Here is a 72089-nt window from a genome sequence, read left to right as displayed (position 1 = left end):
AAATGCAGAGAGGTTGAAGAGAAGAGATGAGAATGTAGTGTGTTGTATTCATTCAGTTTAGCCTCTATTTATAGGAGAGGAAAAATGAAACTGTCCACACACTTAATGTCTGAATTAAACTGCTCCATTAATGAAAAAATAAAAACTGATCAGATTTTGAATTCATAAATGAAAAAATCAAAACTGAACAGCTTTTGAATTTAAATTATTTGTAACAGCTTTTCACATTAACACCCACATTATTATCAGAACTTAAGTTAAGTTCTGATTCGACTCATCAGTACTTAAGTTCTGATTCGACTCATCAGTACTTAAGTTCTGATTCTGATATCAGAACTTGTTAAGTTCTGATTTTATTCATCAGTTCTTAAGTTCTGATTCTTATATCAGAACTTGTTACAGATCAGATTATTTGCAGGTTCAATATATTTAGACTACTTAGCCTATTTCAGAACCCAGCCCAATAATCCAATCACCGATAAATAAATTCGAATTAAAATAATTCTCAAATAAATAAAATCCTCGCCCTGGTCGCCTCGCGTACGCGAGACGCCGAGACATTCGCCCAAATCGCCCTTCGACCCGACCCGGTCCGGTGCGTGGCGGGGCGGGGCGGGGCGCGCGTGTGTGCGCGTGAAGCACACAACAACACAATGGACCATCACACACCTTAGTAGTTGTATACTACTCATGTGGGTAATACCATATAAAGCACACAACCCCCTTTATTTATTTCAATGTGGGACAAACATTCTCAAATTTTCCAAGCTTTTCCAAGCTACTTTCATCTCTCATTTCATATGGATTTCATTAAGAAAATTCTTAAAACCATACATGAAAATTTAAGTTCAAATATCATTGAACAATTTCCAATCATTAGATTTTAGGATTAACATCAAGAACATAATTAAATTAAGCTCTAAAATCCTAATTTTCTAACACTTCTAACAGAGTAATTGCCATCACTGGTATAGTGCCAGAGCCATGAATCTGCGTGATCAAAATAGCTAATAGGAATTGTTAGGATAAGTTGTGAATCCAGGTTCAAAAAGCATTATTGAATTAGCTTTCTATTCCAGTTGCCTGGTTGTTGGATCAAATCAGAGACTTTCATATCATCATTTAACCCCAGAGTAATCGATAGAAAGGATGGTTATCGAGGTAACCAAGGGTCTTTTGATGCACTGGTACTCTGTCCATTTCATATGCGCCTTCTTATTCCTTTAATTAACAAGCTTTTACCCCAACAAATGCTTCTCCAAGTAAAGGATGGGCAACTGCCTTCTTTAGATTCTAAAAAACATGAATTTGTAAAGTATCTAGCTTGCAATACCCTTGAAATAAGAGATGATGGGTTTATTAGTATTCTCCAAACTTGATTAGCCAACGATTGATTAAGTTGCGTGAATTGTCCAAATCCCAATCCTCCTTCACTTTTCGGTATACTCATCTTCTTCCATATTTTTCAATGAATTTTCCGTTTGAGTTGGGAAGATTCCCACCAATAGCGTGCCAGCAATTTCTCTATTTCTTGACATTGTACTTCTGGTATCTTGAAAGAAGATATAAAGTATGTAGGCATGGATTGGATTACGACTTTCAAGAGAATTTCCTTGCCTCCTTGTGAGAATAGATTGAAGCTCCATAAGTGGAATTGTACCCATATCTTATCCTTTACCGAACTAAACAAGGCCTTTTTATTTGAGCCTCCCAGTTTCAACATCACTAGTCATTTGCATACATATAATACTATTATAACTCTTTCAAATATGTTATACCGAGCAATCAGAGTATAGAGAGAATATATTTTGGATTGATTCTAGTGATCTCGTAGTTGTCTTGCAAAAGAGCAAGCTGTCATCAGCGAAAAATAAATGACTTATGGGAGGCGCAGTTCTTGCAATTTTTAGTCCCACAATATCTCCTTTATATTCCGTTTATCTTAATAAGGATGAGAACCCTTCCGCACATATGAGAAATAAGTATGGTGAGAGGGGATTTTCTTGTCGTAGTCCTCTTGTTGGATAACTTCTCCAAAAGTACAACCATTAATTTGAAAAGAATACCTCACCAAAGTTACACATCTCATAATTTTATCTACCCAATTTTGTGAAAACCCTATCTTTAACATCCTTTCAACAAAAATCCATTTCACTCTATCGTAAACTTTACTATCCAATTTCATTGCTGCATAACATCATTTTCCCTCTTTTATCAACCTCAGATGATGCAAACATTCATAGACAATCAACACATTGTCTATGTTATAAGTCTTCTGGACACATATCCAATGATGCAAATAAATTATATTATTATTTAATACATGTTAGTGGGATTTGAATCCAATACATTATTCAAAATAATTATAAAATTAAATGTTACGATTCCAAATTATGCATTTACTAACCGCACTATCTTTTTTGAGCAGTCTCCAAAATTATAGTTAACTTTGTCCTAAAGATCAGTGATAAAAAACACGGGTTTATCAACCAGATGCAAACCATTCACAATTCACACGAAATGCTTGAAAAATAAATTATCCTATTTTTAATTTTTTAATCTAAAATATAATATTATTTAAATAAAAATATTAATACTAATATTTAAGTATTTAAAACACCCTACTATTTAAGCCGCTATTTTATTCCATCAAAGTCAAATCCAGACCATTTTTGGGGGTTTAGGGTTTAACAAAACCCTCTACATTTCACGCACACCTATACACACACTATACTTACAACCATGCTCCGATCTACACGAAACTCCACAACGCGCCTCCTCTACACTTTCTCTTCATGTCGATCTCCGATCACATCGCTGCTGCATCTCCGCCACTTCGCCGCAGCTCCGGCGGCGAAGGTGAAAGAAGAGAAGGATCCGTGGTGGAAAGAGTCGATGGATAGGCTTCGAAACATCGGGATTTCTGCGCATATTGATTCGGGGAAGACGACGCTTACGGAGAGGATATTGTTTTATACGGGAAGGATTCATGAGATTCATGAAGTGAGAGGGAAGGATGGAGTGGGAGCGAAGATGGATTCGATGGACTTGGAACGGGAGAAAGGGATCACGATTCAGTCCGCGGCTACGTATTGTACTTGGAAGGATTATCAGGTCGAATTTCGTGTGTTGGTTGTTTTCGAGTTTTGTAATTTAGTTTGAGTGTTTGATTAATTGCATTTTTGGGTAATTGTTGCGATTGGATGACAATGTGCTTAAATTGATAATGTAGGTCACGTAAAAGTTAATGTAGTGTTAAATTACCAGGTTCATTTGCGTGTGGCAGAGTAGGAAATGAAGTGATATAACATTTTGGTGGAATATATTAGGCATTGGAAATGAATGGGAATGCTACGGAATGATAGTGTTTGGTAATGAATATTTATGTTTATTTGGATAAATAGGTTGGAGTGAGATTTTTTAGGTAAACAAGAGAAATTTAGAACTTTAAAGGGGACATTGGGATTAGAATAGTTACATACAGTTATTGCAGAGGTAACCAAATTGAATTCGATATTGAATTTTGCATCAGGTTTCTGTTTGGATAATAGCAGAGCTTATAAACTAAGTGGGAAAGTAGAACTATGCTTTTGTTAGGCAAGTTAAAACTGCATAACCATAACTGATAATCTGTACAGTAATAACTTTAGTGACCGGTAGATTTTAGATCAAGTAAAGATGGGTCGTAAAAGGTGGGAAATTGGAATTACGGAGACAGTAATAAGTATTGACCAAGAAAGATATCGAGCCAAAGATGGCCTGATATTGAGTATATTTTCTTGTTTATTATTAACAATAAGTGTAGGAAATTATATAGAAATGCTTGCTGTTGTTTCGTGCTGGAATGGATCAAAGCGTGCTGGAATGGATCAAAGCAAGTCTCAAAGGTTGCATCATAAATAGATATATGTTTAAATTAGTTGAGTTTGCTTGATGCTGAAATCTACTAGATTGTGCACATTAAAAATTAGTAATGCCACTTTTCTAATAAAAAATATTTAGACTTAGAGAAACTCATATACGTTGATAAATCTTTGGCGTTGTTTATCCGGAGAAGTAATCGATTACTACTATTGCTTTGTCTGGTCATGGAGAAGGTTTATACGTTGAAAATTGTGAATAGGGTCACATAGATCCAGTTAGTTTAGGCAGTGTTTTGGTATTGTTCATTGGAGTGAGCCATCTTGTGCAGATAGATACAAATTTTATTTCCACTTCAAATGCTTGAATAATGCTCATGATACAGGTTAGAATGATATAACAAATTGCTAAGTACATTCTTAGTCAGATGTAGTTAAGTTGTTCTTTCTGTTGGGGCAGGTGAATATAATTGACACTCCTGGTCACGTTGATTTTACAATTGAGGTTGAGAGAGCATTGCGCGTTCTTGATGGAGCCATTCTTGTTCTTTGTAGTGTTGGAGGTGTGCAGAGTCAGTCAATTACTGTTGATAGACAAATGAGAAGATATGATGTGCCAAGGCTTGCTTTTATTAATAAACTTGATAGGATGGGGGCAGATCCGTGGAAGGTTCTCGGCCAGGTCTGTCGGATGACCGTGTCAGATTTTTTTTCTTCATGAAGTGTTTTTCTGTGTGATAATGACTTATATTTATGTATATCTAAATATTAATTTAGAGTTGCAACTTTAGATTACTTGTAATCATCACTACATATTCACATTCCGGAGAAGTATAGAATAAACTTTCAGGATGCTTAGGCTACTATAACCAAGTGTCTTGTCTGGTTTTCTACATTGAACCTAATGTTTTTAAATACATAGTATTTTGTAGAATAGGTTTCATGCCAAAAGAATGCATCACAAAATGAGATTGCATTGTAGCATTTCCATTAATGCATGTACCAATTACCTCTATCAGGTTTTATGTTTATTTTTCATTATTATAATTGTTTTATAATTTTTTTAATATCTGTTGGAATATATTAACTTTAGTGTCACTTTACCTGGTTCAATATGAGTGTTCAAAACAAAGACAAGGATAGGATCATATGTCTTCAATAGTTTAACAAGAACCAACAAGTGTTGTGGCACTCAATCCCTAAGTTCAAATAACTGAGGGGATGGTTACGAGAGTTTTTACTTCATGGTGCCAGTATTCATTTGATTGCCAGTTTTAATTTTATTAATAGTAATTTACTATAAATGGATGCTTTATGTTTAAAAAAAAATCCATATTTTTTATCCTTAAAGTCTTTTCTATGATTGTCATTATTTCCCGTGCATTTGTTCCACTTCACTTGTAAATTTATCACTTCAGGGGCTTTACCGGATTCAGTTATAAAGAAACAAAATCAAACATGTGAATTTTCTTTTCTTGTCATTTAATAGTAGGATGTTGAATTTGCAACCCAATATGATATAGTCATACTGGCCGAAAGAAATTTGGAAATTACAGTAACGAATATCTGAAATGATAAAGTTCTCTACATTTGACAACAAACTTGAGAAGTTTTAAATTTCGGATATTTATATATGTGATAAGTAAATCATAATGACATGTTGATTACTTCTGCCCCTCTCATTTCTTCTTCTAGGCAAGATCCAAGCTTCGCCATCACAGTGCGGCAGTGCAGGTTCCAATTGGATTGGAAGAAGAACTTAAGGGTCTAGTGGATCTTGTGCAGATGAAGGCTTATTATTTTACCGGCTCGAGCGGGTCTGTTTCATAATTTTTGAGAAGGCAATCTTTATGTTTTTCTTCCGTATATGTGTACATACTTACTTTTGTAATGTTCACCACAGTGAAACTATTACAACTGAAGAAATACCAGGTGATCTGGAAGAAATGGTGTCAGAAAAAAGGCGTGAACTAATCGAAGCGGTTTCTGAGGTTGATGATAAGCTTGCTGAATCCTTCTTAAGTGATGAGCCTATATCGCCCACAGAACTTGAGGTGCTTGATGCAAATTAGGTTTTTTTTACGTTATACGCAATGTCTAATGTTTAGTCATTTTTTTTACAGATATGATTTGTACAATCTGAATGTTTTTGTATTACTTGATGCATTCTTACCTAGACCAAGCAAATACCTACGTGCAGCCTGCACCTCTTAAATGATTGTTTTCTTTGTTCACCTTTGTCAGGAGGCAATTCGAAGGGCAACTGTTGCACGAAAATTTATTCCTGTATTTATGGGTAGTGCTTTCAAGAATAAGGTATTTTGAACGTGTATAATTTTGTTTATGATGATTATAGTGTTAATATTAAAACCATTGTTGATTAACTTACTCAGGTTAGAAACAAAGTGTTTGCAAGATCCCCATGAACACTTATTTCAGTTAAGGAGATTTTGAAATTAAGTTTCGCTGATGGAAAGTATTAAACACTGTTCTAGTAACGCCATTTGTAGAAGTTTATAGGTCAGATAGTACTAAAGTAGTATATTAACTAGATGGCATGGACACCAATTTTATCATTTAATTTGTATAAAATACCTGCCTTGTTTAGTGGAATTGCAATGCATTTGACTGACACTACCGAGATCCCTTTTACCTTCTTTTCATCTATGAAATTCAAATTAAATATATATTCCGAGTGATTTCATTGTTTTCCTGAAACAATAATTACCATGAAAATTTAATGGGTGTGAGTGTGAGAAGATATAAATTGCTGAATATCTCAATTTATAATGAAATGGTTTTTTGGTGATATTTATATAGAATTGACCTGTTTTTGCGACTTAAAACTGTTCCTGGCTTCCTGCTGTTACAGGGCGTCCAACCACTTCTTGATGGCGTTCTTAGTTATTTGCCATGTCCAACTGAAGTTTGTAATTATGCTCTTGATCAAACCAATAATGAAGTGAAGGTATTTAAATGAGTAATTTCTTCGAATCATCTGATAATGATAGTATTTAAGTGATCTCCATGAGGCTAGATTTCACCTTATAAAACTTCTATTAGGTTGCGCTATCTGGAACCCCAGTTGGACCTCTTGTGGCTCTGGCTTTTAAATTAGAGGAAGGGCGTTTTGGGCAGTTGACATATTTAAGGTACTAATTGGCGTTTTCTCCAGTTTTGCAATTTTTTTATATAGTTTTCCTGCATTAAGTTAGTGCTGATTACTGTACCCTGTTTTGAGGATCTATGCTAACTTAAGTTATCTTGTTAATGAAGAATCTATGAAGGTGTCCTTAAAAAGGGTGATTTTGTTGTCAACGTAAATACAGGGAAGAAGATCAAAGTGAGTTTAACTTTTATAGTCCATTCTATATTGTTTAAGCTATACCTGCTTGATGTGGCTGCCGTTGCTTTGCATATACAAGAAGCATAGATTGTGAAGGCAGCTTTTTTCTTGCAAAACATTATCTGAGTCCTCAAATTGTTACATTTTGATCTTTTGCAGCTTTTCTTATTAGTTTATGTCGTATATACAATTACACTTTCTTTTTTGCATTAAGTTTATGCAAATTGTAAAAGCTACTAGTCTCAGTAAGTGTAGATGTTTAGGATACACACTCTTTTATTTATAGACACATGCCATCTTTTTTTATTTCAAGAAAGATAGCTACTTTGAATTTTGATATGTTTCATCTTTTGGATGTGGGTAATCTTTTCTTTTAAATATGCTGGTCTAGTAATGTCTGATATGTTAAGCTTTAAGAAAATACTCTATTAAGATCACTTATCCTAATTTTTCTTCAATGTCTCTCTAGGTTCCTCGTTTGGTTCGGATGCACTCAAATGAGATGGAGGTTAGTTATCAAGATAAAATACCACAATTTCCATTGACAATTAGATTCTTTATTTTTAAGTGCTGTAACTTCTTTGATCACTCGCAAATCAAGGGAAATATTGGCAGACCTTGTAGAGTGCACCTCTATCTGCTTCATCTTTATAAAATTTTAAATGTTGATCTTTAAATTTGCGGACTTAGTACTCGAAACCTCACCAGCTTATCTTCCTTTACTTGTGCACATATTCATCCCATATCTTTCCAACAGGATATTCAAGAGGCACATGCTGGTCAGATTGTAGCTGTATTTGGCATAGATTGCGCTTCAGGTATTTCTCAATAACAGCTCGTTAAGTCAATTATTATAAAAGTGGAATGACTGTAAAGTGAATGCATGTAGGCTAACATAAAGAGGATGTACATCACATTCCAATAAGTTGTAAACCTTCTCAAAAAATTAACATCTAAAACTCAAATTTCCTGTATTTGTTGCTCATGAGCTCATTATCTATGTTACTCCTACTCTTTATTTCACCTTTAGTATTCCTGTCGGAAATTCGATACTCAGACTGTCAGACATCGGTATGAACACTCAAATACTTATTTTAGGCCAAAATTTTGGAATATTTTTATAATGTTGCTGAGTGTCCAGACTTTGAGACGTGGACATGTATCAAAGCAGGATATTTCCAGCTGAGTCCGGATAACAAAGCTCATTGTAATTTGTGCAACTCCCTCTTATGTGGTTAATTATGTTCTTTTTTTGGTACTTTCAGGAGATACTTTTACTGATGGAAAAGTCAAATACACTATGACATCTATGAATGTCCCTGAACCAGTGATGTCATTAGCTGTTTCTCCTGTTTCCAAAGATTCTGGAGGGCAGGTGAGTAGTTTCAGCAGTAATGTATACCTAATGATTGAATTATTTATGGGAAATGATAATTTTATAATTGTGGACAGTTCTCCAAAGCTTTAAATCGCTTCCAGAGAGAGGATCCTACATTCCGTGTTGGTTTAGATGCTGAGAGTGGTCAGGTACTGTTTTGTAACTTAAGTTTCTCAAATATGATTATTTTCAGGTTTTAATTCATTTGACAGGATAACGTGTTAATTAACAGACAATAATTTCTGGCATGGGAGAGCTACATTTGGATATATATGTTGAGCGCATTAGAAGGGAGTACAGGGTACTGGCCTTCGTTTCTTATTATCAATTATATCTTGATATTTCTGCTGGTTTGTGTATTGTCTATTACGGTACAATTTTTATGGAAAAAACTATCTTTACATAAAAAGTCCTCATCACATTGATTTTTTTAATTTGCTTGTATAAGGTCGATGCTACAGTTGGGAGACCTCGTGTAAACTTCCGAGAGACAATTACTCAACGCACCGAATTCGATTACTTACATAAGAAGCAAACCGGAGGGCAGGGGCAGTATGGAAGAGTATGCGGGTGTGTGTAGATTTTACAGCATTTGTTGGCGGATTATGTTGCTTGTAGTGTACTAAACAATTAATTGCTGGTATTAACAAAAATAGTACGTCTATAGACTTAACAATGTTATTTATTATTTAGCAAAAAAAAAAAAAAAAACAATGTTATTTATTGTTGATAGCAATTCTGCAAGGTAAATGTTGGCATTTGTTAATTATCTGAAGTTTTTTTTTGCGTGAGCATCACATTGTACACGCATACGTCATGCCACAACAATGTTTTAATAAAATTTAGCATGGGTCTCTAATTTGTATGCTGTTGGAAATTTTCCATCTGATGTTGATATAATTCATGAAGATCTGTTGCTTGTGGGTAAATTTCCTTTATCAATATGCAAGTACATTAGTAAACACATTACATGTTTTATAATCTTCTAGGCCTGGAGCTCAGAGCTCAGTACATATGTCCGCTTATCTTTTTGTATCTTAAAAAATAATGGTTCGTGTATCTACTGTAACTAATGCTCTTAAAATTTTATTGAAACCTTTTTACTTTTCACTTGCAGGTATATAGAACCACTCCCCCCGGGGTCGTCATCTAAGTTTGAATTTGAAAATCAAATTGTCGGGCAAGCTATACCAGCAGGTTTTATCCCAGCAATTGAAAAGGGATTTAGGGAAGCTGCCAATTCGTGAGTATCAAATTATCTCAAGTTCTGTTTGTTGAAATTAAGCATAATGACTGCACTAACCATTCTAATACGCCCTATAGTATTTTGTCCGCATCCAGTTCATGATTTATTTTATAGTTTTTTCCTTTTCGTTACATATTAGAAAGGAAAGATCTAATAGTTTTTTTCTCTTTTACAAAAGTTGGCAGGATTTTTAATAATTATATATATGCCAATATGAATATCAGAGACTAGTCAGTAAAACCTTCATTGAATACTGTCTTTGTATGTGAATGCAGAATGCATGCATATTTACACCTTTCATCCTCAATAGTCAGCCACATATCATTTTGTTAGATTATTTACATTTTTGAGAATTTTTCAAGAATATGCATCCTTCATTTTCTTATTTCCATATGGGATACGTCTTATATGAATAAATAACGGGTTACCTGATTTCCTCTGGGACTCACTAAATTGCCGACGTTTAAACTTCCTTAAGGCTACTTTGCATTATTCGATTATTGTTTCTAATTGGATATTTTGTGTTGGCAGCGGTTCATTAATAGGCCACCCAGTTGAAAATATCCTTGTTGCCTTAACCGATGGCGCAGCCCACACTGTGGATTCTAGTGAACTTGCATTCAAGTTAGCTGCAATATATGCCTTTAGACAGGTCTTCCTCCATTCATTTAAGTGGTTTTTTTTGTATTTCATATCATTCGCTTTACAATTTTTAAATATTAATTCGTATGTTCCATGAATGTTCATGTTTCCAACTTTATGAACAGTGCTATACCGCTGCCAGACCTGTTATATTGGAACCTGTAATGTTGGTAGAATTGAAAGTACCCACAGAATATCAGGGGACTGTTACTGGTGATTTGAACAAGTGAGTACATGTGTTTCTTCTTGTCTATGAACTATATTCAAAACATTTGTGAATGTCTGCAAGGGAACCATATAATCATGTTTTTCAACAGGAGAAAAGGTTTGATTGTTGGGAATGACCAGGATGGCGACGACTCCATAATTACTGCCAATGTATGTCAATCTTTGTTTTTCCTCCTGTTTCATTGCAACGTTATGGATTAAATAGTACTTGAATATTACTGTGAACAGCATATTGTATCTTTAGTCTCCTATATGAAATATGGTGTTCACATCCTTGAAACTCTCTCAGTTCGACATTATAGATATGTGTTTATTGTATGATTATTCCGAAGTTAGAGTTACATTTGTGTTTCTTAAAGTTTTAAGATGTCACTACTTATACATAAACTCAGATTGGGCACAATAGTTGCTTGTGTTCATAACATGAGCGGTCAATACTTTCTGCAGGTTTTGATCTATTGCTTTTTATCAATTAATCTTGCACACATTCAAGTATTTGAACTACTCAAGCACATTGAAGTACTTGAGAATTCAGATAGAATCAGTAATGTTGATTCAAACAAGTTTAGTTGTGTCTTACAAGGTTATTCATTTTTTACCCAGGTTCCCCTGAACAATATGTTTGGATATTCAACGTCCCTTCGTTCAATGACACAGGTGAAGTAAAGATCCATTTCTGATCATTTTTCCTAGTGAACTTTAATGATGACATGTCTCCCCTGATTCTTAAGTCCTTACTTGAAATAATGAAATTCTGCAGGGCAAGGGCGAGTTTTCGATGGAATACAAGGAACATTCAATAGTTTCTAATGAAGTGCAGACTCAGTTGGTGAATGCATATAAGACCTCAAAAGGATCTGAATAGCTGTAGCATATGTAGCCTTATTGCCCTATAACCTTTTTTAAAAATATATAAAAATCTCATTCTATTTTTCTTTAGTTATTATGGAAACCAAAATTTTGGTTAGTAATTTTTGATAGGCTTTATATAGAACCTAATAGTGCTAGTGAACACTCAATGGGAGTGTTTAAATAATGTACTGAGAAACGCAGAATTGCGTTATTTACAGTAAAATTTTTGTAATTTAAAATTCCACGGGTTCTGATATTTAACTTCAACCCTTTATCTTTAACTGTAAATTATCAAATATCCCATACTATTTAAATATTTACTATTTATTATTTAACTTCAATTCATGGACTGTAAAAATAATAATATAAGCATTTGCTGTAGTCCGTAGCGTAAGCTATTAGCATATATAAGAAAATGTTGAGAAAAATATATCAGATGTTTTCTCAAATTTTGGGAACGAAAATGTAAAATGTTTCTCCCAGTTTTTTTTCTTTATTTAAATTTGCATAATATTTTTTGTTAATAAATTTTTCTAAGCTAACAAATTTGAAATATTAGAAAATGTTATACCCCTCAACAAATGAGGCCTTAGACCTTAGTATTCAAATATCCATATTGTTACTATATAATATTTACGGGCTTAAATCTCGTGTCATGCACGGGTTGCCGTTAATATTTAAAAAAATTATTTATTTCAGTATATTCTAATTTTTAAAATATTTTTTAAAATGTATAATAATTATAGATTTATAATAAAAATAACAGGATAACTTTAGTTGAATAAGTAGATTCAGTCTAATGGTTTAATAATTTAGTAGTTTATCGAATATAAAACACTCTTTATTTATTTATTTATTTATTAATAATAGGATACGTTGTGGTCAGTTTAGTAGTATTAGTAGACTATATCTAGCAGTTTAACAATTAAATAGTTTAAAGCTTTTTGAACTGTTATGGATGGTGAACAAAGTAATCTATCCGTAGAGATAATATGTTTTAACAAAAATAAAAAAACATGCACATGAACACACTACCTTTCAAAACTCACTTAATTTTATATTAAAATCGAGTATGTTTTACTATAAATTTCCGGGTTCTTTGTTGATAAAGAACTTAACTTCTCTCTTTAAAGTTATAAGATTGTCTAGATCTATTTTGTTACAACTAAAACAAATCATCAAGTGTTTACTTTATAGAACAATAAACACTAGTTTTACACAGCATGCAATAGCATGTACTAAACCCTACTTTAATTTAACTAAAACTTTATATTTCTGATTTAGTGTATCTTTGCAAATCGTGCATGTTTGTAACTTTACTTTATTAGTTAATTTTGGCATTTGATCTTGTACTCTTCAAACTGCGTTTTGTAGACTTTTCAAATCAGTGATTGATTTATTTGTTGATTGATTATCTTGGATATTTAACTGATCTGCATTTTGTACTTGAGTTTTACATCGAGATCTGCAGTTTGTTATATAGAGAACTCGACATCTCGATAAGTATAATGGCTTATCGAGATCTCTTATTACTCTAGTTGTTTTGACTTATCGAAGTCTTTGAGTTCTCTACAAGAGAATTAGGCTTGTCGAGGTCTCCGATCTTCATGTCTTCATTTTGACTTATCGATATCTCTAAGTTCTTTACTGAGTAAATGACTTATCGATATCTCCAATCTTCATGTTTTCAATTTGGCTTATCGATATCTCCGAGTTCTCTAGTGAAGAAATGACTTGTCGATATCATCTCTAGTGATATTTTGACTTATCGATATCTCAGAGTTCTCTAGTGAAGAAATGATCACTTGTCGATATCTCCAATCTTCATGTCTTCAATTTGACTTGTCGATATTTATGAGACCTCTCTATATGCTTTTTTTGACTTCTCGATAAGTCATTCTGGAGTTCTTGAATGACTTCTCTATAAGACTTAATATGGGACTTGTATAATTCTTGACTTATAATGTTTTTCTCAAAACAAATTTATTCAACTCCAAACTTTTACACATTGTTTCTGAGGCATGATTTTCATGATCTTCTTCCAGAATTTATTCTTAGACTTGAGACTGTTTACAGAAAAATACTTCAGTCTAATCTATTTACACTTTTACAGACTTAAATGATACAATACAAAATGCAAACTTAATTTGTCAAACAACTTACTTAGGGTTGTCAATTTGACTTAGTCTTGTTATAGTACATGCATATTTTGCACAACAATGTATTTATTTATATTAGTTCTACGCAATTATACTGACTAAGGAATCATCTCTGTTTTCATTTTATTAAAATAGTTTTAAATATTACGAAAATTGAAAAAACCCATAATTATATAAACCCAAACATTCCATACACAGATCTTCAATCAAACTATTAATCTTTCGCCTATTAAGATCGATCTTAGTTAATCCACAATCCTAAGGCTACATTATATCTAACAACAAATTAGGTTTACTTTAATTTTATCTTAACACTGATCAATAATGTAAAAGTTACTTTTAGTTTGAATTTAATTTTAGTTTTAGCATAGGTCAATAATATACATTGTTTTGTTTTAGCCCTAGACCCGTTAGATCAACCATCTAATTATATTTATTTTGTTTTTAATTTTATTTTAGCTTTGGTTAAATATTATTTTGTTTTAAGGCGAATAGATAACACATTTAGTTTTATTTTGATGACACTATAGCGACCAACACATTATGTTGTAGCCTGGTTTGATAATATTATTTTGAGTTAGATCGGTAGTATTTATTATATTGTTTTATCCCGAGGTAGCAAATTTTGGTTTTAGTTTTAGCCTGTTATGTCAACCAAATGCAACTAATTATATTTAGTTTTTTTGTTAAATTTAGCCCGAAATGAATATTATTATGTTTTAGACTAAATTGATTATCAATATAATTTTATTTTAGTCAAATGACATTATATCTGCCAAATAAATTTACTTTCAATTTATTTTGTTTTAACTCGTTTATTTTTTTTGTTTTAGCCTGACATTATATCGACCAAACGAATTTATTTTCAAATTTTTACCAGTCTTTATTATTTTATTTTAATCTGAGGCTACAAATTCAACAAATTGTACGTAATTTGTTTTTATATTTTTATTTAGGATTGGATCAATAGTATAATTTTTTTAATAATAAATATTATTTTGTTTAAATTAAAACCATTAGACATATTACAATTCTCTTTATATTTTTATAATTATATTGTGAATGATAATCTATTTGTGAGAGTGTTTTATTTTAAATATTACTATAATTACGATGACTAGACCGACTACTAACCAAACTTTTATAGATAGACTAGCTTAAATCCCGTGCGATGCACGGGTTCTCGTTAATATTTAATATTTTTATTTATTCCATCATTATAATTTTAAAATATTTATTTAAATATATTATATTAATAAATTTATAAAAAAATAATAGGATAACATGTGGAAGTAACTTAGTAGAATAAGTTCAGTGGATATATAACGCTATTTGTTTCTTTTTTAATAATAGGATACGCTGTGATGGTATTTTAGGAGGATAAGTAGACTATGTGTACAGTATAATTTAATAATTTAGTAGTTTAGCGGATATATAACACTATTTATTTATTTTTTCTAATAACTAAAATTAAAGGATAATCGTTAAATCAAATGATACTTCATTGATATAGTGTAGAAGTGATTCACTTCCCTAAAAAGAATTATAAAAAGGGGGGAAATAATATATGGCAACAGCCAGTTTAAAATAAAAATTGAAATTGGTTCTTTTTTCTTTTTCTTTAAAATCCAATCCAAAAAATAGAGACAGGGGCTGAAACATACAGGTCGTGTGTATCGACGAGAGTAGAGCCATAATTCTGGTAGGGCGGCTCGCTTTACTCTGCTCAAACTCGTTTAAATGAGCTTAACTCAATTTTTTCACTTAAACGAATCTAGTTTGGGCTGAGATTTTGACTCGTTTGATTAAACGAGTCAGCTCGACTCGATTCGAAAAATTAAACCCTGAATACGGATAGAGGTTTAGGCTCCGTTTGGGAGTGCTGTTAAAAATTGTTGTATTGTGAAAAAAATGTTAGTGAAAAAAGTGCTGTCAGGAAAATTAAATGACCACTTGGTAATTTTTTTTTTAAAAATTTATGCATGTTTTGAGATATAATATATAAAAATAATGTTTTTGAGAAGGTGTGATGGTGAAACTGATAGTTATTTCCTGCAAAAGCTGAAAACAACTTTTTCCAAAAGTATGGGGCGACATTCTTTTGCTAACAAGAGCTTTTAAATCAAAAGTGCATCTCAAAATAACAGGTTTTAGAATTTACCAAACGCATTTCTTATAGCTTTTCGCTGAAAAGCCGATATAACTATCTGCAACAGAAATAACAAACCGGCCATTAATCCCGATCAAGTATAAAATTAAACCAATTGACTCGCTCAACTCATCAAATATTAGATCATTTAGCTAAATAGCTCAGCTCGACTCCTAAATCAAACAAGTTGAGTTCAAATAAAATTTTGGCTCGATCAAATTAAATGAGAGAGCTCGCGAGTAGGCCTGTCAATTGAGCGAAAATCCGATCCGACCCGATCCGAGGCCATTTTAGTGAATATGGATCGACTTATTAAAAATCCGATCCGAGATCAGATCCGATAAGAAAAATCCGATTATAAATGGAGCAGATATGGATTTAGGTCGATCCGATCCGTTAATAACCCAGTCTGGTTTATATATATAATGTAATAAAAAATATATTTTTTAATAATTCTAATTTTAAACATATTATCTTCGAGTGAAGTCCCATTATCTATATTTTGTTTAGTTCAGTCTCTGTAGTCTAGTCCATTTCTATAACTCTAATTTTTTGTCTTTTAAAGTCGCATAACCCAAGTCTCAATTAATATAACACTTTTATTTCTTAGTCAAGTACCGTTATTCTCGAGTCAAGTCTCATTATCCTCGAGTCAAGTCTCATTATCTATATTTTGTTCGGTTCGATCTCCATAGTCTAGTCCATTTCTACAACCCTAGTTCTTTTATCTTTTAGAGCCGCATAACCAAACTCTCAATTCATATAAAACTTTCATTTTGCAGCATTAATTTTTTTCATTGTTAGAATTAAGATTCAGTTTATGGGGGTAGTATGGGATCCGTGGTTGGGGAGAAAATAACCCGTTTGATTGAGTAACCCAATAGTATGTTTGTTTCAAAAAGCGAATTTTAGTTCGTAATTTATCTTTGGACTTCGTTAATTCTACTTTTATTTTAATATTTTTCGAAATTGTCAATTTTAAAAAGATTTTGTAATAATTGAAGTTAAAAAATAAATATACATAAATGAAGCGGATATCCAATCCGAAATCCGTGATCCGAACGGATCCAGATATAGATCGGCCTATAAAACATCCGGAGCCGATCCGATCCGAATCCAAAAAAATAAATGAATATGAATATGAATTTAGGTCGATCCAATCCAAACCCGATCTATTGACGACCTACTCGCGAGTCGATTAAGCTAGTTTCAAATTACAAACCTGTACGAGAGAGAGACTCCAAAGAAAGAGGGGTTTTTTTTGTTTATGTTGGCGGGAAATTAAGCACACTCATCTCTCTCTAACTCTTTGTGAATCCCAGAACAGGTGCTAATCTCTCTCTCTCTCTCCGTCTCTCTCCCTCTCCCTCTCCCTCTCCCTCCCCGCTCTAGCATCTCCCCCTCTCTCTCTGATAATTAATCTTTCTTCCCTTCTCTCATATATCACACACACAAACAACTATGTATGTATGATTGTTTGATTTGTACCTTTGTTTTTGGTGGGTGTTGTTTATTTCTGATGTATATACATGCCTTAATAGTCAAAAATTGAAATTTTTAGATTGCCCCTTTGATTTTGCTGCAGAATTGAAGAAAAGTATAATAAAAATGCAAGATTTCGTATAATGATTGTTGGGCTATTGGGGTTTTGGGTGTGTGATAAGTTTTTAAATTGGGGTAACTGATTCTTGATTTTATATTGATGTAGCTGGGTAGGTGTAGAAATGAACCTCATAACGACACTCGAAATATAAATTTAAAGGAGAAAAATTTAGAGCTGATAGGCTTTATGTATAATTATTTCGTTAGAATGTGATATGTTCTTTGGTACCGTTATGTGGTATGTTGTAGAATTGGTAGATAAGCAAAGAGAATCGAAAGATTCCATTTTCACTAGGGCATTTTAGGAACAATTTAATTAGTGGGATTGTGTAGTGAGATAACTACTTGCGGTCAGTTGATGCATTAGTTTTAGAAACATAGAATGAGTGCTGCATTCCGTATGGCCATGTTATGTTTCGGTTCCTTTTACTAGAAGTATTTTTTTTTTTTTATATCTAGGACGGTGTCCTAATGTATTTTTGCCATTTTTTTTTCTTTTTCAGGATGGCAAGTGGCGGTGAAAGTGCTTCTCAGTTTGATATTTCCGAGGAGGTGTGTAATTCCTTAGTGCACTCTCTTATTTATTTTGAAGTGTTGTGTTTGTGATGCTTTTCAAGTATACAAGGTTGCAGTGTCTGTTGCAATCTTAAAGAAAAATCTTTATACAGGAGAAAGACAAGCTTGTTGGAGAAGTGATTCGCTATGTGCTTTTTAAGACCCACCAGAGTTCAGGTTGTCCAATAAAAAGAGAGGAACTCACCCAGCTTATTACGAAGAATTATAGACAAAGGGCTCTTCCTGCTTTTGTGATAAATGAGGCCAAATCTAAACTTTCGACCATATTTGGATATGAGATGACAGAGCTTCAACGGGCTCGTCCTTCGTCAGCAAACCAGGGAAGAGCTTCACAACAGAGTAAGAGGGTCTTTACTAGCCAAGTGTATATTGTTGTTATAAAGTCACTTGCGTTCAGCCAAAACAAACTTTAACATTCGTTTTCTTTTCAAAACAAAGTGATTGAAATTGTGTTTCACAGCTCCCTACACAGCCTCTCTGTTCACATTTTAGGTTAGGGTAGGTTAACATGGTTCTAAGTGGGCGTGACACGAAGATCGAATTTTCCTGCTTTACCATTACTGTTTCTTGAGCTTGCATATATGATCCTATAAGGTGCTACATTTATTTCATTTATTTCATGCCATGAGTTAATTTATGATCACTCTAGAAGTAATTAGGATTTGTGGGTAGTTAGTTTAGTAAAGATATGCACAGCGTCTCACTTGTAACTATGTTAGAAGGAATATTTAAGACTTTTTTCCTATAAAGATATTAGGATTTATTGTTTGTACCTAATTACTTTTTTCCTAATTATCTTACGTAGTTCTTCACATTTACGAACACAATATTCACCTGATTATTATTCTTCCATATACTTTTTCAGGTGTTGCAGATTCAAAATCTTATGTCATTACAAGTCAGCTACCTGCTGATGTGTACAAAGAATATGTGGAGGATGTAAATACCTCGCACCTTACGGGGTTTACTTTTGCAATTATTAGCATTGTGCATCTTGCTGGAGGCAAAATTACAGAAGGTATCATTCTATCTTAGGTAACTCCAGTTAATCTTTGAAGATAGTACAGGTTTAAAAATTTGGAAAAAGATAAATGATCATTATAAAGCGGTGACTTGGTTAAATGCTTCTCATTTTTCGTCAACAATTATCACTTATTACATACACCAGTCAGTAAACATGACAAAACTTATAATTATTTCCTCCTGTTTTGAGCTTACACTCTAAACAAGTTGTTTAGTCTAAGATTGTGCACCTAGGTTTATTGGTCTAAGATTGTGTCGAGCAAGTCTTTTAGTTTCTTACTGATCTTAATGAATGACAGAAAACCTTTGGCCCCATATGAGGCGACTAGGATTGCGTGAAACTGAGGAAAATCATCCAGTCTTTGGGAACATTAAGCAGGCACTGGAAACACTTGTCCAGCAAAGGTACAATTGTCAAACTAGGGTAGGCTACTATTTAGTTGTGCGTTTGCATGAAATGTGCATTGTCTGTTGATAGTTACTTTCCTTTGCGTACCCTTGGTTGTTTGTAGATACTTGCAGAAAGAGAAAGTTCATGGCCCTGAAGGAAATAGTATAGTTTATGAACTTGCTGAGAGATCCTTAGATGAAGCGATTAGTGGTCAAGTTAAAGAATATATATCACAGGTATGTGTATTATTATTACTCCATCTGCATCCAGAGCTTAATTGGCTGTTTGTTTTTCAATAATTCTACATTAGCATCCAGAGCTTAATTAACTGCTTTTTTTACTATTCTGATCCCTGGCTTAAAGTTCTTTTGTCCTTAATCCTTTATCATTAAGTGGATGACATTATGCCATTTTGAAATAAATGTTGTATTGTCTATATTCTATAGTATGTGGTTTCTTCATTTACAAAGTTTTTATGTCTATATAATTAACATGCTCTCTTGACTGACGACAATGTGCAAATCTCTCCGTTCACTCGTTGATTCTTCTCATCCTTATACTCATTGTTCCATTTTCTTGTTTGTTACTATTAAATGTTGATTGTCATCATCAGCAGCAATATTAATAGTTTTGACCCCCAAAAGATTTTGTTAGGATAACATGAAACACTGGTACCTATTACATTATGTCGGTCACATTAATCCTCATTCATTGACTTCTTACTTTCACCAAGTCCCCAGTTAGTCCCTTGTTTTCCAAGTCTTTGCAAAGAACTTCTGATCAATACTTTATTACATTTATGGGATAATGAAACATCATATTAACGCCCCTGAAAATTTTGTTAGTTATTAAGCCAACTACTATGTTAATATTTTGCACTCCTAGAACTAAATGATCCTAGTTTCTGCTGACAGATTGTGCAAAGAGAGGTTCCTGCAACAGAGAACGACTAGCATTCTTTTTTGAAATCTTCCATTGTTTGACTTGGTATATTTTGGTGTTGCAAGTCAGACACCAATCTTTGGAATGCAGATGGGGAAGCTGTAGGTGGAACAGAACATGGCATATTCGCCAAACTTTTGTAGTAACTATTGGCGCCACTTTTCGGATTGTCTTTGTTTTGATTGAACTCAACTTTTGTACTAAATCCCCATGTATGCATGAGTTATCATATGTTAATATAAAAATTCATCGCTCCTGCAACTAGGTTTTATCCAGGGTTTTAGTATTAGTTGATCTCGACACTATAAAACTTTTCTATTAGTGCAGACTAAAATCATAATTATCGAATGTTTTTCTACCACCCAAATGTACAATGTTTTTCTATAACCCAACTGTACATAAGTGAAGATTAAGTGACAATATAATTCTAGAATAAATTTTATGCTAATTGAAATGACATAATATTGATTTATAATGATTTTATTTTCTTATAAAAGGTTAACGGTAAAAAGGAAACGATTATTTTTTGTTACAAAATGATAGATCCAAATAATAAAATTATTTGAAATTTTGCATACTTGCTTATTTTTATATGATATTTACATTCATAATATTGGATTTTTAATTTAATATTTAAATATTTTGAATTTAATCCGCACTAATAGAATATTTTTCAATTTTGATGTTACATTCTATTTTTCCTTATATTATATTTATTTTATATTAATTAAATTTAATATTTTAAAAAGATTTAAATCAAATATATTTATTACAAAACCCTACCAAACACATAAAATCAATATATAAATTATTAAATATATAATATTTCAATCCCATATCACTTAAATTCGATTCCTCTTTTCAGCCTCATCTCGAACAGAATAACGCCGTCCTTTTTGATATCCCCAAGTACAAAAAAATGAAATAGAAAGGTTGGTGCAGGAAATGCTCACTGCTAAAATCATAAGACCCGCGACTAGCCCGTATTCTAGCCCAATTTTATTAGTCAAAAATAAAGACGGATCATGGCGGTTCTGCGTAGAGTATCGGACTTTGAACAAGGAAACTGTTCCCAACCGATTCTTAATTTGGGTAATAGATGAGTTGTTAGAAGAATTGCACGGTTCAAGGTTCTATAGCAAGTTAGACCTCAAAGCGGGATAACACCAAATCCGGGTTAAGAGTGAAGATATGCATAAAATGGCCTTCCGGACACAAGAAGGACATTATAAATTTATCGTCATTCCGCTCGGGTTATCGAATGCTCCATCCACTTTTCAGTCCCTCATGCATGCTATCTTTAAGCCTTTTCTCCGATAATTCGTCCTAATTTTCTTCGATGACATCTAAGTGTACAGTGGTACTAAGTAAGAGTACATGACCCATTTGTCAGCAGTCTTGGAGAAACTGCAAACTCAAAGTCTGGTGGTCAACTACAAAAAAATGTGAGTTTGGTAGTGAACGAATTGAGTACCTGGGTCACGTTGTGTCCGCTGATGGCGTATCTGCAGATTTGGGAAATATAAAAGCAATGATGGAGTAGAAGGAACCAAAAAATCTTAGAGAGCTTAGAGTTTTTCTAGGGCTCACGGGCTATTATCATAAGTTTGTGGCAAACTATGCCCAAATTGCCCAGGCCCTCACAGATCAGCTGAAAAAGGATCAGTTCAGGTGGAATTTAGAGGCAACTCAATCCTTCGAGACACTGAAACAAGCAATGGTGACGACACGTGTGACGCCCTCAATCTTGGGATTACGTAATGAGGACCCACACACCATTATACTAACATTAAATAAAGCATAACCTCGATTAACTAATAACATGATCTAAACATGATGATCTAAACATGATTAAGTTTGAGACAAGACATAACTACCAACCATTAAATATTATTACAACCCAAAATATAATATATAATTTACACAATCGATTCCGATTTGGAACCGACAGATAACCCATTGTATCTTTATAAACTTTCCAACTTAAACGCTTGATCACACAACCTGTACTACCTGCTCTGGCATCTGGAAGCTTACAACATGGTAGAGGCCACCAGGTACGCTCTTACGAACAGTGCGCCTAAGTATGACCATCTTCTTACTTATCTGCCATGGTTAGAACAAAGCAAAATATATGAGCACAAAATGCTCAACAAGTAACTATATGACAGTTCTATGATGCAACAATTTTAAATAACTATAATAGCTTTTAAGGCATTCTACTTTAATTCTCTAAGTGGCACATTTCTATCTTTGGGTGAACATAGATATCGGGAAAGGATTTTGGGTTTTCCATGTTAAAGGGTTATATCAGAGTGAAAGCCGACATTCATCACAAATCAATAGGATCTCAATGGATCTTTCAAGTGAAAAGTAAGAATCTATTCAACTCTGGAAATAAATTTTATGATCCAAGAACAATATCAAGGATAAAAATCAGGGTTATCAAAGCTATAAGCTAAACATAAACACAAATTAACTCTTTTCAATTCATTTTTATATATCTTATTATCAAGGAAGCAAATGCTAACGAAACATATTCAATTATCTTTATAAAGTGATATGAAACCTTGATTGGACTACTTTAACTCTTATAATAATAATACAGGTGATCAGCCCGTACCGACCTCCATCTGGTCATTAAGGTACCTATGGCATAATTTCAGCCTTAAATTGGACTAACCCCGCTAGCCTCTTATATGACTGGACTAGTCCCACTAGCCTCTTACGTCTCAATCCAGTCCATCGAAAATTTATTTGGGAAACCTTGTGTTAGAAAATGAAAGATTGACTATATTCATTTTATCATTACCAAGGACATGAAATCATTCCGACTCTTTCAAGTCAAAAATCATTCTTAAGTTCAATTTCAAGAATTCAAAGAAAATGAATGAATCAAAAGTAATCAAAGATCAATAATATGGTCGAGATCAAATGATAATCAAAGTACGTAAGTTAGGGAATCAAAACAGTTCTAGAAATCACTACGGAATAAGGTATACAAAGGAAGGATTCAGGTTAATCGAAACAATACGCAAGGGAGTTCATAAAGGTTCTTATAAGGTTCATGAGAATTTAAGATATCCAAAGGAATCAATAGGTAATCAGGTTGTTTCAAGGGATCAATGACAGGTATGGCACAAGAATCAATATCAAGGTTCAAGAATCAACATCAGGTTATCACAAGTGTTATAAAGATCACTACTTTATCATGGCATCAACAATATCCTCTCTATAAACAATTTATACAAGTAGGCAGAGTTACTTGCCTGGATTCGCTTTCCTGTTTTACGAGGTTTGAACTACTGCCAACTAGAACACCTTTCCCTTTTCTAGGCTGAATGCCTTCACGCTCCGAATCTACAATCCAAAAATCAAGACCCTAATTAGATCCCCACTCGACGTTCCCAGAACGTTAAATAATTAACCCAATTCGTTCTAACGCTTAACTTTAATCTTACATGTATAATTACAAGTATACTCATATAACACATAAACAACACACTTCACTTAAAACTCAATACTATAGTCGTAACGACCAACTATACAATCTTAGAATCGAAACGACTCAACCCTTTCTTTTAAACTTCATAATTCGAACCAAAACCAAACAAGTAGCAAAACAATTCTTAATATCTTAACATGCATTCACTTAGTGAAATCCTAGAATCAAATCAACCACTTTAATTAGAATCAATCGCTTTTAAAACCATAATCCATGTAAAAACATAAGCAGCACCTAAGCACATAATTCAACTTAATTTTCAATAAATCAGATTTATACCATTCGAATTTTCCAAGAAACATCACATGCAAATATCAATTTGATCTTTAATCCATCAATCTATCTAACTATATCACGATTTCTAGTAACAACTACTCACGATCATCTTAATCAACAAAATCACTTATTATCTTAAAACAATTCAAGGATATTCGAAAATACAACATGCATGTACCAATTTAAACTCATAACCCACAAATCAATCTACTTATCCAATAATTCCTAAAAACAATCATCCACAAATCCAAAATCAACTTTATTGTCTTTTAAAAACAAAACCCATTCGGTTTTCTTTTAACAAACTCACAAACAACCTTAGAAAATTAAATCTTTTTAGTTTAGAGTTCAGTTAATACATCACAACTCACCACCGGTTCACAGGAGTTCATCACCGGTGGCGGTGGTTTCGTGGTGGTGCCCCCATTCGGGGGTTTCCAACCTTAAAACCTCTGATTAACACCAAAACCACACCAACTGCCACATGCAATAACTATTCATCACAAAAGGAGAAGATCAAAGTCGAAATTACAAGGAGGAACATAAACTAAGACTTTTGGCTCAAACATCGGATACAAACACACACATACACACGCATGCAAACATCCACACACACATGCACATGATTTAAAACTTATATATGGAATAAGAATGGAGTTTTATGGAAGAATTCATATAAATCAATGGAAGAAGGAGGTTGTACCGAGAGAAGAGAGAGAGAGAGAGAGAGAGAGAGAGAGAGAGAGAGAGAGAGAGAGAGCTTCGAGAGTGAGAGAGAAAGAAAAGAGAGATGAGAGAATTTGAGAGGAGAGAGAGAGTAAACGGGGGTGAGGGACAAAGGGGAGGGAGTATATATATTAGAATAGCTGGGGTTAATATGGTCATTACACCATATTTTGATTTTGATTTTCCTTTTCTCTTTTCTTTTATTCTCAATCTAAAAACGAATTTAAATAACGTATAACTCTCTCAGAAAAGATGAAAATTAAAGGAACATCAATTTTAGAACATAGATCTCGAAATTAGCTTTTCGGCCATATTTTTAAAAATAATTTTTGAGCGAACGGTTCATTTAATATGAATTTTACAAGATTATGCTAAAAATAGCATTTTAACTCCATAAAATTATTATAAAATACTACGATCATAAAATAATCTCATTTATTATTTTTGTAAAGTCTCTAGGATTATTTTGAAGATAACAAAATAAATTTCGTGACTTGACCATACTCAGATAATTTTATTAAAATATATAAAGGCTCAATAAATCTTATTTAAATCAAATAATTTCCTTTTATTTGTTTTAAAAATAAAAAAGCACATATTAAAGCCCGTTATCAAGCAATAGCATGTATTCTCATATTACGACTCACATTATAACACAAACCAGTCATAAAATTTCCCCTTTCAATCATATTAACTATTCGCGTAACAGGTGACGTCCTGTCTAACGGCCCGGCGCTGAGCGTTTTCGAACACGCTTTATAATCAAACCTTTATACCAACTGACACCTCTACTGGATTATAATATTTACTTATACATTCCTCATTTCATAAAATAACACATATTTCACATTTAAATACATTAATCCTCTTTTTAAGACGGGTTTCGTTCATCCTGACGGCCCGACAACACAACTTATCCCTTGAGGTGATTCATCAAACTGGAACGGTTTAATTTACGTTCCCCGTTACTAATATACAATAAAGACAATTAATCAACACAATCATTTAACTCTTTATTTATTCATAAAATTTATAATTACAACACAGAATTATACTTTATTCGCTTAATCACGTCACGAATTTCGCAGTTGCTACAACACCGATGTTAGCTATGCCTAATTTCCAGCTACCTTTTATTGTTGAAACGGATGCCTCCGGGTATGGAGTAGGGGCAATCCTCATGCAGGAAAAACGGCCGATTGCCTTATTCAGTAAACTGTTGGGGCCGAAGGCAATACTCAAAGCCATATACGAGAATGAGATGATTGTTATATGTTTAGTAGTGCTTAAATGGAAGAGCTACTTGAGCACGGTTGGATAGCTCAAGTGGTAAAGGGTTTATCCTCTGTCGTCCCAGATCCTGGGTTCGATCCTGGCTCACCCCGAGAATTGTTGAGAACAGATACTCATTTGTAAGGCTATAAGCCAAAATTAGTCAAAAAAAAATGGAAGAGCTACTTATTGGGTCGAAACTTCTTCATTTACACCGACCAATAGAGTTTAAAGTTCTTAATAAAGCAGCGTGAGGACGGGGCTAATTACCATAAATGGGTTAGTAAACTCCTGGCATTTGATTTCGAGATCAAGTATAAACCGGGGTCCTCAAATAGAGTAGCTAATGCTTTGTCCCGAAAAAATGAGTGGAAATTGTGTCGAATACACTGGTGCCATCTAGCCTCATTGACTGGAGTGCAATGATGCAAGAAATAGACAATGACGGGCTTCTCTCGAGATTTAAAGGAGAGGTGGACAAGAAAAAAAATACTATCCGGTTTGATGTGGTTGACGGAGGCTATTATTTAAACAACGTTTGGTGTTATCAAAGACTTATCATTTTATTCTGGTGATTCTCAAAGAGTGTCACAACTCTGCTGTTGGTGGGCACTCAAGTGAAGTGAAGACATACATGCGGATGACTGCAAAGTGGTTTTGGTAAGGGATGCGCAAGGATGTTAAAAACTATGTTCGTGAGTGTATGGTTTGTCAACGGAATAAAACCTCAAATCAACACCAGCTGGACTCCTCCAACCATTACCCGTGCCCACGCAAGTTTTAAACCATATCACTATGCATTTCATCGAGGGCTTACCACGGTCCAAGAGGATCGATTCAACATTGGTTGTTGTAGACCGATTGTCCAAGTACAGTCACTTTATCAAACTTAAGCACCCATTTTCGGCACTTACGATCACAACGACATTTGTGTAAGAAATAGTTCGACTACATGGGTTTCCTTCAATAGTATCAATTGTGTCATATAGGGACCGGGTGTTTACGAGTCTCTTCTGAACAAAATGCTTCAAGTTGCAGGGCACAACTTTGAAACGGAGCTCAGCCTATCACCCACAAATGGACGGCCAATCCGAGGTGGTAAACAAGTGCCTCGAGACATATTTGCGGTGTTTTGCCTCGGGCCATCCCCACACCCGGGCTCAGTGGATTCACTGGGTGGAGTACTGGTATAACACTTCCTCCACAACTCAGGTCAGATGGGGAGTTGCAGATGGAACCTGATAAGTTGCTAGCTGTTCGTAATCACAATGAGGGAGAGAACCTTTAAGTCGAAGTGCTAATTAAATGGGTTGGTCAGCAGGATTCTGAGGCAACTTGGGAGAAGGCATATGTCATCACGGAGCAATTCCACAGTTCCACACCTTGAGGATAAGGTTGCAGTTTTGGCGGAGGGTATTGTAGCGAATGGGACAAAAAAACAGGGCTTTTGACTCGTTGATCTATACACGACGTCGTTTTAAAGATACGGGTGTTTCTGTAATTTGACAAAGGGAAAAATTGAGAAAGAGATAGAAAAGGGGAAACGAGATTCATTTTATGTTATGTTTTGAGAAAAATACGCCATCTATCACATTCATTTCTATAAATTTTCGTTTTCGATTATCCCCTCAATTATATAAATTTCAAATTTTACCCAAAATAGTAAAATCTTAAAATATAAAAGTTACCCGCACTTTATACATATTAAATATATTAATTGACCCCACTTTACCCATTTTCCTTTACCCATTTTCCTTTCTTTCTCGCTATGCTCTCTGTGCCAAATGATTTGTATACATATTAAATATTAAGGGGATTTGTGAGTTTGCTGGCGACTCGAACGCTCAGGGGTGTAATCAAAATCGTAAACATATCCAAGTCGATTTACTTTTACCCACTTCCATATTTCATAGTTATTCTGTGTTATTGAATAATTACTCGAAAGTGGGAACCAAAATCTATTCCAAACACCTCAAAGATCTTTAAGTGTTAGTGCTGTTTCAAGAAGAAGCGAAAATGACATTGATTCTGATCTTTAAGTCAATGTACTAATGGTTATAATGATAATGTGTTAAAATCTGGGTTGAATGGTGGGTCTGGGGTTAAATTGAGTGTTGGGACGAGGGGTTGGTTCAATTAGTCGAAATGTCGAAATTCGGAGAATTAATGGTGTCCAGAGGGCCTTTGGTGGTTAGGAATTCTATTTTCTTGCTTGTTTATATGCAATTTTGATGTAGCCTACATACTATAATTGTAGTTGCGTAAACGGTGATTTGTAGTAATGTGAATGCTGATTTGTGCCAATGTGGCTACACTAGTGATTTTTAGTGCTTTGAAATGCTGAAAAATGACCCATATATTACTTTAGATACGAATTATCATGATACGAATTATTGTAAGTTGATTGTGTATGGTAATAGTTTTAGGATGTGAAGTCGAATACCAAAATATATGATTTGTTTCTAGATATGTTTTAAATTTTTTGAGTACTAAATGTTACGACAATCTAAGATTGATTTTTGTATAATTGCAATTGGATATATACACTACTTGATTTTGCACTTCAGAGATTTCGGAATTGGAGAATAATTAGAAAGTTTGGATCTTATATTTTTAATCACCTATTACTAGAAACGACTTTAGCTAGTTATAGACAAGTAAAGACTTGTAAAGTTGGAATGTATTGTAGGCTGCACTCTTAAGTTCACAACTTAAAATAGTAGTCAGGCGGTAAACACATATATCTAGGCTGTTTTATATTTTTTAAAATCAAATAGTTGAATTGTGATTATCAGAAGGGTAATTTATTAATGCACTTCATTTTTAAGAATCGGCAGTTGCACGTGTGAAGAATAGGAGTTGAAATATTGTAAGTTTAGGGAGTGCTGCTGTTGAAAACTAAACTTGGTTTATTGTCTCTATACAACAAGTAAATTAGTTACTAAGAGGGCTTTGTATGTTCTTTTGTAAAGAGATGTTTATTTTGTCAGAGTATTCCGTATTTGCAGATTGACATGCTCATTAAATTATTTGTTTATTTACTTACAGAGTGAAGTGGAGCAAGAATATGCTACACCAACTAATTATGGAAGCATGAATAATTCAAGACCAGTATTGAGTAACGTAAGAAGATCTACTTCAGTAAGAAGAGGAGCCAATGAGGTTTGGACTTCATACTTTTACTCGATATACTGAGATATAATTATTTTGTGGAGATTTGTTCAAATCTGACATTATTGTTAATTAGATGTGCTCATCTTTGTAGTATGATGTGGAAAGGGTGTCCCCTAGACTATCAAACTATCAAAAGACAAGGAAGTCGACTAACATTGCATCTAGTGACATTAGACTTTGGAACTTTGATGTTCTAATGACACTTGAGCAATGGTTTGCTTCACTAATGTCATAGTCTGAACTAAAATTTTGTGAATTTGATAAAGTTGCAATTTACATGTTTACTTTTCATACTCCAGGGGACTCGCACAAGAGTGTCATTCCTACAAGTGAAATATATGAAACTGTTAGATCGGAAGTTCAACGTGCCATCTCTGGTATTCAAGATGACCTTCAAAAATCAAAACGTAATCTTGGCTGCACCTTCTATTAATTTTTTATCACAACTAGTTTAATCTGTGGAAAGTCCTTAATTAAGCCTCTTCTTATGTATCATTTATGCAGTTTTTATTATAACATACTCCTATCATCTATTTATTCAAAGATTTAGGCTGTTACATATTATGTGTTGTAAATTCTAAACTCTCTCCTGTTCCCTCCTAATTGTTTCTTTTATAATATGCACTTGCCACGTTGTAAGAGCAAGTCCAACAGCTTCCTTAAATGGGCTCTTAACTTCAAATATAAGGAACTTGGCTTAAATTTGCACACCAACAGTGTCTTAGTGGTTCCTTAAATCACTAATACATCACCTTCATGCCTTATCTTTAAGGAACAACTAGTTATCCCTTATATCATTTTTATTAATAAAATATTCATTTCTCACTCTTTCTTCCACTTTTTTTCTTTCTCTTTCTTCCACTTTTTGTTCATATCTTTTTCAAATTTATTATTATAATAATAATTCGGGATGGGTTTAGAGATCATTGTTGGAGTTGAAATATAAAATCATGTCCTAACTTACTAAGAGTTATTATTTTATTATATTTATAAGGAAACTACTAGCACACTGTTGGACTTGCTCTAAGTATTTAATATTTATCAATTCTTGTCTTACTAATTTGACTTTTGGAATCTTAGTCTGATATTTATGTTTTTCTGTACATTTCCTGCAGTCAATAAGAAGAAGCAATGCTACTGGAATTGCAACTGCAGATGTTACAAGTATTGCTCCTGACTCTGTTAAAAACCTAGTGCTGTAGAAATTGTTTTGGACATCATAAGGGAATATGCCACAAAGCTTGAGGAGGTAAATGTACTACCTCCAGGCTTTTGAGTAGAGTATGATGAAGAGAGGATGGTTTATATCTTTTAGTTTAGACACAGTCATAAAACATCTGTTTGCTCTCTTCAATCTTCCGTATGGAACGTATGAGATTGCATTAGATCCATAATAATGCATTAGCTAGGTGCCTATGTATTTAGATCCTTTAGGTTTATTGATGCAAATTTTGATCTAGTTTGAGTAGGAATGCATTCTTTCTTCTCCATGTCAGCCTAATGCTGATCATGGACTAATTACCATGTGCTTGGCTGATCTTACATGTTTGAGGATGGTTCTCTTGATTTAATCATACAAATAGACTAAAAATGTCTTAATTAATGCAGTCTCAAGAACGGGCTAGAAAACTTTGATCAGATCTTGCTATCGAGGAACACTGTGGTCAGGAACTGAGTAGAATACTGAAGAAGACACTTCCAGAACCAAAAGTATCTACTATTCAGAGATCTTACTTGGGAAGTAGAGTAAGCAACTTATTCTGTTTGCCAAAATCACTAAAATATTAAATTATGAAATCAGCTTTACAACTCACAGGGATTGTACTTTGCCATTGTATAAACACGGTGTTTGTAGCGACAATTTGTTTAAGTCCTACGTAGACAATTTACTTGAAAATGTATTAAGTCTCTCTATATCTCCCTCCAAAATCCAAATATTGTGTTTTTCTTGTCCAATTCAAGTGACATTGTCCTTTTTGTGGTCAACAGTCAACAGACTAGCAGTGAAAGGAAAAGGATGACAAAACGTTTGACATAAGAAGCGATGTCATATTTTGATGAATGTGTATCCATATCAACGCTTGATAGTTTTGATTTCTCAGCAGCGGAAGATGCATCTGTGAACTCCTATCGAGATGCAATGCTGATAGGTTTCAGTTCATCTTTACCTGAAGCAAACTCCTTTACTGTAAAATCAATTGTCTCAATCATAAAAAGGTTGAGTTTTATTAGACTTGTGTTCCTATAATCCTTTACTGTAAAATCTACAATAGTAAATTATATTGTATAACCATATCCATATTCAGTGAAGGTTTTAGAATGCTCTGTAATCAGTAATCACTAGGTCCAACGAATATGATAAAGGTGGACACTGGACTATTGGAGCAGATAAGTTGATGGATGTGCTTCTGTGAGTGGAACTGATATACAGGGGCTATACTAAGAGCAACTCCAACCCAACACTATAACACTATAATAGTGTAAGTTTTTGGTGTAAAACCAACTCCAACCCAACACTATAATAGTGTAAAAGTTACATCAAATGAATAACGTGACACCAAATTTGGTGCCAAAAGTACATTTGGTGTAATTATACTCTAATTATACCCTTGTTCTTGTTAACAAAAACAAATTCATGCCCAGCATATCCTATATATATCCTATTACATCCAAACAAGGTATTTGCTTGTGAAAAATTAAGTATATCATATCTCTATTTAGACATTTAGTGTAAAGTATAGTGTAAATGGGTTGGAGTTGGTTGTGTGAATAGTGTAATTTTGACACTAAAATAGTGTAAAAGTTACACCATTTTAGTGTTATGAGTTGGAGATGGTCTAATGATATAATGTTTTCTGATGTGTTTTGATCAATTGCAAGGAAGTGACCTTTAAGCTATGAATGAGGTTTCTGGAATTCGTGACGAGAGTAAGGCAGAGTAGCTTTAGTTTTTTCACCTTAAATCTATCCAAACTGCATTAGTAGCCCTCAACTATTGTGTTCCCTCTATGCTCATCTGTAACATGGTTCCAGCAGCACTGCCTCTTGTTTGTTGTGATCATGCTGCCATGCGGCATCATATGCATATATTAGAGGCATCATGGTGCAAATCATATGCGTTATATTTCAAACATCTTGCCATTATCTTCTCAGTGGTAGATTAGTTATTTTCCTTGCAAGAGTTTTGGATCTAAAGTAATGGTTTAGTAAAATTCTACTCACCGTTTTACTACGAATTATGCTTCTCTATGTACCAAGTGAGAAGTTTTTATTGATTAATTTTAACCCTTTGACCATTTAAATTTGTTATCCTGCATTTCTCTTTACGCCCTGTCCTCTAGTTTTCCTTTCCGTTTAGTACAAAACATGTGCATGCTGTAGCCCAAAAGCACGCAAAACTATATTCTCTTTTGTTGTCTTTGTGCTTAATAGGAATAATGTCGTCTTTGTGCTTAACAGGAACTGGTTGAGCATGGTCAGTCAATGCATAATGCCAAGGATTATGTTTTAACAGCTAATGTCAGCCCTTTGGTATCTGTAGACAGCAGAGATAAGAATGCAGATTCTGGTAGGAAATCCTAGTTTTCGTTAGCTCGAGAACCAACACTACCACTGGTCTTCAACAAGAGATCAAGAGTTACATAAAAATTCTGTGGAAGACCTTGACAAAGATGACAAGTTTCAATAGGGATCAAGAAGGCTTGTTGTTTGACAGAGATCATATAATAACAGAATAAAATCGGGGAGTTTTCATCTCTGTACTGCTGGTATTGGTTTCTTATTTTCACCATTTGCTTCTGTTTTGTGAACTCTGTCTGATTTTGATGTTCAAAATGCAATTTTCAAAATTAGTCAGCGGTGATGATGAAATAATCAAGGCAAATAAAGAATTATTGTAAAAGGGGCTTATCATTATCTCATTAATACATTTAACATCTTGTTTACTCTTTAAATTAAATAATAAATAATAATTTATAACATCCCGATTTCTAAAGAAGTTATAATTATAATTTTGCAGGTAATACTTTATCTATATTAGAGTAAAAATAGTTTTAATCTTTAGACTAGTTCCAATCTACCTTAAAATAAAGTTTTTTTTACATTATTAAGCTGTCGCAACATACTGAAATTAAGCAGCTAAATGCGTGTTTAACGAAGATAGAATAATGTAAAACATGAAATATGAATAATCATATTTATAATTTGATCAATATAAGGAAGTAGTAGAGGTTAATTATATAATTTTGATAAATTAATATAATAAAATTTTAAAATCTTTTTCTAGAGAAGCTCCATTTCTGTTATTTCACCTCTCTTTGTTGTAACTATCCTCCTCAACCCGTAACTTTGACTTTTAGTTGTTTGGAATGGCCGAACCAAGTTACTTTCTTTCATTTCCTGAAGTTGGTAAGTTGTTCTTCATACCTTTTTTTAATGGTATTAGGTTTCATATTTTTATGTTCATACTCTGCTTTTTGTGTGATCTATTCATGAGTATTTATGTATGCATGTAGCTAATTTAAGTGTTTTCACTTTTAAGGTGAATGATGAGACTACATAATTATATTTCTCTATCTTTTCAAAATGGATATGTTTGCAAGTTTAGTTCGGATAGGGTTTTTGAAATTATATATTGCTTTTTACTTAAATACCGTGGGATTATTGCTTAACCTTTGTTGATTAGATAAAAATGGTAAAAAATATAAAATAATATTGTATTGAGTAGTGACTCCCTTATTTAAAACATATGATAATTATATTCATATTTTACACTACACTTGTTTGTAATGGTTCTTTCGAAATGATTATTGTTCAGGTAATATTATTTCTACCCAACATTTAGATTATTAGATATGCATAACCATGACCACTCCAAACTTCTATGGAAATAGCTCTTAATCATAGACTTTTAAGTTGCATCAAGGTTTTAGCGGGGACTTTACCGATTTCAAAGGTAAATATTTTTTCTTGATCGTAGTTAGAACTCTGACACGAGAGGAATGGACACGTGTTACACCGGTACATTATACATACAATATCTTTTTGTGAGATGGTAAACTAATATTTACTAAATAAGAGCTACTTCATAATAATTGTACTGTAAATATAGCATGGAGTGATTAATATCGACAAGGGTTTGCAAAATTTCAACATAATTTTTAGAAGCTCTTTCTTTAGTACTGTATGTTTTTGTTTAAACTTTGAGCAGTTTGGTATGGCGTTGATACCAAAATGATAGTGGTTGGTTATAAAAAGTGACACAATGTAATCAAATTATGTTTATCAACCCTACTAGTTGTGTGTAGCCCTAGACCAAACTGGCACCTTATTGGAGTTATTTTGTATAAGTTTGCAGCTGTGAAGTTTTGAAATAATTTGTTGCACACTGTTCTAATAATCCCATGCTATTAATCATCCCTTAAGCTATAGAAATACATTGAAAACCCAGGGTTTAGTTTAGTACTCATAAATGGAGTACTAATTAGAGTATTAACAAAGATGGTTGGTGCAGTGGTCGAGCTATTGGTTTCTCTAATAGAGGTCAAGGGTTCGACTCCCGGCATGTGCGTGAGTTTAACTATAAAAAATGTCATGGTAAAACCATTTAAGAAATGTATAAATATCTAATTTTAAGAGTTAAGCTCTATAACTTCTTTGAACACCTTACATTTTCTTAATGCTTGTAAGAACTCTAATTTTTCTTGATGAGAGGTATATATGTCTTTCAAATTTCCATTTCTATGGTATTTAAAATGTGCAAGTTTGAAATTACTAAATCTACATATGCTTATTGCATATAGACTTTTTTTTTTGCTTGGACGATAGATAAATTACCTTTAAAGTTCCATATATGATAGGCTTTACGTGCATTCCTTGATTAGTTTTAGCTATGTCGTATCATTTGACCATTTTTTCAGAACCATTTGCCTTCAATGTTTGTTTTATTTCCTTCAAAACTTTTTCTTAGAAAAATACCTATGTTATGTAGTTGCCATGGTAGTAAAGATGAATATCTTATCTTATTTTACTATTTCGAAATAACAAATATACATATGGAGTTGCCCTTTTATTTTTCTTTTTGCTGTAGGTGATGGCGTGTTGTTTCTTTGTTCATTATGACATGCTTATCTAATCAACTCGTTGGTTGATACTTTTGCTTACCGCCTTGATTTATTAAATTTTATTAATTTATTTAGGTAGTAGTTGGTGGCTCATCTCTCTCTTTCTCTGCGCCCGAGCGTGCATTTAACTCTTGATTTACTCGTTTTTGTACTTATATTATGCGAGGCATTGATTGTTTCCATATAGATAAGATACTTAGATAGCGATCTTGGGATATTTTTAGCACTATCAAGTATAGATATAACAATTAATTGAGGTATTTCATCTCAACAACGTAATGACACATTAATGGTTCTTGTTGTAAAGCACTAACATATGCTCATCTTGTTTGTTTTTGGTGATTGCTTAATGTGGCAGTTGTATGCTCATGCTGAACTTCTATTTTTTTTTGGCAATTTAATGACTTTGACGTATGGTGATCTGTAACTGATACACACAATTTTCATGCAATTTCAATGCTACAATAACTGAACAAATAAGAGTCATTGGATAATAATACAAATAAGAGTTAGCATACCGACTTCAATGTATCACTATGTTGGGTAAACAGCTCTTACTGATATCATCTGAAGTAACCAGCCTACTCAAATCTCTATAAGGATCTTATATTGTATTCTTATATCAATATATAATTTAAGATCCTTGAAGAGATTATAGGGGAACTGGTTACTTAACATGGTATCAGAGCACGGTGTTGGGAGGGGTCTTGGGATCGAGTCCTCCCACCCAATTGACACCTTAAGGTTTTGGGAGAGTTGGTTGCATAACATAAATACCGGCCCCTCATACAAGTAAGATGGGACACCATAAGATTTTGGGGGAGTTGGTTACTTAACATAGATATTGGTACATTGAAGTCGTTATACTAACTCTTATTTGTATTATTATCCAATGACTTCTATCTATTCATTAATTATAGCGTGTAAATTGCATGAAAATTGTGTTTACGGTTGGAAATCTCCATCCGTCAAAGTCATTAATTGCCAAAAAGAATAACGTTCAGCATTTAGCTTAAAGGTTGATAATATAAAGGACAACTCATGGGAGGCAGTACATTCACATCAAAATATTGATCTGATCCTTTGCTCCGCTGCTTTTGGGTAATTTTACGGTGATGAATTTATCTGGTAACCTTGATTTCCTCCCATCTCCTGTGAGGAACGGGGGGGTGGTACCAGAATCTGAACATGAAGCAACCAGAGATGATGATTGTAGCAATGAGGAATTATTAGATGTAGAGGAACTAGAGAGGAGGATGTGGAGAGATAAAATGCTCCTGCGACGGCTTAAAGAGCAGAAAGGCAAGGCGAGGTTTGATATTGCTAATCAGAATCAGTCCCCGGAGCAAGCACGAAGAAAGCAAATGTCTCGGGCACAAGATAGTATCCTAAAATATATGTTTAAGATGATGGAGGTATGTAAAGCCCAGGGTTTTGTGTATGGTATAATTCCTGAGAATGGAAAACCGGTCATTGGAGCCTCTGACAATCTTCGTGCATGGTGGAAGGATAAAGTTAGATTTGATAGGAATGGACCTGCTGCAATTGCGAAATACCAAGCCGAAAATTCCATTCCAGGAAAGTGTGAAGACTGCAACTCTGCCTCCCCTGCCCACTCTTTGATAGAGCTCCAGGATACTACTTTGGGCTCGCTTTTGTCTGCTCTGATGCAGCACTGTGACCCGCCACAGAGGCGTTTTCCATTGGAGAAGGGAATTGCCCCGCCATGGTGGCCTACTGGAAACGAGGAATGGTGGCCTCAGTTATGCATCACGAAAGACCATGGAATTCCTCCATATAAGAAGCCTCATGATCTGAAGAAAGCTTGGAAGGTTGCTGTCTTAACTGCTGTGATCAAACACATGTCTCCCAACATTGACAAGATCCACAAGCTTGTGCGGCAGTCCAAGTGCTTACAGGACAAGCTGACAGCCAAGGAGAGTGCTGCTTGGCTGTCAGTTATTAACCATGAGGCTTCTTTGTTACCAAAGATGTACCCTGATTTGTGCCCCACAAATTTCATGGTTGGTTTTAGTGGCTCATATCCCACCTGTGAGACTAATGATTATGATGTTGATGGAGTGGAAGATATCCAGAAGATTGATGTTGAGAAGTGCAAGCCCCGTGATGCGAACCTCTTCAACTTCGAAAGTGCTCTCCCAGGAAGCAGGCTGATAGTGCCACCTTTTGCTCCATTTAAGGGAGAGCTTGTCGACCGAGTCATCGAGTTTGCACCAAAAAGAAAGCCACCATCTGATGCGCCGCTCATGGCCATGGACCAGAAAGTGTATACATGCGGTTATCCGCAGTGCCTGTATAGTGACTCTCAGTTGGGGTTCCATTATAGAAATTCAAGGAACAATCACCATGTCAGTTGCCCACACCGAATTGATTCTTCTGCTCAATTCCAGCAAACTGATGAACTGGTGAAAAAGCCGGCTCCTCATAATGATTTTGCGGTCGACCTTCCGAACAACAGGGAGAAGATGATTTCTGAACTCATGCCTTCCTATGATGACCATATTCATCAGAGTCAGAACCTCAGCAATAATAATCTTAACATTCTAGGAGATCATAATCTACAGCAGCAAACGTTTCAACTGGATGATGACCTTTTTGGACAGGATGCAGTGATGGGAGGTAACATTTCTGAAGAAATAAACATTCCCCAGGATCAACCTATGTTCCCATCAACAGATTCCCTGTTTGGTCAGTGTAAAGAATATGATCCAATCATTGATGCCATTCTTAGTGAAAACCCCTTGGACTTCGAGCTTGGTTCGCCATTCAATGTAACGACAGCCGACTACACTGTGGATTCAATTCCAAAGCAGGACGGGTCTTTTTGGGAAGGCTGGGGTAGTTCATCCGACTGTGGACTCGGATAAACTTCAGAAGGCAGTTTCGTGTTGTGACGTTATGGTAGGGAAAGTCTCTTGCAATTTCGTTTGTTCTTATTTACTACCTTATGAACTTGGTCTCCTCCTGCAGGTTTAATTTGAATTAGGGTCTGTTTAGGTGTCGTAAATCTGGGTAGGAAACAACCCCAGATTCCTTTATGTGTCTTTATCAAATGTTGTATGTTTCAAGGTTTAATCGGCAATTGGGTGCCTGACATTGCTGTTAAAAGCATAGAGTCTGCCAATTGCATTCCCTTTCTCATAATGCATCTCTTATAGTTGCAATGCTTGTGCTATAACAAAGTACCTATATAATCAAGGAGATGTTTTGGTGATTTTCAAATCCTAGAGTTTTATTCTGGAATTTGAGCAGTCTGCGAGAATAGGCTTAATTATAACTTGGCCCTTAAAGTATTACACAATGAACACATAAACCCCTCAACAAAAAAGTTGTACATTTTAACCCTTCAACTATGAGATTTGTATACTTTAACCCTTTTCTTAAATTTTTTACCGAAATCACCCTCGAGGGTTATAGTGTCTGCATTGTATACTTCAAGGGCAACATTGTTCGTAAATCATTTTATTATCCCTTGTTATTTATCAAATAATAATATTTTTTTAAAAAAATTGAATTGTTTATTATATATTAATTAAATATTTATATTTTTGAAATTAATTAATATGATAAACAATATTATAATATTACGATAAACTTATTAAAGGATTAAAGTGTACAAAACTAATAGTTAAGGGGCAAAAATATACAAAGCTCGTAATTAAGGGGCAAAAATATTTTAGCAAAAGGGTTGAAGTGTATAAAATCTATAGTTAAGGGGTTAAAATATACAACCTTTTTATTAAAGGGTTTATGTGTACAATATGTTATACTTTAAGGACGAGATTATAATTAAGCCGCGAGGAGAATAATCAAAATTCTTGCTTCAGCTCTTCTATTATTGTGTGTGAATGTTAGCAATTCCGGTATGTAAATCGAATAATAAGTGGTATAACATTATTGTTATGCTGGACAAAAGTTATTGGTTTGCTAAATATATGAAATGTAGAGAAAGGGAAGAAGAAACATGGCATAGAAGTGTTGAGGGTATTAAGAGTGGATACTATATTTTAGCAAAATATTCTCAATAGTACCTATAATTTCTTTTTTTCCAATTAGTCGGTTCTTCTTTTTCACTTGGCACTGTAATCAGAATTATTCGGTTGAGGTACCGATTTACGATTTATCGAAAATCGGTCAAATCGGACAAACATTTTTGACTGATTTTTTGAGCGATTTATCGGCGATTTTTGAAAAATCGGCCGATTTCCATAACAGATCTTAGCAGTAGTGTTTTCCAAATGCAACAGAAACCTTCAACTAATCTGTTTAAGAAAAAGTTGATGGGAACTAAAAATACATATCACAACATCTCATAATATTATTATCTAGGTAGATAAAAACTTGTTTTTTTAATGTCCAGAATCTTACAGACTTACAAACCTACTGCAAATGTACATTACATAACACATACTGAATTAGTCCAAACCTACTGCTACAACATATGAACTAACCAAAGATCAAAACCCTCAACATGAAATTTTCTGTTATCTGCAAATTCTTCATTGGGGGACCTTTGATGCAACGATAGACTTTAGAAAACTGACTATTTATCCGGATCCTATCTAAACGCTTCTCGCTGCGTGGTAGGTAGCTCCAGTTCAGGCCCCAGGTTTTCGTTAAGGGGAGAAAAGTACTGATCCACCATGTCTTTTGAAACTTGTTCTAAGCTTGGAGGATCCCACTGCATAATTTCGAATATATATTAGCATTTAGCATCATTAACAGAAGACTTTCTCACAGTTGATGATGCCTACATTTAAATTGTAGGGCTTCCACTGTGGTCGAATAGAGTTCAAGCTCGTAAGAATTACTAGTGTTTTTAAATAACATATTACCTTCGGCGCAAAATCTTTATTAACCATTCGTGCCCGAACTCCCTGAAGAAAAATCAAGGATCCAGAATTGAAAAGTTCTATGAACATATTCAACATACAATCATGTGAATTATTAATCCACCTCCTAACTGCAAATTTTATATAACCGCACTAACACTATTAACTATTAAGGCATGTAAGCTCCATTGTTGAAATACTTTGCCTAAACCATGATCAAAAGCATAATTCATTTATAAATGGTAAGTTACAAAACTACTATATACGCTACACATATGTACATCTGTTTGCTCTTAAAGTAATGGTGAATAATTAATGCTGTCGGGATCTAAGGCCAGAAATCATGGTTTGTAACCTAGAATGATATTACATTATTCAGAACTCCAACCAAACTACACTTTCTCGGTTTAACTTGTTTAAAACTTGAATTGTAAAGATTAAAGAAAGACTTGTTTATGCTTACCAGAGAATCAATGATTTCCTCAACTGTTTCATGGCCAAAACACCTATCAATTGTTTCTGTCCTGAACAAACCACCAGTAATATGCGATATATTACGTCAGAAAGTATCCATGCTATCTCGGAAATCGTTAAAATTGTAAATTGCAACATATCACTGTGATGTTTCATACTACAAAGATGTCCCACGAACTGACAATAAATATTAATAATCTTTTTTTTTTATTGAAATCATAACTTAAAAATGAGTGCACTAAATTGCAACCATAAGGAACCAAAACGCAGTCACACGCACGCGCACACACAATATACTTCTATCACAAAAAGATAAACACAAATTGTATACCTTTGAATAATACTCATATTATCAGGACAGACAAAGTCACGATACTTTTCCAGAGAAGCCTCAATAACAGACGGATCATCGGTAACTAAGTTTCCTATTTGTTCTTCAATCAGAGGAAGCTTCTGTTTAAACACAGACAGAGTTCTTCCAAGATCACTAAAAAGAAGTGGAAAAGAATTAAAAATTGATCTAATTGAAACTTACTGCATGGAGGGAATAGTGCGTAGCAAGCCCACAGGCACTCATTTCTGCTCCATTCAGCTTGTCCCCTGTTAAAGCTAAGTACTCCCCTGAGAGCGAAAAATAGACCTTAATCAATCATCCCTAATTAAACACCGGTAGCAAGATCTTAACTAGTAACTAAATTAATATTTGTGTTCAGATTATGCACTTCGCACAATATGTAGCCATTCCATAAAATAACAGTCTGATTAAAAGATTAAAAATTTGAGTCCAATTAGAATTGGGATAGCCTCAAGCACCAGAAAAACAACTTATAACTAACATACAACAAATCTAATGACAACGGGAAATGAGATCATAATAGGTCAATTGCCTAATGGATAATGAACTGCAAGTATATAAGAGACCACCAAGAATCGTTTTAGTATGCTAGATTCTAATGGTCTGTACATTAATATCACAATTAAGATTCCTTAAAGTCCCACATGGTTATTGGAATACCTATTACTGAATGCATCCTATACAAATCTCAAAAAGCTTCCAGGGTAGGTTCTACTTGCAACAAGAGTGTACCCCACAAAACTAATGCTTCCGAATATGTTAGAGAAATGTTAAATATACGATTCCAAAAGGGTAGGCATATGGAAGTCGATCACAACAATAAATTGGATTCCATGATTCAAGAGAATTTGTTGCGAGAAATTAAAAGTAGACAATGTTTCAGTAAAAGAGTAGCTTGAACAGAAATGCGAATCCAAGCAATGTGTCCCATAGAAAAAACTATTGTCGAAAACTGAAATTTTTGGATTCCAAATTATCATGTTTGTGTAAATCTTAATTACAGCATACGGAAAGAACCTACCTAAACAACCAGAAAGATGTGACAGATGAAATGATGCACCAGCATCAGGATGAAAACCAATTAACGTTTCCGGTGTAGCAAACACCTGCAAAATTAAAATATACATAATGTCTTCAGAATCACACAGGTCTCATAATTTTACATAGAATTCATGATTTCAGTTTTTTATGAAAGTGCTTCAGATGATTATTACTAAAACATGTTTAAGATGATTATTATTTCTTCAAAAGGTAACATGAAAGTAAAAGGATTGGAATTGATGACTTTAACGTTATTTTTAATGCTTCTGTGGTAACCTATTTTAAATTCTAAAAGCTGTAAAGTAAAATAGATAACAAGGGTCAATAAATAACTAATTCTGTGTGTTCATACAGTTTTATCAGTTGCCACCCGAAATGTCCCAGGAATCGAAACACCAGCTCCCCCACCCATGGTAATCCCATTCAAAAGAGCAACCTGCATTAATCAGAAAAATGTCCCAAGTGCAATCTTCCTTATTATCTCATCATTATACAAAAGGATTACCAGATCAAATAAGAAACTGAGAGGGACTAGCACAATAAATCCAGCAGTAAAAAGTATAACTTTGTACTTGTTAAAACAAAATGACAACTCACATGGGGCTTCAAATATGTACCGAGGAGGTATATGAAACTGTATAATGTCCAAAAGAAATCTTTGCAGGCCTCACGGTCACCTGTAAAAGCTGGACCCAAGTTCAAAGGGTTTAATTATTCATAAGAACATATAAAAAGCAACTGTATAGAAACAGAATACTGATGAAACTGTAAAGCAGCGAAACATTTTTTGTATTCGGATAGAAACCTGACCTAGGAACATCACATACATCCAAACCAAGAAAACATTCTTGGTCCTAAAACAAAGAGATGGAATAGTGGAGAAGCAGCAGGAAGGCAATAAAGGTGGTATAGCAGCACCATTGCATTTAAGTGTATACGTAATATGTATATATCCTAATCATTAAGCAATGTTATTTCTGCAAGTACCTGACCTTGTCACAAGTTAATGTAAAGTCTAGAATGTTAATAACAAGAAGACATTTCAAATAAGTTGATAATCATTTCCTATAAGTTGATGCTCGTTTCCGAGCTTAGTTGCATCTAGATGTATCTGGGCTGGGAACTTCATAGAATATCAGATATAAAGGAACATGTTTTATATTGCTCCCCTGCTAACATTTGAAACTAGGGAAAAAAATTAAAGTATGTTAGGAGGTGCATACATGTAATAATGGTACCAAAATTTCATTACACTTAAAAGGTTTTTGTTCAAAGGTCCTCGACACAGTTTAGCAAGTTTTCTGTGCATTATTGGGAAAAAGTGTGTCCATATGCTTTCTTAGATATTCACAGGAGATACTCGTCAATGTATTACAATCTGTAAATGTCAGAGGCATCTCTACTTATTACAATAGTAAAAATAAAAGAAACTCAAGAAAACAACTCCCAAAAATACTAAAACACATTTCAAGCTGGAGCTTTGGCCAATGTGTCTGAGCTAAAAAAATGTTTTCCCACTCCATCCCAAAAAGAAAGAAAAACATACCTTTATTTATTAGCTGCCATAGACCAACAATATCACCGCCAGCACAAAAAGCCCTGCCGCTGCCCTTTAAAAAGATTGATAATAATACAAGAGTTGTTAAACTATAATGACATGGAGAATAAACAACACAACTACTGTAAGATTACCTTTAAGGCCACCAAACCAACATCTGGGTCATTTTCCCAACTTTCATACAGCTTTTGTGAATCATATGCATTCGCATATCTAAAGATGTAAATATAGCACCATCACAAAATTTCTAATCATATGCATTCGCATATCTAAAGATGTAAATGTAGCACCGGGTAGATTTACCAAACGAGTTTAGCTAGCATAAGTCTACAAATTCATCTAATAAATCAAACACCACAGCTGTTATAATAAAATATTTAATAAAAGGTGATCCGCACTGCCATAATATTAATATGTGTACTGATATTACAATATAACATCCCCTCTATTTGTGGACCAAAAATGCTAAAAAAACAAAGAGTGTCAGTCTTAGTATTTTAATCACTAATGAAGTGCTAAATCTTGTAAAAAATAACAAGAACTATCACACACACATTTACTCACCACCACTATCATAGTAACCATATTGCACATATAGGCATAACCAGAAGCACTAATGATAGCAACATAAAAATTGAGATAATTGCCCAATGATAGTAACATAAAATTAAATAGGCCCAGTTGAGGGAGCGAGAGAGAGAGAGGGAGAGAGAGGGGGGGAGAGGGAGATACAGAGAGACAGAGAGAGAGGTAGAGAGAGAGGTAGAGAGAGGGAGAGGGAGGGAGGGGGAGAGAGGGAGAGGGAGAGGGAGGGAGGGAGGGGGGGAGAGAGAGAGGGAGGGGGGGAGAGAGCGAGAGAGAGAGACCATTGAAGTATTAAGGGGATTAAATAGGCCCAGTTGAGGGAGGGGGAGAGACAGAGGCAGAGAGATGGGAGAGAGAGGTGGGAGAAAGAGAGAGGTAGAGAGAATGAGAGAGAGAGGTAGGTAGGGGGAGAGAGAGAGAGAGAGAGAGAGAGAGAGAGAGAGAGAGAGAGAGAGAGAGACCATTGAAGTATTAAGGGCATTAAGAGTGGAGGGTCTATTCAAAACAGCAGTTCTTGAATTCCCACTTCCTTGAACAATCACCTGTAAATTCAATCATCATTTTCAACTACAAATATACAATAAGCAATCAAAATAACAAAAACCCATCAAAACTATTATCGAAACAAGACATAAAAGATGGAAAATCACATAGTTAAGAGCAGGATTATCAAGTACAGCAGCAGCAGCTTTGGTCTGCGAGTTGAGGCTTCTAGCAAAGCTTTGAATCATGCCTAAACTTCCCCTGCTCATGCGGCAACGCCGCCGCAGAAATGCTGAAACTGAAGCTGCCATGTTTGATAGGGTATAAGAGACCGGTTAGGATTCAACCTGTATGTATCTAAAAGATATCAGGCTCGGTCGATGAACCAAGACCCTCCTCTCCCGGATCCAACCCGACAACTCGCCAAGGAAGGGTACGTGGACACGTGACGATGACAGCTATCAACAATCAACAATCAACATGTCATATAAACATGTCATTTAAACATGACGCGTGTCAGAAGGCCGTTAGAACACGTGTAAGCAATCCACCCAAGTCAGGCGTACTCCGCCTCCTAAGAACCAACGATAACGACCCCTAAATCCTACCCTTGGACTATATACACCCCAAAGATGAAGGATTTAGGGTTTAGAAAAACATTCACACTTTTGCACAATCACTCTCTCACACTCATATACACACATCAACCTTTTTATTACATACATAAATCTTCGTCTTCTCCAAAACCCTATTCTCGTTCTTACACCGGAGGCGCCGTGGGAACCAAACTCCCCCTTCCGATGTTGTTTTACAGATACCCAACCAACAGCTACACCTTATTCATACCCAGAAGGTCCAGAAACGGCATCGGACGAAGCCGCCCGCTCATCGGAGTTATCATTTGGCGCTAGAAGGAGGGGGCTCCATTCTTGGTTCTCGGTGCCCCTGGATTCACCTTCATCAGCAAACTCTTAAGAGAGTCCACATCTTAAACCTGTAAGAACATAAACAACCATACCCTTTCTTGAATATGAATGTTCATTTTAGCCACGTTTGTGTGAGCCCCCCTCGTTGGTCAATTTTGTTATCTAGGGTTTGATAATCTTGATAGTCTTGAAGTCCTGGAGTTTGATAGTTTTGATAGTTTTAAAACCCAGAACTGCTTTAGCTTGCATATTTTCTTTGTATTCTAGAGCCTGCTGTTCTTGTTCAATAGTATTGTTAGCAAAGCCCAGAAAGTTTGTTTGCTGTTATTCTGGAAATTTTTTGTAATCTTCAAAAAAGCAATCTCAGATCCACATTTTTAGTCCTCAAATCTTGGTCAATTGTTTGTACAATTGTGGTATTGGCAAGAGCAGGAAAAAGTACGGTTGGTAGGCCCTCCGCCAGTACCCAGGTCCAGGATCAGGACCACTCTCAGGCCCATGAACCCGGGGGAGATCGAGAGACCCTCTAGGAGCAACCATTGACACAACACACCTCGGTCTTGGAAATGCTAGTAACACCCCGGGATGCCAGAAATGTCATAGAGCTCAATCAGTATAAGTACATCAATGTTCCAGTCGTAGAGGAGCATATGGCCAACTTAACAAGCCATGAACTGGCTGAAGCAATCAGACTCTACAGAGATGAACAAGCCCGGGCTCAGATAGAATATGAGCAAGATGAGGAGCAAGAAGAATCTGGGGATTCTCAGCAATCTAGGAGATCTGTCTTTGACCGAATCGGAATTAAGGCAAAAAAGAATAAAAAAGAGCCTAGTAAGAAGGAGACAGAAGCAACCTGTTAGGAATATGTGTATTAGTTTGATGATAAGTTAAACAAAACACTTAAGTAGAAATCTAGTGTTTGTAGCCTCAACGGATAAGACCATTCTGGCTATCCGTTGAAGGAGTAGCTTTACTTAGAAATAAGTTTAGTATTGTAGCACATTTCATTCTCTGTATTTAAGTTGTAATTCTTAGATGCTGTGGGAAATTATCAGTCATGTTGACTACTAGTGGATATGCAAATAGGAGGGCTAATTGTAAATATTTCATGCCTTGTAATTTTGTATAAGTGAAGTAGTATCAACTGATATTAAAGGTCCTCAACGGATGAGAAACTAAAGCTTTCAACGGATGTCTCATAAAGTTTCAACTGCTAATGCATCAATGGATAAAGCCTCAACGGATAAAGCTTCAACGGATAAAGCCATCAACGGATGGAAGCTTCAACGGATGCTTAGTTCAATAGCAGTTGATAGTGACAATTCATAAGCTGACAGAGGCACATGGGTTGACAGAGACAAACTGGAATGTGGCAGCCTCTAGGAGGAATCAAGAAAATGCAGCATTTCCATTCTGGTGCAAACAAGGAAGTATTCAAAGATTCACAGCTAAACCTAAATTGCATTGGATAGAGAAATGAGTAAGAAACATGTGAAGAATCTTTTAATTGTATTTTACAGTTTTGTCTTCACTTGTAAACTTGGTGATATATAAACCAAGTAGCAGCTAGTAATTAGAAGGTGAATTTTTCCAGAGCTGTTTAGAAAAATCCAGAGAGAAAATCATCTAGTTTGTATTAGGACGCAGCTGTGATTTAATTCTTTGAATCACAGATTTTCTGAAATAACACATCTCTGGTGAAACAACAAATCCACCAGAAAAGTTTTTAAGTTCTTTGTGTTCTTTACATTTGTGCTTGAATATATATCTGTCTGTATTAGCTTAAAGCAATTCACACACATTTGTTCACTAAAACACTTAGCCTTAGAAACTGCTCAAAACTTGAAAAAGTTTTGAGATTTACATTCACCCCCCCCCTTCTGTAAATCTCATTGTTAGTCCACTGGGAATAACAATTGGTATCAGAGCAAGCTCTTAACTTACAAAGAGTTTAAAGATCTATTCTGTTAACATCATGAGTGTACAGAAGACTCCTCCTGCTACCATCATAAGTAGGAAGGATATTGGTATAAAGATTCCAGTCCTGGAAAGAGATAACTATCATCACTGGAAAGTGAAGATGCATTTACATCTACTCTCTCAAGATGAAAGCTACATCAACTGCATTGAAAATGGCCCTCACATCCCTCACAAGGTGGCCACAGCTGCTACTGCAACAGTTGCTGTTGGACAATTCATTCCCAAGCCAAAAGCAGAATGGACTATTGAAGATATTGAAGAGATTCGCAAGGACAAGAAAGCCATGAACATTCTGTTTAATGGCTTAGATCAAGATATGTTTGACAATGTCATTAATAGCCAAACTGCAAAGGAAGTTTGGGATACTGTGCAACTCATCTGTGAAGGTACTGAGCAGGTTAGAGAGAACAAAATGCAGCTTCTCATTCAACAGTATGAATATTTTCATTCTGAAGAAGGAGAATCATTGAATGATACCTTCAACAGATTTCAGAAACTGTTGAATGGATTAAAGCTGTATGGTAGAGTGTACCAAGTCAAGGACTCCAATTTAAAATTTCTGAGGTCTCTACCAAAGGAATGGAAGCCTATGACTGTTTCTCTAAGAAATTCTCAAGATTATAAGGACTTCACACTTGAAAGTTTATATGGAATTTTGAAGACCTATGAACTTGAGATGGAGCAAGATGAGCTGTTGGAAAAGGGAAAGAGAAAAGGAGGATCAATTGCACTTGTAGCTGACAATGAGAAGATTGAAGCCAGGAATGAGGAAAAGACAATGCCAAGTCTCAAAATTGGCACAAGCAAATCAGAATCAAGCAAGGGAAATGAGCAAGTAGCTGAGGATGAAGACAATTCCAGTCAAGATGACTCTGATGATGTTGATGAACATCTGGCTTTTCTGTCCAGGAGGTTTGCAAAGATGAAATTCAGGAAAAATGCAAAATTCACTAAGTCAAACAAGAACATGGTGGACAAATCTAAGTTCAAATGTTATAACTATGGCTTAAGTGGACACTTTGCAAATGAGTGCAGAAAGCCATCCTCTGATAAGAAGAAATTTGAGCAAGTTAATTACAAAAAGAAATATTTCGATTTGCTCAAACAAAAGGAAAGAGCTTTTGTGACTCAAGATGATTGGGCAGCAGATGGAGCCAATGAAGATGATGATATGGAATATGTCAACCTAGCCCTGATGGCTAATTCTGATGAAAATAAAACTAGTTCGTCAAGCAACCAGGTAATTACTACTGATCTCTCTCAGCTTTCTAAGATTGAATGCAATGAAGCCATAAATGATATGTCCAATGAATTATATCATTTGCGTGTTTCCCTTAAATCACTAGCTAAAGAAAACACAAGAATCAAAGAGAATAATGTGTTTTTAAGTGATAGGAATGCTGTGTTAGAGGATCAGGTAATTGTGCTTGAAAAGATTAAAATTAAATGCTTAACTGTTGAGAGTGAACTAGAAGAAGCTGTTAAGAAAGTAGGAATTCTTTCTAAACAGTTAGAAAGTGAGCAAGAGTTAATCAAGGCCTGGAAAACATCTAGGGATGTTAGTGCTCAGATTGTCAAGGTTCAGGGAATTGAATCATTCTGTGAGAATGCCTGGAAGAAAAACAAAAAGGAGATATAATTAATTGATAGATTGTCAACGGATATGGAATCAACGGATGATGAAAGGTATCTGTTGAAGGAAGAAAAAGAGCATCCGTTGAAGGCTCATCAATTAAAACAGGCAAGTGATTCTAAAAAGAAAAATCTCAATAAGAAGTTTGGTTCAACTTCTAAGAACTTTGTCAAAGAAGGAGCTAGCACATCCAAAGATGCCAGTAAGGTGAATATAGGACACATGACTTTAGATCAGTTGAAAAATAGGCTTAAGTTGGTTGAGGATAAAAAGGAAACTAAAAGAAAATCTAATAGAAATGGGAAGGTAGGGATTAATAAACACAACAATTACACACCTGATAAGTATGCTCCTAGAAAAAGCTGTGTGCATTGTAAAAGTGTTAATCATCTATCTGATAACTGTAAATCTGTTAAGAATGCTCCCATGCCTTTAACTCCTTTCATGCCTAACATGTCTATGTCACCTCTGCATGCTATGCCTGTTATGTCTAATCAGAATCCTCATGCATATTTTGCAAACATGCCATATGTTAATAATCCTTATTTTACTGCATTCAGTATGCCTCAAATGCCATACAACATGCATATGTGGAATAATATGTTTGCACAATCTATGCCTTATCAAATTCAACCAAATATGCTAAATGATTCTGTGACTAACCCTACACTTCAACCAACTACATCTGAGTCCAAGGTTGACCCAAAGTTACCTAAGTCAAAAGATGCAGGAGGAATGAAGTCTAGGAAGAAGACTAACAAGGCTGGACCCAAGGAAACTTGGGTACGAAAATCAACTTGATTGATTTTGTTGTGTGCAGTGAAAAAGAAGGAATCTATGGTACTTGGACAGTGGTTGTTCAAGGCACATGACAGGAGATTTCACCCTGCTCACAGAGTTCAAGGAGAGAGCTGGCCCTAGCATAACCTTTGGAGATGACAACAAAGGGTTCACTATGGGATATGGCTTGATTTCAAAGGAAAATATCATCATTGATGAAGTTGCATTAGTTGATGGTCTCAAACACAATCTATTGAGCATCAGTCAACTATGTGACAGAGGGAATACTGTTTCCTTCAATTCTGAAGCATGTGTTGTCACAAGTAAGAAGGACAACAAAGTGGTTCTAACTGGAGTTAGAAAAGGGAATGTGTACTTAGCTGACTTCAACTCTACAGATTCGGTATCAATTACTTGTCTTCTCAGCAAAGCAAGTCCAGATGAAAGTTGGTTATGACACAAGAAGCTGTCCCATTTGAATTTCAAGACAATGAATGATCTAGTCAAAAAGGACTTAGTTAGAGGAATGCCTCTAGTGGAATTCACAAGGGATGGATTGTGTGATGCTTGTCAGAAAGGAAATCAAAAGAAAACATCATTCAGTAAGAAGCTTGAATCAACAATTGATGAACCATTACAACTGCTACACATGGATCTTTTTGGACCAGTCAATGTATTGTCAATTTCAAGGAAAAGACATTTCCTAGTGATTGTAGATGATTTCTCAAAGTTTTCATGGACTTATTTTCTTGGATCAAAGGATGAAGCTAGTGAAATCATTATCAATCATATCAAGCAAGTCAACAATCATCCAGATTTCAAAGTAAGGAATATCAGGAGTGATAATGGAACTGAGTTCAAGAATTCAACCATGAAGTTGTTCTGTGAAGAAAATGGGATCATGCATGAGTTCTCAGCTCCAAGGACTCCACAACAGAATGGTGTGGTGGAAAGGAAGAACATGTCACTAATTGAAGCTGCAAGAACAATGCTTGAAGAGTCAAAGCTCCCAACATACTTTTGGGCTGAGGCTGTTAACTGTGTATGTTACACTCAGAATATTTCTCTAATCAATCTAGCAAAAGGCATGACTCCCTATCAACTGTTCAAGAGAAGAAAACCAACCCTAAACTTTCTTCATGTCTTTGGTTGCAAATGCTACATTCTAAGGAATCAACCTAATCACAAAGGAAAGTTTGATGCAAAAGCTGATGAAGGAATATTTGTTGGTTATTCTGCTGGAAAATCATATAGGGTCTACAATCTAAGAACCAATATTGTCATGGAATCTGTGCATGTTGTGTTTGATGATAAAAAGATTGATGGACTAACAGATGAGGGACATCATGAAGGACTCAAATTTGACAACATTGAGATATATTGTGATGATAGTGAAGATGAGAATGATGGAGAAGGCACCTCGAAAAGAATTCAAAATCTGCCTTTGGATAATGCACAGAATGCTGCATCCGTTGAAAGTCATAATTCAGCTTCCGTTGATAGAAGCAATGCGGCATCCGTTGAAAGACAAAGTGCATCATCCGTTGAAGTACATAATGAAGCATCCGTTGATCATAGTCTGTCAACGGATAATCAATTCACTTCATCAGTTGATAGAACTCCCAATTCCTTTCAAAGGATCAGCAACTCAGGGGGGGTTTCAACCAATCAACATTCTATCTCACATCATGACAATACTGAGGCAACCTCATCTAGAGCTAATCTACCACCTCAAAGGAAATGGACCAAAAATCACCCTTTTGAACTGATCATTGGTGATGCTACATCTAAAGTGCAAACTAGAAGGGCTACTTCAAGATGAATGTCTGTATAGTAGTTTTTTATCACATGAGGAACCTAAGAGAGTGGAAGAAGCTCTATTGGATCCAGATTGGATTTTAGCAATGCAAGAGGAGCTAAACCAATTTGAAAGGAACAAAGTATGTAAGCTGGTACCCAAGCCAAAGAACAAGAGTTCTATTGAACACAAAATGGGTATTCAGAAACAAGATGGATGAAAATGGCATTGTCATAAGGAATAAAGCCAGATTGGTTGCTAAAGGTTATTCTCAACAAGAGGGAATAGATTTTGATGAGATATTTGCTCCAGTTGCCAGACTTGAATCCATCAGAATCTTTCTAGCCTATGCAGCCCATGCCAATTTCAAGGTCTATCAAATGGATGTCAAGAGTGCATTTCTGAATGGAGAATTGGAGGAAGAAGTTTATATAAGCCAACCTCCAGGATTTGAAGATCCAAATTTTCCAGACTATGTGTATTATCTGTTGAAAGCACTCTATGGACTAAAGCAAGCACCTAGAGCCCGGTATGAGACTTTGTCAAAATTTCTTCTAGATAATCACTTCACAAGAGGTACTGTTGACAAAACTCTTTTCTTTAGAAATGTTAATGGCTCTACAATACTTGTTCAAATTTATGTAGATGATATTATATTTGGTTCTACAGATGATAAACTTTGTAAAAAGTTTGCTAAGTTAATGCAAAGTAAATATGAAATGAGCATGATGGGAGAGCTAACTTATTTTCTTGGTTTACAAGTTAAACAAGTTAGTGGTGGAATTTTCATTAGTCAAACTAAATATATTTATGATCTTTTAAAGAAGTTTGACTTAATGGATTGTTCATCTGCAAAAACTCCCATGACCACTGCCACCAAACTTGAATTAAACAAGGCTGAAAAGTCTGTGGATATTACAAGTTATAGAGGCATGGTTGGCTCACTTTTATATTTAACTGCTAGTATACCTGATATAATGTTTTCTACATGTCTCTGTGCTAGATTTCAAGCTGACCCTAAAGAATCTCACTTAGTGTCTATTAAAAGGATTTTCAGATATCTCAAAGGGACTCCAAATCTAGGAATTTGGTACCCTAGAGAGTCTGGTTTTGATCTAATTGGTTACTCAGATGCAGATTATGCAGGTTGTAAAATAGACAGGAAAAGTATAACTGGCACCTGTCAATTTCTAGGGAATAAGCTTATGTCATGGTTCAGCAAGAAGCAAAATTATGTTTCTACATCAACAGCTGAAGCTGAGTACATTGCTGCTGGTAGTTGCTATGCACAGATACTGTGGATGAGGAATCAACTATTTGACTATAGACTAACTGTTGACAAAATTCCTATATTCTGTGACAACACAAGTGCCATTGCCATTACTGAAAATCCAGTGCAGCACTCAAGAACCAAGCACATTGACATTAAGTACCACTTCATAAGGGAACATGTGATGAAAGGTACTGTGGAACTTCATTTTGTTCCAAGTGAAAAGCAGATTGCAGACATATTTACCAAGCCACTTGATGAATCAACATTCACAAGATTAGTAAGTGAGCTAGGTATGCTTAATTATTCATAAATTCATGTCCTCATTATAATCTGTATTGAAGCCTGAATTGAATTTGTTGCAAGAACAAAGTTGGCTTTAAGTAAAGATTATTCTAACAATGGATATTCCCTATCCGTTGAAAGCCAAAATTGCTCTATCAACGGATGTTCATTATCCGTTGAAAGACAAATACATTTCTGGAAATTTTATCCTTCAACGGATAAAACTGTGTTAATCTTCAACGGATAACTATTTACCTCATCTGTTGAAGTGTCACATCAGTTGCTTTAAGTGAGTCACAGCCGTTGATTCTTTTACTTAACCGTTAATACATATATATACAGTTGTATGTATTTGTATTAAAGACAGTTTTCAGAATTTCTACAGTTTTCTTTATTCTCAAACGACTGTAATTTACTTAAAAGTATTATTTAATCATTCTATTTACAGTTTTCATTCGAGAAAGTATAAAAGCCCCTTGAATTCTTATTTTTACTTTACGCTTTCTTGCAATTTTTATTCTCTTTCTCTCCCAAAACTCTCAATCTTTCTCTGCAACCTCTACTCACAACAATGGCACCAGTAGTCAAGATTATGTCCCCGTCTGGATTTGTTTATGAAAAGAACAATTTCGTAGCTTTGGTGGAAAAGAATGAAGCCCACTCAGATTATCACAAGATGATGGACTTTATCAAGAACTACAAACTAAGCTATGCAATGCTGGAAGCCCCAACTATCTATTGTGAGGTAATTGAGGAAATTTGGACAACCGCAGAGTTCAACTCCACAGATATGACCGATTGCTTTCTCTCTCAAAGGTAAGGATTACTTTATTAACTGTGATGATATACAGTCTTGCTTTAAGCTACCTGAGAATAATGCCATGATACCACACACTGATAATGATGTATCTGCTATGTTAGATTCTATAGGCTATTCTTTTGATTCTGCTAGTTTAGGGAGCATTAGAAGAAAGGGCCTTAGGAAAGAATGGAGTTTTCTTGGAGATGCCTTTATCAAGGTTTTCTCTGGGAAGATTAGCAATTTTGATGCCATAACTTCATCTCTTGTTAATATGCTCTATATGCTAGTTTCTGATAGGTACTTTAATTTTAGCAACTATTTCATGCTAGAATTAGGTTCCAGGTTAGGTAACAAAGCTAATAGACCTCATAACATCTATTATGCTAGATTCTTTATGTAATTGGCTAACCATGTAGCTAAAGGTTTGGTCATAACTAATGAGAGCATTAAACTCAAATGCTGGGCACAAGAGAAAAGGGTCCTTGCAGACCTTTTGAGAATTAACCTCAACATCCAGGTGCCATTGGTATATTTACCAATAATGAATGCACCTCAGGTAAGTGAGGTAAATACTTTTACAACTCCTACTTCTTCTAACCTCATTGTTTCTTTGCCTTCTAGTGTGGCAATGAAATCTGTGTCTTTGTCCCAACAGATTCCTACCAAAGCCACCAAAACTAAAATTCCAAAACACAAGTCAAAGAAAATCACCTCTATTGTTTCTCAAAAGACAACAGTTGTAACAACTACCATAAACCCTGAAGGGAGTGAACAGGGTGTGAGTGGTGAGGGGAGGGGTGAACATCAAGAAACCCACCAGGATAAGGTGGGAGAGGTGAGTGGTACCCTAGCCAGCCAAGCCACAGTTTCTCAAAAGACTGTGGTGGTTCAAAAAGATTCAAACACATCCCTAGTTGCATCCTCCCAAAAGGATGCAGCTATTCAAAATAGTCCCCAACCAGGGACACAGAACAAAAGAGGGAGGGACACTGAAGCCACACATTCACCTATCAAAGCCTTTTCAAGAAGAAAGAAGGCTAAAACCCTAGTATCAATACAGGGGGCACACACTGCACAGATACATCCACCTGTATCTTTGCCTTCTCCAATTCAGCTTGATGTGGCTCCAGCAAATATGGAGTCACAGCCCCATTCTCTCATAATAGACACACATCAATCACCAAATTCTCCATCACCATCTCTGGATGTGGATATGATATTCACATCAATTCCTGATTCTCCCTCTTTAAAACTCAGGGAGGAGCCCCACTCAAATCCTGGTGATCATCATCTTTTAGATGATTTGTTGGATCATCAGCCAATTCTTTCAGACTTAGTTGAAGAATCTGTGTCACCTCACTTAAAATGAATCCACACAGATATAACAATTATGTCACTTTCAATATCTACCTCTTTTCCTTCTTCAACGGATATCTCTCATCGGTTGACCAGTGGTTGCTCTTCGACGGATAAGCTTAACAGCAGTTATCCGTTGATATCATCAGTTTCTACTTCAATGGATACTCCCTATCCGTTGATGGTCTCTACACATATAACTGAATCAATTCCAAGTGTAGAAGACATGGTTATTGTACAATCACTTCTAGGATTGAGGGAAGGGAGTGATAATTTAAGTGAGAGGCTGGGTTGCTCCCAGGCAAAAGGAGAGGTTGAGAGTCAAAATATGTATGATATTTCTTCCAGCATGGCAAAAGTGAGTGAAAGGAGTGCCACCTTAGTTGGTGAGGGTGAGGGTGTGTGTGAGCCAGGGGGAGCACCTGATGCAAGAATATAGAGAAAATGAGAGAAAAGCAGGTACATAAGCTATAAGGGTGGATCCAGCCATTGCTAGTGAGTCAATGATTGTGGATGATGCTGAAAAGGGAAGACAATTTCAGTAACATTACAAAGCTGAAATTGATAACATTTCCTTGGATGCTGACACTTTTACTCATCATGTTTCAGCCTATCAACTGTTGGCTGCTCAGGGCAATGTGGAGGCAGAGCAGACTTTGAACATAGTGAACACTTCAGAATCTCTTCAAAGAGATAAAGCTGCTGTTAATAGGATGCCTTCTCAAGCTGGTGAGCCATCTGAAGAATTTGAAGTAAATTCTAATGATGATGACTCTGTTTCTTTGGATGGAAGCATGAACTTAGGGGGAGATGAAGGCCCAAGTTCTGTTCCAAATTTACCTGAATGGGCATGGACAAAGAAATCTACACCAGGACAGTTTGGTGTAGCTTTGGTCAAGCATGTTATGGTTATTCAAAAAGCCCTTCAGGAAACTTCAGATGCTGGTACCAAGGCTATTCTTCGAGCTCATCTAGACTCTCTACATCTCCTGCAGTTGCAGCACATCAGACAGAATTTGAGTGTGGATGAACTCAAAAAGGATATTGCTGACTTGAAATCCTACAATTCTGAGAAGTTGGATTCAGTCATGCCTTATGGTACAATGCAAGATTTGTTGCTGAGACTGAGGAGAAAATCTGATGCTAACAAGAGGCTGGCCAAGTTGAAAGACAGAGTTCAAGTCATTGAAAACTCTGTGGCCACCATTCTTCAAAATCAACAATCTCAGACAAGTCTACTATTGTAGCTGGCAAAAGTACAAGGCTTGATCCCTATCCTTGATGATAACAAAAAGGGGGAGAATAAAGGGGAAGGGGAAGGAGAGCCATCAACAAAAGTTTAAATATCTAAAGTGCTAGTTCCTGCCATCACCACTTCTCCAACACTTCAAATCAAAGGAAAGCTTGATGAAATTGATCTAATCCAGATAGCAGCAGCTGAGATGAAAGTCAAAGAGCAAAGAAGGAGAATTGATGAAAGGATGCAACAAATTATTGGTTCTACAACTTCAAAATCACAATCTGTGAAGCATAGCATAAAGGTGGAGCCAACCATTATGAAGCTCAATGCCAGTAAGGAGGAATAAGGTTGGAGAGACTTCTTCCAAGAATCTGGAACCTATGGTTCTCAAGCCCAACAAAAGATCCAACAAGGACTCTACAAAGAACCCTCTAAGCCTTGCTCATTTGAAAGGAGTGGATTTTCCTCTTCCAAAGCCTGATGAAGACAAGATTTTAGGTGGTAGTATCATAAAGCACAAGGAGACTAAGGATGTGGTTGAAAGAAGGAACATGGCTATCATCTTTAGAGAGGGAAAGAGTATCTGTGTGATACAAGGACATCCCAAATTCTCAATAGCCAAGAGAGAAGAAGCCAGAAGGTTGAAGGAAGAAGCTGAAAAGTTAAAGGCTGACAAAAGAGCACAAGCAAAGCTTGAAAAATAGCTAAAGTCAAGTCAAGCTGAAGAAGAGAAAGAAATTGAAGACAATGGTGAAGATGTAGGTATGGGGACATGATTGGTGATGATGTGGAAGAAAGAAGTAAGGAAAGAAAGGAATGGCAGAAAGGGAACAGAAAGAAGGCCAATACAAAAAGGAAGATTGTAGATGAAACTGAAGAAACCCAATTAAAATCCAAACCACTACCTTCTATTCCTGAACCCATTGTGTCTGACCCATTCATAAACATCCATGGTGAAACAATCACTCCTAAGGAGGAACCAATTGATTGGGACACCATCAAATTGCCCACCTTCTTAACCACTTCTCCACCATCAAAGAAACAGAAAAGAAAAACTAAATCAACACCTCCCCTAACCTCAAGAAAATTCACTCAAAAGTCTAAGCCTAAGCCACAAGCCTCAAAGGATGATTATGTTCACATTTGTGACATAAAGAAGTTTACAGACATTGAACTCTATCTGGATGAGCTGGAGGAAGTAAGGGGAATAGATGCCTACAGACAACTACCAGAAAGACTAGTGTTCAAATACAAAGGAAGTGGGGAAATGACTTGGCCCCTTTACAGAATTCTGGATGAAGGCTATTCTACCTTGGTTAGAGTCTACTCAGCTATAAAAAGGGATTCTGGCTTTACCAGGACTGCCAAAACTGAGATTCTCAACAAGATTGCCAGTATAATGAAAACTTGGTGGGAGCCCAATGTCTTGCCTAGAACATTACTCATCCCAGAGCATGGAGTTATAATTCATAAATCACCTCATTGGTTGATGGAGTTCAGAGACAATAAAGAAGTCAGAAGATTTTTCAGACTTGAAGATCATCTCAAGATTTCCAGTAATGAAACTCTCAAGGATATGCAATCTAAGTTGGACATCAATGAAGAAGAAGAAGCTGAATTCTACTGACAACTCCAACTCCAAATAGAGGAGAATGACAGGAGGCTAGGGAAGAAAACAAGGGATCAAAGGAAAAGGAATTAATCTGCTCAGGCTAAAGGAGCACCCTTGGAAACAATGTAATTCTTCAATTCTATCTCAGTATACACACTTTTGCAGCACTTTTGAATTTCTACTTTATTTCAGTTCATATGTTTGTTAAGTGTTTTGTTATCATCAAGCTAAACCCAAATTTATGCCTACAGTTCTAGTAGACATAAATAGGGGGAGATTGTTAGGAATATGTGTATTAGTTTGATGATAAGTTAAACAAAACACTTAAGTATAAATCTAGTGTTTGTAGCCTCGACGGATAAGACCATTCTGGCTATCCGTTGAAGGAGTAGCTTTACTTAGAAATAAGTTTAGTATTGTAGCACATTTCATTCTCTGTATTTAAGTTGTAATTCTTAGATGCTGTGGGAAATTATCAGTCATGTTGACTACTAGTGGATATGCAAATAGGAGGGCTAATTGTAAATATTTCATGCCTTGTAATTTTGTATAAGTGAAGTAGTATCAACTGATATTAAAGGCCCTCAACGGATGAGAAACAAAGCTTCAACGGATGTCTCTAAAGCTTCAACGGATAACATCCATCAACGGATGAGTGCTTCAACGGATAAAGCTTCAACTGCTAATGCATCAACGGATAAAGCCTCAACGGATAAAGCTTCAACGGATAAAGCCATCAACGTATGAAAGCTTCAACGGATGCTTAGTTCAATAGCAGTTGATAGTGATAATTCATAAGCTGACAGAGGCACATGGGTTGACAGAGATAAACTGGAATGTGGCAGCCTCTAGGAGGAATCAAGAAAATGCAGCATTTCCATTCTGGTGCAAACAGGGAAGTATTCAAAGATTCACAGCTAAACCTAAATTGCATTGGATAGAGAAATGAGGAAGAAACATGTGAAGAATCTTTTAATTGTATTTTACAGTTTTGTCTTCACTTGTAAACTTGGTGATATATAAACCAAGTAGCAACTAGTAATTAGAAGGTGAATTTTTCCAGAGCTGTTTAGAAAAATCCAGAGAGAAAATCATCTAGTTTGTACTAGGACGCAGTTGTGATTTAATTCTTTGAATCACAGATTTTCTGAAATAACACATCTCTGGTGGAACAACAAATCCACCAGAAAAGTTTTTAAGTTCTTTGTGTTCTTTACATTTGTGCTTCAATATATATCTGTCTGTATTAGCTTAAAGCAATTCACACACATTTGTTCACTAAAACACTTAGCCTTAGAAACTGCTCAAAACTTGAAAAAGTTTTGAGATTTACATTCAACCCCCCTTCTGTAAATATCATTGTTAGTCCACTGGGAATAACACAACCAGAAAGAAAAAGTTGGAAGAAATGAGAGAACAGATAAGAAGAGAAGAAGAGGCAAAGCTTGAGCAAAAAATTCAGAAAAGAATGCAGTTGGAAGAGGAGAGGCTCCTAGCTAAAGCAAAAGGCAAGAGAACTCGGCGGGACCCTACCCCCGAGCTCGTTTCTGACGACAAAGAGGAATGGCAGAAGGATCTAAAAGACATGATTTATGAGCTCCAGAGAAAAATGGAAAAAGGTTCCGGATTGGAGGTTGGGGAGACCCTCACACCCTTCAGTCACTCCCTTGAAGCCATCCCCCGACAGAAAAATATCAAGCATTACAACTTTGACTTTTTTGATGGATTGGGGGATCCGGAAGAGCACCTCAATTACTTCGAACAGATAGCTCAGATATACTACTACAACGACCTAACAAAATCTAGATTCTTTGCCTCGGCCCTCAAAGGGGGGGCTCAAAGATGGTTCAGCAGGATCCCATCAAGAAGCATTCACTCCTGGAAAGAATTCAGGGGAGCCTTCCTTAGAAGATTCAGAGCCAATAAGACACATGAAATGCACATGTGTCACCTGAAAACAATCCGCCAATATGATAATGAAGCACTCTCAACTTATATGCGGAGATTCCAGGAAACCATCAACAAAGTCTCGAATCTTGATAAGAGGGAGGCTCTAAGCATATTCTGAAGGAACCTGGATCCAGAGCACAATGAGAGGTACATTGTAGAGTTGATAAACAAAGAGCCACAAAGCCTGGCCGCTGCCTACTCTATGACAGCCCAGTTCATAAAAGAAACAGATGTTCTCCAGGCGATGAGAATGACTCGGAATGGAGGGACCAGGAACAAAATTTCTGATGACCGACCGAAAGGGGGTTACTATCAGGAGAAGAAGTTCAAACAAAGCAACCAAATCCAGCAAACCAATGTTGTACAAAACACTCCTATATTTCAAAGACCGGGTCCTAAGACAGAATCTAAAAGCGATCCCGGTCCACCTAGGCAAGCTAGAGAGCCTAGGCAAGAGCCAGACTTGACACCACTGAACGGGACCTGGGAAGAAATACTGAAGGAAATAAAGGGAAAGCCATTCTATTATCCTTCAAAGCCCATGCAGACTCCCCCGGAGAGCAGGCCCTACAACAGGCAGTGCGACTATCATGAAACCCATGGGCACAAAACTGAAAATTGTCTCTCCCTCAAATACTTCATTGAAGATCAAGTTAAGAAGGGCAACTTGAATTAGTACATCTCCCGGGAGGTAAATCAGAGAGAAGAAAGGTAAAGAAAAGGAAAGAATGTAGTAAATGTGGTCCTAGGAGGGTCACACTCTCCCCCTAGGAGCCCGGGCTCAGGAGATGAAGTATTCTCCATCCAATCCTACCCGGAGATGATGATCTCGTTCAGCAGCAAGGATTATGAAGGGGTCAACCCGAATCACAACGAAGCCTTGTTGGTAACACTTGATATTTTTGACAATGAGGTAAGGAGAATGCTTATAGATAATGGCTCTTCAGTAAACATACTCTTCAAGCATACCGTGGACCGGATGAAGCTAGGGAGCATGCGCTCAAATGAATGCCGAGAGGACCATTTCTATGGGTTCGGGAACAACTTGGTCCCGATCCAAGGAACCTTATACTTGTCAGTGATATTTGGATCGGCCCCAAACCAAGTTACCCATGTGATAAAGTTCTACATGATCAATACTCCCTCATCCTACAACGGTATAATCGGGCGCTCAGCCCTGACCAGGATCCAAGCAATCACCTCCATATCACACTTGAAAATCAAATTCCCAACATCAACCGGGGTAGGAGAAATCAAGGGAGATTATGAGGTAGCTGAAAGATGTTATAGCCAAGCCCTGGTAATGGCTGAAACTCATCAAGACAATAAGAGGAATGCCGTGGAACTTCAAAAATAGCAAAGCATCAAGAAACATCGCCCCCACTCAAGGGATGATGCGAGAAAAGAAGTCCAGATCATAGAATCACTCTCAGATCCAAAAGCAACCAAACCAAGTTCGAAAGAGCAAAAAAGCAACCAAGTCACAGAAGAGTTTGAATTGAGCCTAGGCCTTGGCCAGGCCAACCCTACTGTGCAAGCAACCAACCCTGAAATAAGTGAAGTAGGGGAAATCAACCACAAAGAGATGACAGCCCAGGGTCAGATCTATATGAAGAAGAATACAGAGGCCCAGATCCAGCAGTTGGTATCAAATATGGATCAATCCAAGATAGAGGCTTCTGTAGAAATAGAAACAATTCTGATCAATGCAAGCAATCCTTCTAAGAAGGTAAAGATAGGATCCGGGCTCGAGGCTAATTTCTAGAAAAGACCTGGTATCACTACTCCAAGGGTACTTTGATATATTTGCTTGGACCCCAAGAGACATGCCCGGGTTGGATGAATCTATAGCAATGCACAGCTTGGACGTCAACCTAGAGAGGAAACCAGTCAAGCAAAAGAGAAGAAATTTTGCCCCAGAGAGGCAGAAAGCAATAGATGAAGAAATTGAGAAACTACTCAAAGCTGGGATAATATGCGAAGTCAAGTACCCGGAATGGTTGGCAAATGTTGTGATGGTGAAAAAGGCAAACGGGAAATGGAGAATGTGTATCGACTACATAGACTTGAACAATGCATGCCCCAAAGACCCCTACCCCTTGCCAAATATTGATCAATTGATCGATGTAACGTCCTGGCACGTAATGCTGAGTTTCATGGACGCCTACTCGGGGTACAATCAGATAAAGATGAATTCCAAGGATATCCTAAAGACAGCCTTCATCACCCATAGGGCGGTCTATGCCTATGTGATGCTGCCTTTCAGATTGACTAATGCGGGAACAACCTAAGAGGGCAATGGAAAAAATCTTCAAAGACCGGATTGGAAGGAACCTGGAATCCTATATCGACGACATGATTGCAAAGTCTACAAGCATCCATGGGCATATAGGAGACCTGAGAGAATGCTTCGACAACTTGAGAAAATACTCACTCAGGCTCAATCCAGAAAAGTGCACATTCGGAGTAGGGGCAGGAAAATTTCTTGGATTCATGATAAGCAACCGGGGAATTGAAGCCAACCCAGAAAAGATAAAGGCAATCCAAGAGATGAAGCCTCCCGAAACATAAAAAGATGTGCAGAAGCTAGCAGGGTCGCTGGCAGCACTCAGAAGATTCATCTCAAAACTAGATGAGAGATGCTTACCCTTCTTTGACCTGTTAAAAGGAGCAACCAACAAGAGAGAAGTTAATTGGAGCCCAGAATGCCAAAGCGCATTTGAAGAAATCAAAAGGTACCTTTCTCAACCCCTTGTGTTAACCAAAGCCTAACCCGGGGAGCCCCTATCCCTTTACCTATCAGCTGGGGCCCTGGCAGTTGGAGCAGCCTTGATCAGGGAAGAGAATGGAAAATAGCAATCAGTTTATTATGTGAGCCAAGTGCTAAAAGATGCGGAGGCCCGATACCCAAGGCTAGAAAAGTTTACTTTTGCCTTGGTTACAGCATCCAGGAAGCTCAGGCACTACTTCCAGGGAAGGGAGATACAGGTGGTAACTACCAACCCTTAAGGAAGATAATACATAAGCCAGATATCTCAGGAAGATTGGTAAATTGGGCAGTTGAGCTGAGTCAATTTGATTTGAGTTTCATTCCAAGAACAGCAATCAAAGCCCATGCTCTAGCCGATTTCATCATAGAATGCAATTTCCCGGAAGAAGAGCATGTGCCCATGAGCATTGACCCTGGGAGAAACATTGATCAAGACATAGGAGCCTGGGCTCTCAAAGTTGACGGTTCTTTAACAAATGAAAGATCAAGAGCCGGGCTCATCCTAAAGAGCCCAGAAGGATTCACAATTCAAACAACCATCTCCTTTGGCTTTTCAGCAACAAACAACCAGGCAGAGTACGAGGCCCTGATTGCAGGATTGAAGCTAGCAAAAACCCTCAGGACCCAGGATCTCAAAATCTACAGCGACTCGTAGATCGTGGTGAAGCAAACAAACGACGAGTACATAACCAAGGATCCAGTTCTAGCCAAGTACCAGGCTCTGGTCCAAAGCTACCTTGCCTCGATACCAAAAACTAAAGTCATTCAAATCTGCAGAGAGCAGAATTCAGAAGCTGACACACTCTCTAAACTTATTCAAAATTCATCAGACCTGGATTGCTCCTACTTTGAAGAATTACAGAGACCAAGCATAGAGTCTGAAGAGGTCTTGGAAATAGACAACAGTCCGAATTGGATGACTCCATTCATCAACTACTTGGAGAAGGGAGAGCTCCTGGAAGACAAAGGGAAGGCTCAAAGGTTAAAAGCCAAAGCTGTAAAATTCTTTATCGAAGAGGGTATACTCTATCGCCGGACCTTCTCCACCCCAATCCTGAAGTGCATAGGCCCAGGGGAAGCACAGTACTGTCTTATGGAAGTTCATGAAGGAATATGCGGGGATCATATGTCCGCAAAGGCCCTAGCTCACAAAATCATAAGACAAGGGTACTACTGGCCTACTATCCACCAGGATGCAATGGAATTCGTGAAAAAATGCAAGGAATGCCAGCTTTTCAGCAATGTGACCCAGATGAGCCCAATCCTACCCTCTTCAGTCTTGTCACCAATACCATTTGCTATATGGGGAATTGATATCATGGGACCCTTCCCCAGGGCCAAAGGAGACCTCAGGTACTTGCTAGTCTCAATTGATTATATGACAAAATGGGTTGAAGCAAAGGCCATGATAACAATAAACCAGCAAGATTGCATCAAATTCATGGACAACATTTTGATGAGGTTCGGGATCCCGAGAGTACTGGTCTCAGATAATGGGCCACAGTTCGTTGGGTCAGAATTTGAATCCTACCTTCAAGAACGGGGTATCCAGCACAAGAAGTCATCTGTAGCCTACCCTCAAGGGAATGACCAAGTTGAAGTAACCAATCGAATACTTCTCCGGGGGATCGAGAATAGGCTCAGGGAAAGCAAAACCAAATGGCCAGAAGAATTGCCTAATGTTCTCTGGGCATACAGAACAAGCCCCCGAACAAGCGTAGGAGAAACCCCCTTCAAACTGGCTTGTGGAACTGAAGCTATGCTACCAATTGAAGTAGGATCCCCCTCCCATCGAGAAATTAATTTTGATGAGATAGCGAATGAGGAGGGGCTCAGAACAAATATTGAGCTAATTGATGAAGTCCGAGACCAGGCGGTGGCAAGAATGGAAAAGTATAAGCAAAAAACTAAAGAGCACTTCAGCAAGAAGTCCCGGGTCAAAAACTTCCAAGTTGGAGACCTGGTTCTTCGAGATACGGAAGCCTCAGATCCTACTAACACTGGGAAGTTAATGCCAAGGTGGGAAGGCCCATATAAAGTCAAGGAAGTTCTAAGACCAGGCACATACAAGCTCATGAATATGGATGAATCCGAGATCCCAAACACTTGGCATGGACTCAGGCTCAGAAAATTTTACCAGTAGAAGAAGCAACCAAAAGCAACCAAAACTTGTAGCCTATGGCAAGCAACCAATCTATGATCCTATATTTTGTATAAAGAAAATTTCAAGTCAATGAAAAGAATTTTTCTTCCTTAGAAAGTTATTACTTTTAAATTACTAGTAAAGAAAGCAAAAAACAATCCGGATATAGTCTTACAACCGGGTTGGAAGTAAAAAACAAAAGCAACCACTATTTACTTAGAAAATTTCTAAGTAAATACAACAATCATCAATCCGGATATGATATCATACCTGGATTGAAAGCAAATTCAAAAGCAAAAAATCAACCTGGATAAGCATTTGAATCTAGGTTGAAAATAAACATTATATACTTAGATTATTTTCTAAGTACATAAAGCAAATAAGCAAACATCAATCCGGGTTAGTATCATACCAGGATTGTAAGCCAATTTAAAAGCAAAAATCAACCCGGATAAGCATTCGAATCCGGGTTGAAAATAACCATTACGTACTAAGATTATTTTTTAAGTACATAAAGCAAATAACCAAACATCAATCCGGGTTAGTATCATACCCGGATAGAAAGCAATTTCAAAAGCAAATATCAACAATGATAAGCACTCGAATCCGGATTGATTTACCATAAGAAAAGCAAAGTCAACCCGGATAAGGCTTCATACCCGGAACAATCCGGCTATAAACCCAATCCGGGTTGGAGGCCATAGCCACAACCCGGATCAGGATCATTTGTGCAATTGAGCCAGGATCCGGATTGCTCATAAAAGCAAAAACTTCCGGATGAAGTGTTTCACCCGGACCGAAAGACAAGCAAATATTTTCTACAATGGAAGAAAAGTATAAGGAAACGGAATTAAAACTTAAAGCAAGATCCGGATTGCCATCAATCCGGAACAAATCCAAATATTACAAATGGTTCAAATCAAAGTACGATAATTGGAAATCCTAGAAAAATAAATTACATGGGCAAGGCCCGAAAATCTTAACAAAGCTGCACCAGATCTAAAGGAAGCTGGGGCTGGGGCCGTCATAAGGTTCCGGTTCCCCCTGACCCTGCTCAACTGCAGCCTTTGCGGCCAGGAACTCCTGGATGAAGCTCTCCCAGGATGCCAAGGGATCGGTCTTGATGTGATGTTCAGCAACAACCCAGGATCTGCGGACCTCGGGCACCCCGGCTTAGGCAACCTCAAAGTCATACACATCACCGGCCTTGAACTCAGCAATTATGGCTTCCTTATTCAAATCCTCCTTAGAAGCAAGCTCGGCCTTCAACCTCTCCACCTCCTTGGCAAGGCCCTCAGCCCAGTCCTCTGCATCCTTTAACTTCTCATTCAACCCGGATTCAACCATCCGAAAGCTCTCCCGGGCCTCGTCAAGCTCATCCTTCAGGTTGTCAGCCCGCAACTTCTCAGCCCTATTGAAGGGTTTTTAGCACATAAATGCAGCGAAAATGTAAATTTAAATCTTAAAAAACCCGAAACCCTCCGCAGGATTCATGTGAAAAATAATATTTAATTCGTAGTTCAGTAGGTTTACCTTAAGAAGCTTTACGTTAATGGAAAGATGGAGGTCTTTAATGGCGATCCAAAAACGGTGAACGGAGATCCTTAGCATCTGCTCCTCAAGTGTGAAGCACTCCACCGGTATCCACCAAGAGTACAATGTGATGGAGGAGGAGGAGGTTGAGAGAATTAGTTGCCTCCCTCTTGTTTAACTTTAGAATTAGGGTTAATTATTTGGGTTGAGGCAAATAGGGTTTATAATAGTATATTTATAGGCAAAATTTTCAGCTGAAAATTTTCCATAAAATATTATTATTATTAACCCTTTAATTGATTATTCTTATTAACCAATTAACTAATAATTATAACACCTTTTAATCATTAATCCGTTTTCTAAACACTTTAGAAAAATAATTCTCTCACTTGATTTAATTTCCAAAATTAAATTTTTAATTAATAATATTAAGAATTAATTAAATCTCATTTAATCAATTATTAAATCTGCTAATTAATTATTTATTTCATAAATAAATAATTACCAGCCATTATTAATTAATTCCTCCACTATTAAATCATTCTCTTTTATGGTGTGACCCTGTAGGTTCAATATTAAGCCGGATAGTAGAAATAAATAATAATAAAACTATTTTATCATTATTTATATAAATTCTCTAATTCATTAAATATGACTAATTAATAAATTAATCATATTTATTCTACATCGTGAGGGATACTTCTCAGCATATCGCGACTATTCGGATAATACGAATTCACTGCTTAGAATACCAAGAACCTATTCAGTGAGTAGTTACCGTACAATCAATTCCTTCTACCCTGCAATGTCACGATTAAATACAAGGCATGGAACTTGTGTCAAGCCTATCTTATTTAATCATTTGTTTTCCCATTCACTATGCCTAGTTCGATTTAATGTAAATTAGAAACTCCTTTCTAATTTCATTCACTCTGGCCAGAGATTCCTGAACTAGCATAAGTGGATCAACATTGAACATTCTCTTCCTTCACTGGAAGGGGTAGATCCTTTATTGATCATACACTATCTTCGTGTACAAATTCCTATACCCAGTGGAGCCCTTATAATTGTCCCTGGAGATTAAGAACTAATCCAGAGCATAGTTTAGTGTACAAAAGATGACTATGATGACCTCAAGTCTAAGGATACTTGTACAACTATCACTATGTGAACTACTGCTGACACGTGAGTGAACTCCATCAGCTGTTCAGCTGTGTGAGTCATGTTCAGTGAACTTATTCTATAATAAGCACCTACATACTAGCTATAGTGTCACCACACAAATGTTTATGAGAACAGACATCCTTCATAATGAAGCAAACATAGTATGTACCGATCTTTGCGGATTACTAATTACCAGTTAGTAATCCTATGACCAGGAAATATTTAAGTTTAGAGTTATCATCTTTTAGGTCTCATTATTATGATCTCATCATAATCCATAAAAAGCTTTACTCTAAACTATGGTATATCTTATTTAAACACTTAAATAGATAAAGCCCGCAATAAAACCAAAACAAATCTTTTATTAACATCAATGAAATCAAAACAGATTACATAAAAGTTATTCCTAAATCATCGTACATGATTGGACTTAGGATACATCTCTTTCAATCTCCCACTTGTACTAAAGCCAATCACTCTGGTATCTAATACCCATCTTGTGTTTATGACGATCAAAGTGACTTTGAGAAAGTGGCTTTATGAGTGGGTCTGCTACGTTGTTATGTGTGTTAACTCTCTTGACGTCTCCTCTTTCAATACAATGCAAGAAATGTTACCACGCTCCCACTAACCTTTTTGTAGATACATGGTTCATCTATGTTTTTGATAAAACCAAACTCTTTGATTGTCTCATCAAAACGGATGTTCCATCTATGAGAAGCTTGCTTTAAACCATATATGGTTCGCAGCAGCTTACACACTAGGTGTTCATTTCCCTTGGAAAGAAAACCCTCTGGCTGTGTCATATACACTTCCTCTTCAAGTTTCCCTTTGAGGAAGGCCGTTTTCACGTCCATTTGCCAGATCTCATAGTCGTAGTAAGCAGCAATCGCAAGCAAAATCTGAATTGATTTTAACAGGGCTACAGGCGAAAAAGTTTCATCAAAGTCAATCCCTTGCCTTTGTTTGAATCCTTTTGCCACGAGCCTGGCCTTATAGGTCTCCACCTGGCCATCTGCTCCAATCTTTCTTTTGTATACCCACTTGCACCCAATAGGCTTAACACCTTCAGGCGCCTCAACTAGAGTCCATACTTGGTTGGTATACATAGATTCCATTTTGGATTTCATGGCACTATGCCATTTCTCTGAGTTAACACTACTCATAGCCTCATTATAGGTCACAGGGTCGTCATCATCAATGATTGACAACTCATTGTCATTCTCAATGACAAGGCCATAATACCTCTCAGGTTGGCGAGGCACTCTCCCTGTCCTACGAATAGGCTGTTCCACAGAAGGTTGTTCAGTCTGAACAGGTGTTTCCACTTGATCCGTAGTAGTTTGTGCTTCTTGAACTTCATCAAGTTCAATTTTGCTCCCACTGTTTCCTTCAAGGATAAACTCCTTTTCCAAGAAGGTAGCATGTCTGGAGACAAACACCCGATGATCGGTGTAAAAGTAATACCCCAAAGTCTCTTTAGGATATCCCACAAAATTACATTTTACGGATCAAGATTCCAGCTTATCTGGGTCAACTTTCTTGACATAAGCTGGACATCCCCAAATCTTAACGTGTTTAAGACTCGGTTTCCTTTCTTTCCATATCTCATATGGTGTTTGAGGAACAGATTTGGAAGGCACCATATTCAGTAAATATGCTGAGGTTTCCGATGCATAATCCCATAGAAATACTGGAAGATTCGCATAGCTCATTATGGACCGAACCATGTCTAACAAAGTTCGATTTCTCCTTTCAGATACCCCATTTAACTGTGGAGTATATGGAGGAGTCCACTGGGAGACTATACCATTTTCTTTGAGATAATCTAGAAACTCTCCATTTAAGTATTCACCACCTCGATCTGATCGAAGAGTTATAATACTGTATTTGGTTTGTTTCTCCACTTCATGTTTATATTTTTTGAACTTTTCAAAGGCTTCAGACTTGTGTTTCATCAAATACACATATCCGAATCTAGATCTATCATCTATGAAAGTAATGAAGTACGAAAATCCACCCATGGCTTGCGTAGACATTGGTCCACATACATCTGTGTGTACCGATCCTAGCAAATCTGCAGCCCTCTCTCCATGTCCACTAAATGGAGATTTGGTCATTTTACCCAATAGACAAGACTCGCACGTAGGATATGATTCAAAATCAAAGGGGTCAAGTAACCCTTCCTTATGCAATGTCCGCAGTCTATTTTCACTAATATGACCTAGCCTACAGTGCCATAAATAGGTCAGATTTTCATCATCTCGTTTTCTTTTATTAGTTTATTCAATCTGAAGTAAATCATGCTCTACGTCACATACATACAGACCATTATTTAAAATGCCACGTCCAAAAAGAACATTATCTCTAAGGATAGAACATTCATTATTCTTAATAATAAATAAAAAAACCATCCATATCCAACATAGGAATAGAAACAATATTCCTCACAATAGAGGGAACGTAATAACAATTATTCAAAATAATAGTCTTGCCCGTAGGCATATGTAAACTAAATGATCCCACAGATATGGCCGCAACCCTTGCTCCATTGCCCATACGTAGAATCACCTCATCTTTTTCAAGAGTCCTACTTCCCTTTAGTCCTTGTAACGAATTGCAAATATGAGAACCACAGGCGGTATCTAATACCTAAGTAGAAATTTGACCTAGTGACATATTAACTTCGATCATGAACATGCCTGAATCAGAAGCGGTAGTCTCACTACCCTTCTTCTTCAATTCTGCAAGGTAAACCTTACAATTCCTCTTCCAGTGCCCCAACTTGTTACAGTGAAAACAAACAGATAAATTAGGACCAGTCAACTTATGAGCATCTAGTATGCTTCGGAGTGATAGTACAAAAGACATAACGAATATAGTAAATCTGTAAATGATGAACACATAACAACACTTAACAAATATTCAATTTCATTTCAAGACACTATATGAATCAGGGTCTTTATTCATAAGTGGCTCCCACAAGTTTATCTAATTTATACAACCCCTAAGTGAAAATTAAGCATTCATAATGCTAGTGGGAATAGGGATCCTACATTCCATCACACAACCTCGGCTGTAGCACGAAACATCATGTGATGTTCAATAGGCAGACAACTCTTGTCAATTACATCTTATGTTATTCCCTAATAAAACTTTAGCCTCTTGAATAATTAAGTCATGGCTGTAGCACGACAAACTCATTATTCTAAGTCAAGTCTAACCCAACATTTCGTACAATTGAATCAGTCTCCAACGGCCCACGGCTGTAGCACGTAACGACCTTTAGATTCTAATTCAATGTACACATCTCTATGTAATAGACAAGTATTTCTTATTTCGAAATCAAAGCCCTCGACTGTAGCATGAAACGACAATGATTAAAAAATAATAACCACTTTCTACCATGTTGGAAGGCTATGACCGACACAAGCCCGTTGTGTCATTGGTCAATTACTACTTGATATTATTTAATTTTAGAGGGACTATATTATGTTACAATCATAATCATATTATAAAGAGATTCTTCCTTTTAAATTAAATATTTCAAATCAATAATCGATAATCAGATGATTCCCAGATCGGGGGGAGCATTATCAAGAGGCGTCACTTAATACCCCTTTCTTACAGATATAAATCTGCTTTTGACGGAATCATCCTTTCTCTCAATACTGAAAATTCATATTTAATTACGTGTTTCATAAACACAAGAATCTCATGATTGTATTCATAATATTATTGTTAAGGCAAGAAACGATTCCTATTCTAGATTTTCTAGAGCACACCTTATATTGATTTAAGTTCACCTAAATATATCATCGCATGGTAAATATAGGCATATATCTCATATATAAAATTAAATAAACAAGTAAATGTAAAGTGCAATAAAGTAAATATGTTTGGTTATGGCCCCATCCTATGTGATCTTTATCAAGCTCATGATAAAGATCAAGGTCAATCTAATATGGTGATGAAAATAAATACAACTACTTATTATATAAGTCTTCTTCTTTGTTTAGACTTCTT

The 72089-nt window shown here is 36.0% G+C and overlaps 4 protein-coding genes across 12 annotated transcripts; 3 read left to right on the top strand and 1 right to left on the bottom strand.

Moving 5' to 3' along the window:
• Positions 1–2647: 2647 nt before the first annotated feature.
• On the top strand, positions 2648–11833 carry LOC141660392 (elongation factor G-1, mitochondrial-like). Its single transcript, XM_074467378.1, has 20 exons — positions 2648–3114; positions 4321–4542; positions 5556–5677; positions 5764–5914; positions 6105–6176; positions 6733–6828; positions 6924–7012; positions 7137–7203; positions 7676–7714; positions 7964–8024; positions 8472–8581; positions 8659–8733; positions 8817–8885; positions 9033–9154; positions 9702–9827; positions 10362–10482; positions 10598–10698; positions 10790–10850; positions 11304–11357; positions 11461–11833. The coding sequence occupies exons 1-20, from the start codon at positions 2743–2745 to the stop codon at positions 11563–11565; spliced, it is 2235 nt and encodes a 744-aa protein (XP_074323479.1). The 5' UTR covers positions 2648–2742; the 3' UTR covers positions 11566–11833.
• Positions 11834–17048: 5215 nt separating this feature from the next.
• Positions 17049–20665, top strand: LOC141719087 (uncharacterized). 2 transcript variants are annotated; one of them, XM_074521474.1, is made up of 7 exons: positions 17049–17187; positions 17966–18014; positions 18131–18377; positions 18904–19056; positions 19361–19466; positions 19574–19688; positions 20367–20665. In XM_074521474.1, exons 2-7 carry the CDS (start codon positions 17967–17969, stop codon positions 20403–20405), a joined length of 708 nt encoding a protein of 235 aa, XP_074377575.1. In that variant the 5' UTR covers positions 17049–17187; position 17966; the 3' UTR covers positions 20406–20665. The 2 variants fall into 2 exon arrangements, with proteins under 2 accessions (XP_074377575.1, XP_074377570.1); XM_074521469.1 differs by lacking the exon at positions 17049–17187 and adding an exon at positions 17238–17323.
• A 7263-nt stretch (positions 20666–27928) lies between these two features.
• On the top strand, positions 27929–38722 carry LOC141660367 (ETHYLENE INSENSITIVE 3-like 1 protein). 8 transcript variants are annotated; one of them, XM_074467356.1, is made up of 7 exons: positions 27929–28363; positions 29222–29335; positions 29439–29560; positions 29647–29754; positions 30463–30596; positions 30956–31093; positions 31337–38722. In XM_074467356.1, the coding sequence occupies exon 7, from the start codon at positions 36585–36587 to the stop codon at positions 38355–38357; it is 1773 nt and encodes a 590-aa protein (XP_074323457.1). In that variant the 5' UTR covers positions 27929–28363; positions 29222–29335; positions 29439–29560; positions 29647–29754; positions 30463–30596; positions 30956–31093; positions 31337–36584; the 3' UTR covers positions 38358–38722. The 8 variants fall into 8 exon arrangements, with proteins under 8 accessions (XP_074323457.1, XP_074323470.1, XP_074323469.1 ...); XM_074467369.1 differs by having other exon boundaries at positions 29439–29754; positions 31337–31564; positions 32807–38722; XM_074467368.1 differs by having other exon boundaries at positions 29439–29754; positions 31337–31827; positions 32807–38722.
• A 1066-nt stretch (positions 38723–39788) lies between these two features.
• On the bottom strand, positions 39789–45296 carry LOC141660361 (3-hydroxyisobutyryl-CoA hydrolase-like protein 1, mitochondrial). The gene is made up of 12 exons (XM_074467343.1): positions 44986–45296; positions 44797–44877; positions 43885–43953; positions 43739–43802; positions 42790–42878; positions 42545–42628; positions 42173–42257; positions 41332–41417; positions 41128–41249; positions 40786–40846; positions 40326–40367; positions 39789–40171 (listed from the first exon to the last, which is right to left on the bottom strand). The coding sequence occupies exons 1-12, from the start codon at positions 45127–45129 to the stop codon at positions 40049–40051; spliced, it is 1050 nt and encodes a 349-aa protein (XP_074323444.1). The 5' UTR covers positions 45130–45296; the 3' UTR covers positions 39789–40048.
• Positions 45297–72089: the final 26793 nt, after the last annotated feature.

The sequence above is a fragment of the Apium graveolens genome, chromosome 1 (assembly GCF_009905375.1).
Source record: "Apium graveolens cultivar Ventura chromosome 1, ASM990537v1, whole genome shotgun sequence".
NCBI lineage: Eukaryota > Viridiplantae > Streptophyta > Magnoliopsida > Apiales > Apiaceae > Apium > Apium graveolens.
This window is presented reverse-complemented; position numbering and strand designations above follow the sequence as displayed.

Coding starts and splice junctions, on each gene's coding strand:
- LOC141660392 (XM_074467378.1), top strand. CDS start 2,743: ATGCTCCGATCTACACGAAACTCCACAACGCGCCTCCTCTACACTTTC. Junction 4,543..5,555: donor CGTGGAAGGTTCTCGGCCAG/GTCTGTCGGATG, acceptor TTCTTCTTCTAG/GCAAGATCCAAGCTTCGCCA. Junction 7,013..7,136: donor GGGCAGTTGACATATTTAAG/GTACTAATTGGC, acceptor TTGTTAATGAAG/AATCTATGAAGGTGTCCTTA.
- LOC141719087 (XM_074521469.1), top strand. Junction 19,467..19,573: donor GAAACACTTGTCCAGCAAAG/GTACAATTGTCA, acceptor GGTTGTTTGTAG/ATACTTGCAGAAAGAGAAAG. Junction 19,689..20,366: donor TTAAAGAATATATATCACAG/GTATGTGTATTA, acceptor TTCTGCTGACAG/ATTGTGCAAAGAGAGGTTCC.
- LOC141660367 (XM_074467353.1), top strand. CDS start 36,585: ATGAATTTATCTGGTAACCTTGATTTCCTCCCATCTCCTGTGAGGAAC.
- LOC141660361 (XM_074467343.1), bottom strand. CDS start 45,129: ATGGCAGCTTCAGTTTCAGCATTTCTGCGGCGGCGTTGCCGCATGAGC. Junction 43,803..43,884: donor TTGGTTTGGTGGCCTTAAAG/GTAATCTTACAG, acceptor ATCTTTTTAAAG/GGCAGCGGCAGGGCTTTTTG. Junction 41,250..41,331: donor CGCACTATTCCCTCCATGCA/GTAAGTTTCAAT, acceptor GTGTTTAAACAG/AAGCTTCCTCTGATTGAAGA.